Source organism: Diadema antillarum, unplaced genomic scaffold (genome assembly GCF_040938485.1).
Source record: "Diadema antillarum isolate AM-2024a unplaced genomic scaffold, OU_Dant_1.0 seq00000633_RagTag, whole genome shotgun sequence".
Lineage (NCBI taxonomy): Eukaryota > Metazoa > Echinodermata > Echinoidea > Diadematoida > Diadematidae > Diadema > Diadema antillarum.
This window is the reverse complement of record NW_027271550.1, coordinates 542,840-610,000: the sequence shown is the minus strand read 5'-3', so window position 1 is coordinate 610,000 and position 67,161 is coordinate 542,840. Positions and strand designations below refer to the sequence as shown.

At 38.1% G+C, this 67,161-nt stretch overlaps 2 protein-coding genes and 1 pseudogene across 2 annotated transcripts; 2 read left to right on the top strand and 1 right to left on the bottom strand.

Annotated features, from left to right (window-relative positions):
* The first annotated feature begins 14,458 nt into the window (after positions 1–14,458).
* On the top strand, positions 14,459–19,983 carry LOC139736183 (uncharacterized). Its single transcript, XM_071646917.1, has 4 exons — positions 14,459–14,482; positions 16,271–16,377; positions 18,238–18,955; positions 19,772–19,983. The coding sequence occupies exons 1-4, from the start codon at positions 14,459–14,461 to the stop codon at positions 19,862–19,864; spliced, it is 942 nt and encodes a 313-aa protein (XP_071503018.1). The 3' UTR covers positions 19,865–19,983.
* A 6,049-nt stretch (positions 19,984–26,032) lies between these two features.
* On the bottom strand, positions 26,033–41,999 carry LOC139736182 (abscission/NoCut checkpoint regulator-like; annotated as a pseudogene).
* Positions 42,000–45,361: 3,362 nt separating this feature from the next.
* Positions 45,362–61,026, top strand: LOC139736212 (arginase, hepatic-like). Its single transcript, XM_071646946.1, has 8 exons — positions 45,362–45,563; positions 48,750–48,822; positions 50,076–50,185; positions 51,704–52,026; positions 53,108–53,212; positions 55,974–56,050; positions 58,526–58,585; positions 60,568–61,026. The coding sequence occupies exons 1-8, from the start codon at positions 45,393–45,395 to the stop codon at positions 60,810–60,812; spliced, it is 1,164 nt and encodes a 387-aa protein (XP_071503047.1). The 5' UTR covers positions 45,362–45,392; the 3' UTR covers positions 60,813–61,026.
* Positions 61,027–67,161: the final 6,135 nt, after the last annotated feature.

Below are 67,161 nucleotides of genomic sequence, written 5' to 3'. Positions count from 1 at the left end.
CACAGGAACATTACAATGAATGCATCGGTGGGAATGCTTTAGTGAAGATGGAGCGCACTCGGGGGCATTGACAATACACGTAGTGTATAGCATGCACGATATTGTGAATACCCCAGAGTGCGCTACATCTCCACCAACGTCACGTGCATAACTGGGCATTATTCGTTTTATAAAATGGGTGTATTAACGCTGATATATCAGCTGGTCAACCTTCCCATTCCAATACATTGAAGTCGCTCTCCGATTGGCCGAGCGGACGACCATGTGAATCAAAGCGATTGCTCGAGTTCGTGCCGCGCGCACAGCTAGCTGAACATGCACAAAGAGCAATCGGTAATTGGCCATAATATTATATACCGCCTTTTAATACCCTTTGCAGCTTAGTGCTAATAGTAATAGTAATAGTAATAGTAATAGTAATAGTAATAGTAATAGCAGTAGTAATAGTAATAGTAATAGCAATAGTATTAGTAATAGTAATAGTAATAGCAATAGTAATAGTAATAGCAATAGCAATAGCAATAGTAATAGTAATAGTAATAGCAATAGTAATAGTAATAGCAATAGTAATAGTAATAGCAATAGTAATAGTAATAGTAATAGCAATAGTAACAGTAATAGTAATAGTAATAGCAATAGCAATAGTAAGTAACAGCAATAGTAATAGTAATGGTAATAGCAAAAGTAATAGGCCCTAGTAATAGTAGCAGTAGTAGTAGTAATAATAATAATAGTAATAATGATGATAATAATAATAAAAATAACAATAATACACTATCGTACAAAGTCAATGATGCGGCAATTTCATCTACAGCATTCAGCCCAGAATATTATATATATCTACACCCTTGGGTAAGTACAATATTATCATCCCAGAGTTACGTCTATCGCCTCTCCTCTAAGAATACATTTAAACTGTAAAATACAGTGTATGTAAAGGTACAACCATGCAGACGGTCAAGTCAAGTTAAGTCAAGCGCTTTTTGCATGGCCGGCTCCACATTTCCAAGAGTGGGGGCCCACTTAAGCTTCCGGGTTTCGTCGGCTAACAAGCAACAAAAAAGAAGAAAAAAAAAACTTTAAGAAAATGACAATCCCTACAACGATTTGCATTCTTTATTTTGGGAGGCATACTTTATGTGGTACTGCACTTGGAGAAAGAAGAAATAACTGCCAAGAAAAAAAAACCGACATCAAACCCCACAATTTCAAATCAATTCCTTTGAAAGGGCATATTATTTAGTTGAATATTCAAAAATTTCTTTTTGTTCTTCCTCGTATCTTTTCCTGCAGCTGTGTAGTAGAATTAAGCCTCCCGAACGTGAATTAGTCACGATGCAGCTTTAGAAAATAAACTGTAAATAGACAACGGTCAAAAGTCTCTGAAATGTGCCTTTCAGTCTGAGTTTTTACTTTTCGTCGGTTGAGAGGTAAATTAAGCTACTATAGAGGGAGGGGAAAATGCATGCATCCCCTTCGACAGCATTGAATTATTCAGGACAGGTCCATTGCCTGTTCGCCCGACGGGCAACAGAGGGCAGACCAACACTATCACATCTAGACTCCCTTTACAGCCCCTTTAGAGCCCCTTTAAAGGGACTCTATAGAAGTAATCACTTATTCACGGTCACACATCTCTGCGTGTGACTGAGGAGGCACTCCACTCTCTATACGTAAAATTAAAATTAAAGATTACGACATTAAAATCGGGTGAACAAGAATGGTAAAGGCGTCGTCCTATTTGAACATAGAGACTATGAATATCATTGATTTTTTTTTTCGTTTGATGATTATGAGCGTGACACGACATATTGTGCCCCTGAGATTATTACTCCGGTCTTATTTTCTCCAGTTAAGGACTTAGACTAAGGGTTAGGGTTAGGGTTATGATAAGGTTTTGTTTTAGTTTGATGTGACGAATAGGATTAGGATTAGGGTTAGGACTATGTTTGTGGGTAGAATTTATGTTTCGCTTAATGGGGTGCAGATATTTCATAGGAGCACTTGTCGCAAAAGCAAATGCCATGAAACCAATTATGAGTCACCGAATATCTACAAACCTGGATGATGTGATGTCATCACCCCACAAGAATTCTATACCATTGTGTTTTATAAAATTACTATGTGCGCAAGGGTAATCATCAAAATCCTGCTTGTGGTCCATGCTTTAACAGCTCCTAGCCTTTCCACAAAACTCCGAACTCTGAGAGAACATTAATTTTTATATTCCTTTTGTCATCTTTTTAATGATGTCAATCTATGATGTTCAAAGAGCATGCTTCCACCCCCCCCCCCCCCCCGCTCCTCACGGTCATGGGGCTCTGATCTGGTATACAGGAAGGAAATACAGGAAGCAACCGCGCATCAAAGGTGTGTAAATAATGGCGTTCTTTTCACTTTCTTTTCGTGCACATCATAATCATGGCTGACTGCACAATATCATTGTGTTTACAGGCGTATGAGCAAAAACATAGTCGCCAGCACGGCCTGTGAGCGGAATAGGTGAATTGTCTTCCGTACAGGATGACGTGCACTTGCAATATAGGAAAAAACGTTATTATTTCTTTTTCTTCTTTTTTTTTTGCATTGGGGTCCTATTGTTTTGTTTGAATAGTGATTTCTCGTAGCTTGGTCTGTGTATCTGCTTTTCGAAGCGTGGTCGCGCAAATACGGTGCACACAATAAAACTTCACCAAGCACTAAGAAATATAAAGACCCACCCCCCCCCCCCCCCCCGACTTATTAGACAATTATGCTGGTTCACGAAACGGTAAATGTCTACTGCATACTATGATAGCACAAAGAACACCCAATCTGCGTTTCAGACAAAAATCACTGCTGGTATATATCATATTTAGCTGACAGACGGAAACATACAATCGGTATTACCTTAAAACAATGATGTTGTTTTGGGTTTTTTCTTTGATGTTTAGTATTATTTTTGTTGTTACTTCTGTTGTTGTTGTTGATAATGTTGTAGATGTTGCTGTTGTTGTTGTTGTTGACGTTGTTGTTGTTATTGTTATTATTATTATTATTATTATTATTATTATTATTATTATTATTATTGTTGTTGTTGTTGTTGTTGTTAGATTACATTCAGGAAGATATGGTGATTGTCACTTGTCATCTCGAGGGCTGCATTCTTGCCTGCCATGAGGCCAAAATCATACTAATACAGTGCACTTATTAGACTATAAAACGTCCACTGCGCTTTCCTGCCGCTCCCCCTAGCACACAGAAACCATGCCAGGCCGGTAAGCGGTTTAAATTCAGCCGACGTATATAGGCCCTACATGGGGCTAAGCTGTGGCTTCAGTTCTTCTAGCTCCACCGTCTGTGAAAATCGTTTGAGGGAGGTTAAAGAGACGACATCAGCTGCTGGCTGCTCAGATGATCGCAAAATCAGATCGACTGCCTGTCAGCTCTCCCGACTCCAACCCCGCGCGGAGGCTGTCCACAAAACAGGGACCGAGGAAACGAGCAGTCTCCTGAGTTTATTCAATGCACGGGAGGAAGGAGATCTGATCGTTGTCGCTCTCTTGATATAGCGCGCTGTTTGGCTGACAACATTACGATGTCTAGAGCTGTGTTCTACTTCTTCACCCTTCTCATGACGAGTTATTTCCTTCATCATGCAGGTAAAAGTATAGGCCTAAATGTGCGTGCGTGCGTGTGGGTGTGGGTTTGTGTGCGTGTGTCATGTGTGTGTGTGTGTGTGTGTGTGTGTGTGTGTGTGTGTGTGTGTGTGTGCTGTTGTTATGTTGAAGGGAGATGTTTGGCAGTATAAGTTGGTAATGGATTTGTCTTTTGAATGGCATTTGTACCGTTTTTATGTTCATGTTACACCCAGAATTGGTTGATTTATGATTGATTTGAATGAAATCGATAAAATATCATTGAAAAACAAAAAAAGTTGTATTAGTTGTAGTTGTAGTAATTGTTGTTGTTGTTTGTTTGTTTGTTTGTGTGTGTGTGTGTGTGTGTGTGTGTGTTGTGTGGGGGGGGGGAGGTGTATAAGTTGATAAATGGATTTGTGTTTTAAATGGCATTTGTACCGTTTTATGTTCATGGTACACCCAGAATGGGTTGATTTATGAATGATTTGAATGAAATCAATAAAATATCATTGAAAAAAAAAGTATGTGCGTGTGTGCGTAATGCATTCAGTGCGTAAATTGAGTGATCTTATCGTCGAAAGTGGCACACTATACCAGGTATACACCTAAAAAAAAAATGACATGATCCCTTTTCTTCTATATACTCTTGAAAAATAGTGCAGAAAAATACAAACGGGAACTGAAATGGTATTTTGTGTAGTACAATGTATTGGCCTATATCAGCAAACTGCCTTTTTCGGAAGCTTAAATCCGCCGCGAAAAAGGAGAGTTGATATTAGAATTTGGCGATGAAGGCGTCTCGTTCAGGACGCACAGGCAGAAGAGTGTAGAAGGCGAGGGCCATTTAAGTCTATGAAAGCTGGCGGTTTTCGGGTCTTTAGATTATTGTTTATCATAATATTGTTCTACACATATCAAGAATTGAATGCTCAAACTGCACAATACCAACAAAATAAAAGAACGAATGCAAATGAAATGAGGAATCATAGAAGCATGGCTTGTAGGACGCGAGATTCCCAGAAGCTGTTATAAAATGAGATTAAATGAGACACTTCACATGTGCATATTACTGCACAACATATTATTATTGTTCACTTTATGTAAATAATAGTGTCATGACGGCATGCATGTACCACTCTGCAGTGCACTTTTGATATGAAAGATGCACTTCTACAGAAAAAGAAGAAGAGTTCTTTCATGAAATTTACAGTTGCGAATGACAAATTGCTTGTAATGCATGTATAATTTTATTTTGTGAACCATCATCTATCATGTACAGTTGAATACATGCCAATGTTATAATTCCTGATTTATTCTGTGTTTTGTTTTGCTGGAAAAAAAAAGAATTCAAAAAATGAATTGAATTGAATTGAATTGAATTGAATTAAATCATGAAGTGGGAAATGCGTAAGTCGAAGAATAAAACGAATCTCTATTTTTGTTGTTGTTTTTTTTCCAGAGCGATCATACGATCCTAAAGATGCACTTTTCATTGAAAAAAAAAGAATGAATTTGCTGAATTCCCTTTGTATTTTCTTTATATTGTACGGACGTGGCGTCATGATCTGTCGGTAGTCTTCTCAGCCAGGGCGATAGCTGCATCGAAAATTTAAAAAAATTATAAATTATGAACGGATTGTGCGATTTTACTCAATTTTTGATTATGATTTTTTTTTACTAATATTGCTGCATTCACCCTACGTATATTTAGGTTCCATTCCCCTCTGTAATAACGGGTATAAATGCTCAATGACGAAATATCAATAAGTACAGAACTGTTGCCGATGTGACATAAACTGCTGGTGACAGTGGGTCAAAGGTGGATTCTTGCTGCCTGCAAAATGTTGCACGTCCGCGGTTTAATTGTCGGTTCTCCGCGGCTTCATGGAAGGCCTTCCGCAGATCATTCTCTTTTTCATATCTCTTTTCTAGACTTCAGAAGGACATGCTCATGTTTTCCGGATGTTCTCCGATACGTTTGTTTTTGTGTTTGTTTTGTTATTCCTTTGTTCTGTCTTCTTTACCTCATATGACCGCTTGAAGTTCACTGCGATGGTATACCGGCAGTTGGCTGTCGACTGTGGTGAACAATAGACGACTCGCGTGGAACCCTGCAAAGTGCAACAGCCGTACAACCTCCTTTCTACTCTTTTCAGAACACGCAGAAAACAAACAAACAAACAAACAAACAAACAAATAAACATTGAATCAGCATTCAAGGCAGTCGATGAAGGAAACTTTAAAGAATTATGAATAAAAGAAATTGAAGAGTAATATTGAAAACTTTCAGCGAATATCTATAAGAGTAGCAATGAAACAATATTGAAGAGTAAAGTGTAAAAGTTGGGGGGGGGGAACTAGACAAAAGTTATGATTTGCTTTAAGGTTGTTGTTGTTGTCGTCGTCGTCTTCGTAGTTGTTGTTGTTGATGATTACATGTACGGTCCTTTATATGTATACGTATGTGTATGTATGTGTATGTGTATGTATGTATGTATGTATGTATGTATGTATATAGGTCTACATAAAAATTCTACAACTTGTGATGTCATAGCCCCTTACTTAGGCCCTCCAGAACTGGAGACTGACATTTGCTGCATATGTGTCAGTGACAGGTCAAAGGGATATGTTGTTTTCATTGAAAATAGAAATTTGTTCAAATCGTTTTCTATAGTTTCTTTATATTGCCCAGCTTTTGATGGGACATCACGAATTGCTGCAGATTTCCCACCTGAAAAAGGGAATCTCGTATGGAACAAACAAAATCTTTGAAAACTCATAAATTCTGAAGGGATTGTCAGATTTTCCATAGGTTTTCACCGAATGTTCAACTGCTCTTTCAGCATGTGCATTCATCGAATTGGCATTCACCATGAACGCCTATACATGCTTAAGGGAATTTTTCATGCCTTAAAGGTAATCTTGAAATAAACGAATTAGCCTTTAGAACTCTGTCTCACACCCCGTAATCAATGTTGCTGGTAAAAAAGGCAGAACACTATAATGGGAATTACCTTCCAACACAATTTTTTCAAAATATGCCTCATCGTAGATTTGCGTCATATGTTGTAGAGAAGTAATGACAGAGGATATTGTGACTTTCCTAAGGGGACTGGGTTTTATGCGCTAACTGTAGACATAAACACGATATAAGTATTTATTTCATTTCTCAGTACAAAACAATAGGATAATTTTGAGGTGATGCCTTCTTCTTGTGTGTGGCAGCTACCGTTTGTTGAAAACGTGAAAATTCTGTTACTTTCTTACAAAGCACTCTTGTTACTTGTAAAAAAACGGTTATATCGAAATTCTCGTTAAAGAGAAATCCAGATTCAGGTCCCTAAATTCTCATTTACACTATACTGTTTAGTTATTACGAAATTTCGATATAACGAAAGAAAACCGCTGATCCCTAGGACTTCGTTATAATGGGAGTACACTGTGCTTTATTTCATATTTCTTTTCTGATTGTAAGGAAGCTTTTGCCAGTTTTTGCAGCTTTTGCAAGGCTAAGCATGCGTGACTGCATGCACGTATAGACATTGATGTGATATTACATCAAGAGAATAGTATTTACGACCGTTGGCAATCTTCCATGTCTTTTTGCAAACTGTCAGTATTTTTTTTTTTGTTTATTCGTCTAGTAATCCGATAGAAGAGGGATATAATACGATTATGGAGCAATATACTGAATACTTATGCAAGTAGAAAGGAACCACTGACGATATACGATGGTTCGTTCGAAACAACGATCTATTCAATAGGGCAGATTAGGTTCACACAGCGAGATGATTATAGGTTTCGGATCTCTTTGGCCTCACATGACTACTACATGTGATTCGTGGTCCCGTAATCTTTTCTGTTTGTTTGATGTGGGGTTTTTTTTTCTTCACAAATTGCAGCCGCACTTTGATGTCAGAGTTCAAGTTCGTTTTGCGACGCGCAGACAGCTGATTCATATCGCTCGATTCTGGAGGAAACATTGAAAACACGACAGAGAATATAATAGCGTGACTTCTTCACGAAGTACTAGGCGGGCTCCATCGCCGGAGCCAGGGTAGAGGTGATGACCTCTATATTGAGACAAGCGATTTTGTAAGCTGGAAACTTAAATTGAATTTAGATTCTCTCTTGCAAGTCTATGATGTAACATTTACGACGGAATAATAGCATTCCTGCCCTTTGATATGTAATGTTATGATATGTGACTTTTCACTGCTACATACAGTAAGTAATAAGTTGGTCGCATTCTCCACCGTATTGCAAAATGTTCCGAGTTGATACCGTTTGCTGGCTTAATTATGAAATTATAAAATGGGGTGAACCATTTCACCGGCTTGCACCGTGCTCTTCGCCAGCAAGTAAAGCGGGATCCTTTATTTTTTTGTCTGCATGAGGCATGACTTCCTCACACACGGGACATCCATCTAATGTCAGAATTTTAATACGGCCAGACTGACGTTATCTCTTCAAGAGGGAACGGCATAATCACATACAAACGTTGATCAGCAAGACTATAAATATGGGACTCGAACCCGAAGTATTTGATGTCGATTTTATTAATGTTCTCTGTTCGCAGTATACTAGTACGCACTTACAATAAATTAATGATAATGATGATAATAATAATAATAACTAGAGAGGGGCCGTCAAAGGCGGCAGACCCACGCCTAAGTACAAAGTCGGGGTAAACATAATGTGCATTCGGTCATCTACCAGAATTCGGCCACTTAATTGCCAGTGTGCTTTATCACCAGCCAGTGAGTTCTACCAAAGATCGTACACTGAAGTGTATGATCTTTGGTTCTACAGTCACATCACACGCAAATCACATAATTACACATACGGTATTAACACTCATTCACGTACAGGAAAGTCCTTAAGTCTCCTCCAAAAATCCATCGAAAATCCCAAATTCCACCGTCAAAAGTGCAGAATCGGAACTTTTCCAAGCGCGCGCGAATTAAGTCCAGTTTTAAGAGTATTGTCTACGCGACGGGTCGCGGAAAAAGCGCTAAAAATCGAGAAATACGCCGTTTTCTTGCGGGATATTTTGATTATAGCAAGCCGAGAGTGTGATGATATCAAAGGTCGTATGAGTGTACGATCTTTGATGGTATCCACAAAAGCAAAAAAGAAAAACAAAATTTACGTACCCCCTAGGCAATTACCCCTATGATTAGTGTCTACGGGAATTATTCAATGCAAGGGTTGAATGCAAATGTCTACTGCACCAGTATTCGGCCACCAACGAGCGCCGCAACGTCCCCGGTGCAATTTTGCACCAACAGTGTAGAGCGCGATGCATTTTCAGCGGCCTTGCACACGCATTGACATTGAGCACGCATATCGTGCAGTGTGACTGCGACCGAGCAAAATGCTCCTCCAACGAAAAAAACAATCAATGTTAATTTGAAAAATCATCAAATATCAAAGGTCGTATGAGTGTACGATCTTTGATGGTATCCACAAAAGCAAAAAAGAAAAACAAAATTTACGTACCCCCTAGGCAATTACCCCTATGATTAGTGTCTACGGGAATTATTCAATGCAAGGGTTGAATGCAAATGTCTACTGCACCAGTATTCGGCCACCAACGAGCGCCGCAACGTCCCCGGCGCAATTTTGCACCAACAGTGTAGAGCGCGATGCATTTTCAGCGGCCTTGCACACGCATTGACATTGAGCACGCATATCGTGCAGTGTGACTGCGACCGAGCAAAATGCTCCTCCAACGAAAAAAACAATCAATGTTAATTTGAAAAATCATCAAAATACGGGCCAGTTTGTGATGACGGAGAACGAACTTTCATAAATCTAGAAGGACATAGTCCCTCAAATAGGCCTAAACGTAAATTTCGGAATTCTTACGAACATTTGAGCAGCGAAGTCGGATCGTTGGGGAGTTTATGTCTTCGTATGGTAGCGGAAAATCGCAAAGTGAGAAACGGGAAATTTTCGGAATGGTCACTATACCATGGGGTCAAAACTTCAAGGTCACACAGAATTTGCAAGGGTCAACCGATTATCACCAAAATCTAATCGATTCTTTCCTGTCATTATCCAAACATTCCCTGAACATTTCGTGCAAATCCGTTTACCCGTTCTCTTGTTATCTTGTACACAAACAAACAAACAAACAAACAAACAAACAAACATACGGAACCCTTTACATAACCCCCTGCCGATTTTCATCGGCGTGGGTAATAATAATAATAAATAATAGTAATAATAATAATAATGATAATAATAATAGTAATAATGATAACAATAATGATGATAATATTGATAACAATGATAATATCAAATGATAAATTTAATGATGATAATAATAATGATAATGATAATAATGATAATGATAACAATAATAATGATGATAGGTACAGCATTTGTAACGTGCTATCGATTTAGTGGCCTATTCTGACGCCTATTATGATGATAATGACAACATGAAAAATGACAAAGATGATTATAGGCCTAATTCTATTATCGTTATTTGTATTAATACTGTTAATATAATAATATGGTATTATGATCGATATTATTATCAGTATCATTTCGCTATTATCAATATAATGACATCGATTATACAAAAATCCGTCTTCAGGCGGAAAAGGAATTCGAGATGAAGAAATGTACTTCCATGTCGTATCGTACCTCCATCTGGAATCCTGTTGATGCCATCCTCATAGAAATGTTTCTTTAAGATGTACTCGCCTTCATACAGACAGCATCTTATAAGTTGTATCAAGCTTCTTGTAGACTTGCTGCAGCTCGTAAGTATATCCGTACTATGATAAACGTATAAAACAATAAAGTGCAATTCAGTAATTCGGGTTAAATTTAGATCTATATAGTGTAACATTTCACCAAGGTCAGATCTGGAATCAGAATTTGCTTGACTTGTTTGGGCAGTGTTATGATTTCGGTTTCAGGCCTGTACGACGTGCGCGGAGTTCGTCGTCCTACGAGGCTATACCCCCTGGATATTTGTCTGTTTGCTTGCTTATTTAGCGTTTTAATGTTTTCATGTAAATGGGTTCTCTAATATGCCATTTGTTATGGTCGGAATTGTTATATCCGTTTCTTTTTTCTTTTAGGTAATGGTACAAAGTTTACTTTATCTTGCTTTTTAGAATTTGTGCAAGTGATGATCTTGTTTCTTAAATATTTGCATATCTTTCTCTATCTGTCTATCTATCCATCTATCTACATTTATACAAATGTTGATATGGGTTAATTTAGACAATAAATATTTGAAATTAATATATTTTTATGTCACTTTGTGATATTCTAAGATTTTCGTTATGATCATTACAGCTTGAGGCAGAGTAGGGCATGAAACATGGCAATATAAATGTACCAGCCATCGTTATAATGATAAAGGTATCTGAACGTCGTACAGTGAACGTAACAGCAAAAATGACTGGGAAAATGTAAAAGAATTTCAAGGGAGCCTCGATATCTCGCTGTAAACCTTTACTAAATTGCTGTTGTTGTTGTCGTTGTTGTTTTTTTTCAGACGCACTGTTTACATACGTAATAATGTTTTTGTTTCTGTGTTTTTGTGGTTTGTTTATGTTTTTTGCTGGGGGCGGGTTCGAGGAAATTATGAAAGTTGGAAGGTCGTAGTAAATCTCGGACCCTCAGCGGGGGAAAAGTCGAGAGCTGTCGATGTTCGTGCTGGGTCGGATTGCAATGGTTTCCTCTCGCAATCTCGACAGTTGGCCCAGGGGGGAAGGACGAAAGAAGGCAAGAGGCGACGAGTATAATATGAATTGTGTATGTATAGATAGCGATTGCCGTGCACTTATTTGGGGTCACGACTGGAAACACGCAATGTCAACCCAATACACTGCAAAATTGCTTACGCGACAAGATCAGTTAGTGGGTACTTATACTCCGTATTTCATGTTCATGTTCATGTTCATTGTTTTTGTGCATACATGATATTGATATGTATATAAAAAAAGAATGATATGTAGGCATACAAAATATGAATTTGGGGTTTTAGACATACAGCACTGATTGACTTCAACTAAAAATATTTCATTGAAATCGAGCAGTTCTAATAGTCAGTGGTAATTCATTGTCCTTATCTTTTCAAGAAGATTTTTGTCTTTCAGTTGTTGTGTACCTTCCCGTATTTATTGGACCTTGAACGGCGCGAATACAATATCCTTTAAAATGTGTGTCGGTTCATCTTTCCTGGTTTTCACTGTACATTGGTTTTGTGTGTGTGTGTGTGTGTGTGTGTGTGTGTGTGTGTGTGTGTGTGTGTGTTTGCGTGTGTGTGTGTGTTGTGAGTAGTAGGTGTGATACAGCATTGCCTTAAATTCTCCAAGAATATTGTGCACCATGCATGTATTTCATGTTGTGTCAGAGATAGTGCCTCCCCCCCCCCCCCCGCCTCCTTCGAATTGCTGTTGTAGCAAGTTGGCTTTTTTTCACAGATGAAGCTATAGAGGACGACGATGAGTGTACGTCGAGTTTAATTTCCGTTTACTTATGTGAAGCCAAGTATGACATCAACATCAATGCTCTTCCCCTGTCTTTATATAATGTGTGCATTATCAGTTGATTGTGAAACAAGTTTGATGTAGTGTGTTATTTGTGCGGAATTGTCATTGTTATTTTTTTTAGTTGCTGTAAAACAGGAATGAGTAAACAATCAAAAATCAATAGTTGAAGTCTCGGGAAACCTCGGAATTTATAGACGCGTAGAGATTCAGATATGATGGTCGTTATAATACTTTTAAAGGAAATCATAATGATAATTTAGCTCCATGGTTACACATTATAGGCCTACAGCTGGATCAAGAGGCATGTTGTCGGCAAACACCCCACTCTGAGATAGACGCATAATTATTATAACACAGGATTCATGCCCGGCATGGACCGTATTCTTAAAATTCAGGGCGCTAAGATAATTAATGTGTCATACTAGAATATACACACGTAGAAGTCACAAGATGAACATTGCGCTTTGTTGAAGGTAAGAAAAAAAGAAAAGAATAAGGAAGTATAAAAGGTACGTCGTAAATTCATAATTCTAGATAAGCTTGGATTTGCTTCCCAGAGAAGATCCATGTTTTTTTCGAAGAAATCGTCAAAAGTGTCGCCATTGTTCGCAACCGTGTCCAGAGGCAAAGAGAAAAGAAACGGCTGGGTTGCATTAATTTTTGTTGAGGCTATGCATGCATATATCATATATATATATATATATATATATATATATATATATATATATGCATATCTATATATATATATATATATATATGTATATATATATACATAGTTTTCTGGCAGTTCAATTTGAGTTCAAGTTATGGTTGATTAAAATAAGCAAAAATGCACTCTTTGTCGATCCTGTTTACAGGCAGAGGTCATGGCGTCAACGATAAGCAAGTATAAAGACATGTCAGATTTTTTTTTTGCTAATTTTTAGCAACAAATAATGTCCGTTAATTTTTTTTCAGACGGAAGCGAAGCAAGGTACAGGCTTCTCACCAAGATCCTGCTTAACTACAGCAAGTATCTCCCACCTACGACTGATTCGACGGATCCACTGAAAATAGCCGCGTCGATATCTGTGAAGAGCATTAGCAATGTGGCAAGTGCAGCAGGGCGATGTGTCAACACCTAAGTCACGTGATCATCTTTCCTTCCTTCCCTATCTCTCCCTCTCTTTTTCTCTCTCCCTCCCATTCTCTATCTATGTACACATGGTATATATATATATATATATATATATATATATATATATATAGTCTATTTATATTTATATCTCTCTATATATTTTCTCTGTTGGATAGTTATGGTGAGCTCTGTGGTCGAATGTTACCAGTGTCTCTGATGGTTACAGTACAGATTGTTATTCCGAAGGTTCGATAATCAAAAAAAAAAAAAAGGTCCGTAATTCCAAAAGTTCGTTAGCAGGTGTCCATACGCACCTTCTCTTCATGTTCGTATTAACTACCCTTATTTTATTTGGATTAACAAACCTTCGGTTTTACAAGCCTATTTCATTGTCGAATCAACGAACCTTCGGAATAACGAATTTTTGGAATAACGCCCGAAATGTTCGAATCATCGAAGTCTATATTAATAGTCCGTTTTAAGATTAACGAACATCAAGATATAGGGAATTTGTGTATTTTGGAATAAGGAACCTTACCTCATTTTCGGATAATGAAACTTTCGTTAAAACAAATATCGACCGCCTCTGATGTCGAAATTAAACGACGGAGCAATAAAACCGTGTTCTGAGCAATACTTTTAGTTCATTCTTGACACACTTGATCCGGGCAGAGCATTGAAAAATCACGTGACCTACGTAAGTGTTACTCGTGTTCATTCTTTTAGTGACTTTGCTAATTTGTTTTTTTCTTTTGCCGCTGTCAATGTCTTGTACAGGACGAAAAGGCGGGGACTGCGGAGATCTACTTTTGGTTGTATCAGGTACGTTACGATTTATAGCTTTCGGAGGTTTTTTAGTTTGTACTGCTTTGTTTGAAGTCCAACGAACAAATTATGTTGATTTTATGATATCACAAGCAACGAAAAGTCGCGCTTCTGTCCTTGTTCTTGTCTTCATCATTATCTGGATATAAGCCAGTTAGGATTAACCAGTCAAGTTTAACCACGAACTCCTTGTGAGGCATCAAAGTTCTGTCTCATAAAATTGTAAGATCAACCAAGCATTGAACCAGTTCGACCTCATCTTATATATACCTCGGTTGTGAACCGCGTTAGCCGCGCCGCTGGAACCGCCCATCACGCTGTTGATGTGATTTGAACGTCCCTAATGGTTTTCCATTCTACTATGATAGCGCAAAATGACACAGGGTCTAGGCCACGGTGTAAGACTTATAGCTGGCGTAAAAAAACAAAAACAAAAAACAAAACAAAACAAAACAAAACAAAACACGACCATCGAAGATAATCGCTGCATGTTGTTGCTGTTGTTGTATTTTCACTGCTATAGATAGGACCGAAATCACAACAGTTCGATGTGAAGCACTGCATACGAATCAACACGTTCAAATGCCGGTTGCCGTTTTGTTTCAGGAGTTACTATTCAAAAACTATTTAAAAATGCTTAGATTATGATACCATCAGATTTTTGTCAGCGATTTTCTGCACATAGCGTTTTACCAGTCAGAATGACATTACAAATAATGTTTCCAGACAATCAATTCACACGAACTGCATTCACAAGCGCACAATAGCGGGATGGCGAGCGCACTCCCAATATCGCGTTGTTGCAAACGTTCACACTCTCGGGATTAGCAAGTTAGTGATTGCGCTCCGAATCTCGAGTTTTTCTGCAAGCGTTCAGACGTACAGAAATATCCCCCGTATTGCCGGTCGAGATAACTGCCAATAGGGGGATTCACACGTACACAAATTAGGGGGTTACAAATCTCGAGATTTGCATCGCGATAACACAAAAATTGGCTCGATCAGTTTCGAATAAGAGCGCTAATTTGCCCCACGGTGACGGTGTGAACGCCCGACCAAAATAAGCTCGAGATTTTATATCCCATCATTCAAAGCGCACATCTTAACAGCGCTCGCACGTTGCACCCTTTTTATGATTCTTTATTCGAATTTCGTTCTGTGAGACAAAAAAAAATCACATTCACAAAAACAAAACAAAGCAAGGAATAAAGACAAACATGCAACATTATACACAAACATTGTACATGTACCGAGATATGCAAATCTGTAATAAAAATCTTACATTACATTTGATCAAAAAACAAAGACACCCCCCCCCCCAAACCCGTTTTTTTCCCCCTTAGATATCATGTTCGCAAAGTTCATGAAACTGGGGAATGCTCAAGGGTATTGGCTGCATTCCACCACTTGTTTCCTGAAAAATGAAAATAATATTATTTTTTTCTTCTTCCTCTTCTTTTTTTGTTTTTGCGATAACTTGAACCAGCCAAATGAAACTGAAAAAAAACCACAAACAAACAAACATAAGAAGCACAATCTAAATCCAGTTTAGCAAATATAAGGGGAAAAATACACATCACTGTAAGGCGCAAGAACAATAGATTTATCGATTAGTCGATCGACAACTAGTGGGCTATTTTTGTCCTTGAAGAAAAATAAAATAAAATCGAGATTTGGAGCGCGATCGCAATCCCGCTATTTTGTACGAGTGAATGTAGGCTATTGTTACAGATACATGCACTAGGTATAATGTTTGATACCGGTATTTAGGCAAAGTGCAAAGGAACAGAATTGGAATGAAAGTTTCAATTGGAATGGCGACTTGGTTGTGTCTTGGACGCAATGTATACATGTGTTGTGCGCGTACTCTGGTGCATGGGCCTAAAGCTTTTGAATTGTTTTGAGAATAGCTGCTGTTAGTAGAGTAAAGTGTGACAAACATTCACGTTACAATCACTATGGACCATTTTGACCAAATCTCAATTGTGATTTCATATTGATGATGATGGCAATTACAGTCACAGTAACGGAAACGCAGCTCACACTGATACAGAGATAGCATGACAACAGTCACAAACACCCATTCCATGATAACATAGTGATAACTTTTTGCAAGTGAACTTTTAACAGTTTTCTCCCGCTCCAGTAACTACTGAGAGCGCAAATTTTGCGGTTTTTATCGACAGAACTGGACGGATGAAAAAGTGGCCTGGAACCGGACCCAATTCGACATTGCATATCTAGTGCTCTCCCGCGAAAGCATTTGGACTCCGGACACAGCCATACTCCACGGGTAAGTCCTAAAGATAATCGTCCCGCCAAATTTCGAAATTACCATTTCGTAGGAGTGTTGTGCGTTTACTGGAGCCCTAACATAGGCCTACCTAAAGTGAAGCATGGTGAAGTGCATGAAAATCTTACTAAAGTCCCTGTTGTTTAAATTAAGCAAAATCAAATACAAATATAGAAAGGGAGTTATTTCATTAGAATGGCCCGTAAAAGTGGTAATATTTTCAAGGTTTCACATGTTTTTGGTAGGGGTTTTCCAAGAAAAATTATATTCCTCTTGCAAGTATCCAATATCCACACCTCGTGGCTTTACTTCAAGACACACTCGTCCGACGACAGATTCGAGACAGTGCAACCGAGAGGCGTCAGCCAATCAGCCAACGGCTAGTGGTAAACAGCACTCTCGCCTTCCTTACCAGTCACAAATACATTTGAAAAGTCGAAAATTGCCTAAGAAGAAGGAATTTTCCATCCATGCAGATAGATATAAACATGTCTTAATCATATTGCGTAAGTCGAAATTCAGTTGAGAAGAAGGAATTTCCCCGGTCCCTTTGGAATCGACTAGAGAGAGGTTAAATAGATCCCTAGGAAGAAGGGTAGAGCAGCTTAATGTTTGACCCATTTTAATATTCCTTTCAATCTAATACGAATATTTATTGGCCTAACTATAACCATCGCATCGCCAAATGTTATTGCGACTACAATATGTATCACATTTTCTTGTAAAACAGAAGAAACGTGTTTTGTTTTGTTTTTTGGTCTACCCAACTTACATGAAAAGTATTCCTTTGTATTGCTTTGTATTGAGTTTTGTGTTTTGCTTATTTTTGGTCGTTGTTATTTTTTATGTTGAGATACTTTTGTTCTTAAAGTAATTGTGAACCTGGAGTGCAATTTCCGCCAAACACACTCAGGACCACCATATCGCAAGGCAAAAATGACATTATAGACAGTGTTATTGGTAATGATAGATGTAAGCTTTTGACGCCTCATCCCAGATGCACTCCGTATATAGGGCCTATACGTGGTCATGGGTTTGTGGTCATGAAAGTTGCAACGTTAGCAGTGGACAGTGATAATGAACTCTTTATTCTTTATCACGACACAGAAAATACCGGTACAGAAACACATTCCGTAGCAAAATCATATCTAATCAAACATTATGCAACTTTAATCAAAAAGTATACACCAATCACTGAGGGCTGAGACCTCGACCGTAATTTCTCTACATGGGGACTGAATCTTATTTATCCATCCCATTCCATGTCTGCTTGAAATCCAAGTGGGATCGCCTTACACGGCACGTACGTCTCGACCGTGACCTTTGACTCGTAATTTTTGCTCTGTTTAGTCCAATAATATTCTAGACATGCTGATGTCACTGCACTGATACACCCACACACACACAAAACCAACATCAGCAATAACCACGGATTCAGGCAGTGAGAAATCAGAGTAATACTGCACGCACATAAGCAGAGCGTCACAATGTGACATGATTACCGGTTTTCCTTTGTTCAAAAACGTACCTGGTAGAAATCTCCAATTTTCACAGAATATAGTTACTCTTCTCTTTGGCCCGAACGTTAGCGTAGTTACCCGGGCTTAGTTTCTCAGATTACTCTCTCCCGTAACGCCAAAACTTCATATTCGTCATTTATTCTTAGCAGCACTGGCGATGAGATGGCCAATAATTCATTATACAATGAGAAATGGTCCTAAACAAACTTCAATCAAGGAGGTAGTGGAACAACTTGAAGGTGGTGAATGTAATCGAACGAGAATTGGTATGACATAACATATCTTATGTATATTCGACGAGTATGTTACATTCTTTGATATTATGCTCCTTTTCTTCTAGGAAAGAAATTCAACAAAATATTGCACATGATGCTACCATACAGAACAGCGGGCAGATGTCTGACCTTCGCTTCTTCCAGGCAACTGTGCCGTGCGTGCGCCAGAGTAAGTGGGATGACGCTGGATACGATGTGGTAAACGGTGACCGAATTGACGGAAAGCCGACCCTCCTGTGCTCGCTGGCCATCGGGTGCCGGGTCGAACCCATAGAGGACATCGTTTTTGACGCGATCGGCATCGACATCGACGCGTTGTACTACGGGTCGGAATGGGATCTACACAGCACGCGATCCTACAACGCAACCGTGCAAACCATAGCTTCGCTGCCGACGATCTCAAGGGCCGTTTTCGACATCGTCCTGGTCAAGGATGCCGCCGATGTTGACGTGTCTCTTCAGATTGTGGTGTCGTCTATCCTGACGACGCTGATGTCGATAGGCGTGTTTTTCCTGCCTCCCCTGGCTGGGGAGAGAATTGTCACGGCCGGCATGGCCTTCCTTGGGCAACTGCTCCTGACAGGACTCGGCCTTCTACTTCAGATCGAGTCGAAGAGCTCTACAAAAGTGCGGAATCTTACTCTTTTCTCCACCGTCTTCGTGTTCCTGGTCGAAATAACTGTCATAGTCTCATTCTTTGTCTTCCCGCTGTGTGTGTGCCAGAGAACCAAGCCAGAGAGGACGGTTGACGAGGAAGACAGGAACCACCTGCTCAAACTTTCTGTAGGTTACCACGCCATATATATATATATATATATATATATATATATATATATATTTATATATATACAATATTTTATATATGATATATATATATATTAATATATATATATATACAATATTATATATATGATATATATATATATATATATATATATATATATATATATATATATATCATCCCCTTTTTCGTGTCTACTACCTCTTTTTCTCTCTTTCTTCTCTTTTCACTAGCATTACTACATTTGATATACTATATTTCTACCACTAATGCCTATTTTTCTTTATGCTATGAAGAAAATTGCGGATAGGAGGAATGGAAATCTATTCCGACCATCATATTTGATGTAGTATTGATTTTTGGACTGACGGAATATTCTCTACTTATCTGACATCAAACTAATGAAAAGACTACGTATTCAGAGAAAAAAAAAGAGAGAATGGGTTCATGTGCATTTGTTTAACAATTATGTGCATACGATAAAACGAAAGAACAACAGGATAGCAATGGTCTCTTTGACCGACAACATATTTCCAATATCGCCGATGTGACATATTGAATTCAGAGAAGTGAAGGGACCTCTGGCTTCCCTCGGATTGATAATCAGATGGGATTTGAAAGGAAATATAAACACATGTCGTTCCCTTTAGATTCAGCAGAACCGTGTGGCATCTGTTTTAATTTACATCTGAGGAACACGGCAGAATACATAAAATATGTACTAAGTAAGCCTGAAGTAATGAAATTATTTTCTGTTGGCCATCTTTGTTGTGATATATTTGTGTTTTCATTTTTTCTCTCTCTCTAATCACTTTTAGGAAACCAAAGTCTACTCCGCCATACCGGATGCAATTCTGTGCATCATCTTTGTGGTCGTGTACTGCATTGGCACGGCAACCATACTGGTCTAATTATTTGCGCTCTACATTGTATTTGGACATGTTATCATGGTTCGATATCGGAAGGCCTAACTGAAAATGATCACCGCAGTATCTCCTGGAACGACATCTTTTTTTTCTTTTTTTTTAAGTCAGAGCAAAGACTGAATCCCAGTCATTACGGAATGCTGACAATTTTACAGCGATACGTTGGGCATTTCTCTTGTATGCCCTCTTATTTTACATGTCGTACACGTCCTACACTTGCGCTGTTCCCATAAAAGTTTTGCTTGGTTTATTTTGCTAGTCATGGACATAAGTTCTATTTGCCGGCGTAATTGACGTATGCACCAAGGCATCTTTGCATAAGAAAGATGCGACAATTAACGGCATTGCTTGGTGACTGCTTGGTTCTTTCTTTCCTCTGGCTCTTTCAATCTTTCTTTCTCTCTCTGTCTTTTATCGTGGTTTCAGTTTTTCACTCTTTGTTTGTGTCTTTTTTCTTTCTTGTTACTGTTATCGTAATTTATGCTAAGTGTTTAGTAAAAAACCGACCTTTGTTCAAACAGTTTTTGGTCAGTTTTGTGACAACAACATTCTACGTAATACATTATGATTATCCCTCTATCCACCTGTTGTAACGTACATTTGTATATCGTTTTTGCATGCAAATTTACGCTGAACACTTTTAAAACAAAATACAGTATGAGCTTTACCAGGACATAAAGCTGAATCCGTGTTTGCGTGTGTCAAATCAACGCAAGGTAGGCAATTTTTCGTCAGTTAGGACTGTGGTAGACCTGTCACAAAAGCCTAACGTTTCATCTTGCCACTAGCACACTACAGGCTGAACAGGGTAACCTCATTCCTATGAGGTAAATCGTGCAATTTCATGTCGTAACTTCTATGCCTCCTCCCCGCGGCACATTTTGATATTGCCTAATGGGGTAATAATTAGAGGGTAACAACAGTGACAAAGTCATAGAAGAAAATCCCAGGTAAGCCGAGATAAACGATCTTCCTTCAAGTCTTACAGTTGGTACTATCACACTTTCAGAAATGACGGCCACTGATTGGTCGATTGCAAAAGAAAGAAAAGTTCCAGTGACTCGGAAAAAGACGTTCTAAAACCGCTGACAGTGATCACAGTAAAATGACGTCATTGGAAAGAAGAAGGAAAATCAGAACACCTCAGTGAATGCTGGGAGAGGCGTGTGTTTCAATGGTTCGACCGAATACTGCCATCGTATAGCTTGGATACAAGCAACAGACGATCAGTTTGTGTGTAGGAGCCTATGCCGGCGGCTTGCGAGCTATGAATTTTTGTGATTCATGTCAGTGCCCAATAATTTTTTTTCGTATCATTTGGTTATGCATGTATATCGATTGTACATACTACTTTGATATTGGTTTATGTTACCAAACCCAATCAGCAAATCACGATGAACTGACATGCTATGTATGACCTTTGACTCCGCCTCGGATGTCACAATGTGTCTGCTGGAATCATCTTGGGTTAAAGGAGTGTACTACATGCCCCTCACAGCGGTAGATATTTTGTATGCAGTCCCCCCCCCCCCCCCATTCTGAAAGAAAAAAAAAGACAAATCTCTGTGTTCCCGAGCAGAAATATACTAGAAAATTGACTCTTCCTCTACATAGGTATTCTTTATTTCATGGCTATTTCACCACTGCGAGATTGGGCCATTAACATTTTCTTCAAGACATGGGCTTCTCATATAACAATTTTTTTTTCTTTAAATAAAGAAAATGGGTTGTAACATGGTAAAGAGCCAAGTTCTCCGAGCATTCTAGCTAGGAATGATGATGATGATAATAATAATAATCATCATCATCATCATCATAATCATAATGATAATACTAATGATGATGATAATAATGATAATAATAATACTAATGATGTGTATAATAATAATGATAATAATGATAATAATAACAATGATGATAATAATAATAATAATAATAATAATAATAATAATAATAATAATAATAATAATATAATAATAATGGTAATAATGATAATAATAATAATAATGATAATGATAATAATATGGCATCATCATCTCCCACTCACTCCTGTCTTTCCCTCTGCCCCTCCACCCCCCCTTTTTTTTTTTTCTCTCTCTCTCTCTCTCTCTCTGTAAATGTCTACAAAACATTATACAACTGTATTTGAACACAGTATAATCCAAGATCTGTTTTGTTTCTTTGGGGATTTTTTTTTTCCAAAATCAAAATTTTGTATATAATAATTACATTTGCTCCAAGAACATTTTAGGATATATCTTACATGCACTGGAATTGAAGCAAAACATCTTAAGCTGTACATGGTCTAGACTGGACAATTCACACGATGGCATATCTTATACAACGTGTCACAAGCCTGCCATTGTAAGGCATGTTTTGTACATGTATTACACTTTTACAGCTATATCATCAATTTCATAATTTTGTACACAACCACAACAAGAACAATGTATTTCAAAAATGGTTCAATAACAATATATTGCACATGTTTAATTACATGTCTTACATGCTAGAGTTACAGCATTTTTTTTTAGTCTCTGAACTGTGCTGAAATAAGATATTATTACATTGATATGTTCATGCATATGATATTACAACAGGTACTTACAATATTGAAGTGGGGGTTTTTCGAGCTGTTAATTAGCATAGAAACTGAACATATTGTATTAGAGAAAGAATTATATATAGTATCAAGCATTGTATTGGCATTATACTGGAATAAGAAACTAGCATTCCATTCATACTGTGATTTCTAGATGGTATTTGTAGCTTTTGAACGTGTATTCAAGAGGAAATTTTGAAGTTCGCAGTTGTACCATGTGCTTTCATGATTTTTTAAAAAAAAAAATGCCTATTAAGTATTCTTTGCTTGAAAAAGTTCTAAAGAAAGAGAAGTATAGAATGAACACCATTTCCACTCTACTATTTTTTCTTTTTGTTTTTCATGCTATTCGTTTTGGCAAACAGTTTTCAATGAATAAATGGTTCAACAATCTTCCCCCCCCCCCCCAAAAAAAAAAAAAAAAAAAAAAAAAAAAACTATGCCAAAATGGCGCCATTGCAAAACTCAAAATTTTTGCATGATAGCTGATAATTCCAAGTTCATGTAATATTGTATAGCAAAAGCTCTTTGACTGATGTGATGTACACTCTGGTACTAGAATGCAATACATAAAATTCTAGATGCAAAACATCCCCTTGTGTAAACTGTGAAAATACATGTTTCTTCTCATTTCAAAGTGTGAAAAAGTGTGCACTGTAAAGTTTGTGTGATGCAGACAGCCGGAAACATTTTCAAAGGCAGATGATGATTTCATCTTTGAAGCCTTACATTTCTGTGAGACAGACCACTTCGCTGATGGTCTACATCTCAAATCTGAGAGTCAACCCCCATGTTCAAGTCAATTTTCATTCCCCCGCCCCCATTTTCAAAACTGCACATGTTTCACATGGCACAACAATGTAAAATGATGATCAAATTACACACACATCAAAATGAGGAGATCATAATATACAGTGCCCTCCTGTTATAACGAAACACAGTTTATAACAAAAAATTCCCGGTTATAACGAAGTAAGAATTTCAGGCTGCAACATTATCCGCTCTTTGTTTTTTTTATTGTTTTTTTTGTTCGGTTTACTATGAAATTTACAATATAATGAAAGAAAAAACCGCCGGTTTTCCGAGGACTTCCTTATAACGGGAGTCCCACTGTACTACAGTATATCATCATCTCAGGAGTCCACCCATTGACCTGCTGCCAGTTTCTCCAAAGTCCTGGGGTTTTGTTTGTTGGTTTCTCAATTTTTTTTTTTAAACTCTTTTTCAAAGAAATCCAAAGACTTAATCGTACCCTGTACATCAATGTAATTTTATGCTTTCAAGTCGAACAGTGAGAGATTGATTGAAATTGGACAGAAATAAAAGTAATGGAAACTCAGAAGCTTGTTTTGCATGTTTTCCATGAAAATACAAGTATCGCTGACAATCACATCTACATAACTTTGGTGAAGTCCCTGATGTCTACCCTCAATGGTGTCCCCAGCTGCTTATGGATAAAAATATCTTCACTTAACTTTTCTTCTTTGAAATGAATCCAAAAAAAAAAAAAATAAAAATTGTGTCTTTAAACAGTTTTATAAGGTCTATACAATGTAGAAAAAAATGATTCGGCAATAGCATGAATACAATTCTTTTTAATGGAAGTTATAATATGCTCAGTGTAATCATCAAAGTGTGAGAAAAAAAAAGTATGTTTATGTTATCTTGTGAAAAAGCAATGAGAAAAAGTTTTGAGACAATGACATCATTACCTATGCTTTTTGTGACACTGAAAAAAAAATATCACCAATTGGTGAAAGTGTGAAGCTATTGTATTCCAGGACTTTGTGGATCACCACTGACCCTAGGATTTACCTTTCCTTGGTGTTTTGTTCAATCTATTACTTTCAATCTCCCTTCCATACTTGATCCCCCCCCCTTCTTATGACACACAACCTACCCCTTTTAAAGCCCCCCCCCCCAAAAAAAAAAAAAAGAAGTTCTATGTTATGTCTTTGTATCAAAGCTCATGCCCCTTTAATTCAATCTTACTCCACTAGTTTGCTGTAACTGGTAGAGCAGTTTTCAGCAGCCCTTTTTCTTTTCTTTCTTTCTTTTCAGTCCATAACTTTCTTATATTTTGTCCAATCATACTTACAGTATTAATGGTCTGTTTGTTTGACTCCCCATATAATTTAGGCCAACTTGAACTTAGAGTGAAATTTCAATTTAAATCTATTCCCCATTTCACCATTTCACATGGGTCTCCACAGCTTACAGTTGTTCATAGATATTGTACTACACCAGACATGCAAATAACCATACACAATGTCCAAAGAAAGATAGTATCAATTATGTCATACTGACATCAACTAGAAAGTATGTAAGGCACAAATCATGGAGCTTGCCTGTACATGTACAACTCCAGTTTAAAACTGCCTTTTGGCACACATTGCATACAACCGTGAATAACAGGACGTGTTGCAAGATTTATTACCCGCACTTCCTTCAGTGCATGGAGGACAATCATTAAAGGACAAGTTCACCTTCCTATACATGTGGATTGAGAGAATGTACATAGCAATATTAGCAGGACACATTAGTGAAAGTTTGAGGAAAATCGGACAATCGGTTCAAAACTTGTATGGATTTTTAAAGTTTCAGTGCCGCCATCACTGAATAAGAAGACTAATGCAGCTTGTAAAGTCATATGTGTAGAATGATATAAAGAAACTATAAAGAAAATTCAACATTTTCACTTTTCTCACATAATAAGAGAGTACTTGACTTGCCTCTCTCAGAAGCAGCAGAAATAATATTACCTTTAATATACGTCAGCAACATGTTGAGGAAATGTGTACTTTTTCAAAGGTGAAATTTTGTGGAATTCTCTTTATATTCCTGATATAGTTCTACGAATGTGACATCATAAACTGTAGTAGTCTTTCCGCCCACCAGTGACTGCACCAAAACTTTTAAAGATTCATAAATTATGAACAGATCATCTGATTTTCCTCAAACTTTCACTGATTTGTTCTACTAATATTGCAGCATGAACTCAATCCAAATGTATATTAAGGTGAATTTGTCCTTTCACCACTACCCTCCCCCCCCCCCCAAAAAAAAAAAAAAAAAAAATTATACAGATATGACAATAGCACAGCTCACTTCCTTATCTCAACTATAAACCAAAGGCTTTAGCCAGGTTACTTTAACAAATTATTATTTTTGTTTGATGCAGGTTTGAAACCCATCAGTGGTTAAGTCTACTTCTTCATGTTATATATTCATCAAATTGGGCTTTAAAAAACAACAAAAAATCAGTACTGGGGAGAACTTTATGAATTCATATGATTGTGCAAAAAAAGAAGAAGGGGAAAACAGCTTCAAATGACCTCACACCATTCAAGAAAAAATAAATGTTCATGCTTTTTGTTCAATCTCCATTCATATTTGCTGCAGAATATATGAAATTTGTTTGAGAAGTTGAAGCTTAACTTCATCAGCTTCTAAAAACAGGAACCCTTGTCACCTGTGATGTAGTACTTTACAGACTCTACACTTGGCACATATGAGAGATACAGCTAACACCGACAGCCAACAAGTTCTGTTCATTTCCGTGATGGTTTGAAGGTTTTTACCTCGTGGCTCTCAATACCATAGTCCCTGTGTCCTTCCCTGTAGAAAAGAAACAGCAAAATGTTGCAATACATGATATTATGGATTGATCAAATACCACAGTGATTGGATGAACATAATCATGTGATAGTGGACTGTTTGTAATGGACAGAACATTCTGGTATGTTCTACTGTGAGAGAACAATTTTATATGACAAATGGTGAATGATCTCACACAACAGAATAGCAATGTGTTATGAATTATCACACTCAATTATTGTGCTCCATGCAATTTACACCAATGAACAGTGATCAATATGTACAGAGATGCAACTTGGGTAGGCAGCTTATTACAAAATTGGATACACACTGCATGTACGAGGCACAAACGTTATCCATCACATGCTGTGTCTAAGCTTGGGGATGATGCTGATAAGATACCTTACACAGAAAATTCAAGTTGAAGGCACAGGCATGCATTGATCAAAAAGTGTTTTGACAAAAATCCCTCCCATGCAATAGAACTAATGGTGATCCCTGTTTTGGGAAACATACACATATTCATATTCCGTTTTCTAGGAAATCTTGGGGGAACGGGCTTTCGCTCACGCTGGACCAACACTGTGGAATTCACTTCCTTGTGAGCTGAAAGACTCAAGCTCCATAACATCTTTTAGGAGTAATTTAAAATCCTATTTGTTTAGTAGTGTATTTTGAAGACAGACTTTCATGTCTTCTTTTTCATCTTCTTCTATTACTGTGTATGTACTTGTATTTTCAGTCTTTTTGCTTGATGTAAAGCGCCTTGAGCATTTAATCAGAGTGGAGAATGGCGCTATAGAAATCATATGTATTATTATTATTATTAATGATCTAACCTCAAGCTTTAAAATGCTAGTTTAGGGCAGTTTCAAGCCCCTCGACTTCCTCTCAGAACTCCTTATCTCCGTAATCGACATCTTGAACTCTTTGGGTGAGCTGGATCATTCTAAATTTGTAAACACGTACAGTGGACTCCAATTAAAATGAAGTCCTCTGGATCGGTAGTTTTCTTTTGTTATAGCAAAATTTCATTATAACCTAACAAATAAACAATAAAAATGCATTGAGCCGATAATGTTTAGGCCTGTATCTTTATTTTGTTATAACCGTGTTCATTATAACGGGAGTGCACTGTATTTGATTAAATATATAGTGAAACCACCCAATTATTTAGCATGAATATTCAGATCATTTGTGATTCTGGAAGCGCCAACATCTTGTGGACAGGAGGGTGAAGAAAGTGAAAGATTGGAAAGTTATACTGGTTTCCAACGACCCCTTGCAGCAAAACTGACTTGAAGTAGAGGGATAATTTCCCCAATTGTGTGTAGGTCAGGAAACTTTACTGAAGCCTGAGCCAGTTTTGAAGACAATTGCGGCTTTTGGGGTTGGGAGGGGAGGAGGGGAAAGATTAAATTTCTTGTCAGACGTACGAGAACAGCCCATTTAACCCGTTGAGGACAAGTCCCAAGTTTACTTGGGCAAGTGTCTATGGGAAATGCATGTTGAAGCAAAATCAGTCCGTCCTCGATGGGTTAAAGACCCGTAGTGTGGGGATTCATGGAGTGGGAAGGCGGGCCCCGCTTGGGCATATTCGAGAATCCCAATATCGAATTGTGTAATATATTTATCACTGATCTCTACACACAACTGATGAATTTAGACTGGAGTCGACCGTTACCAATGAGCATGCGCTTTGATGCACACATTCACTGACACATGGTTGACAGTTGCTATTTGTGGTTTCAAAGGTACCTCAGTGGACAGTGAATGAAGACCAACATGATTGGACCACCCATGTTTCCCCACACTACCGGATCATTAACCCGTTGAGGATGAGTCCCAAGTATACTCAGGCAGGAGTCTATGGAAAATGCGTGTTGTAGCAATATCAGTTCGTCCTCAATGGGTCAAAAAGGCACAAGGAAAAAAAAATGCTCAGTCTTTACAGATAAGGTCTTCAGCCCAAGACAGTCGACTTGACTCACAGGCTGCAAGGTACATCTCCACTGCCCCCTCCCCACCCCTCCTCCTCTTCTCTCTCTCTCTCTCTCTCACCTGAAGCAACGCTTGCAGTAGAGATCACCATCGCAGTCAAGGCAACGCAATGTGGCGTCCTCGTTACAAATGCAACACCAAGGGAGCTCATCCGGATCTGCTGCTGGTTGTGACCTGTCTGGGTCGGAGTCTACCATTTTGGACTCGGGGACATGGGAAACAGTAGTCTGTAGCATAACAGTGATAATAAAAAAAAAACCAACAACATCAAGCCATCCCTTGGTGCTTTGAGAGGCAAGCACATGCTCGCATAAATTCCTGTAAAAGTGTCATGAGATGATGCATACATGTAGTCAATATGAGTTTATGACTTATAAGCTGTTACTCTCAAAAGTAAATAAGGTTTTCAAGTGAGTGACAAAGCATGAAAGCTTTAAAGTCAGGCGGATATACTGTTTTGGGTATGATTTTTAGACAAATTTGCAATAGAGGAGGTATGCTCTGTTTACCATGGGAATCAAATCTAGGTTACAACTTGATATTGCATAAACAGATGAAGTGAGCAATCACTTTAAAAAAGTAGACTACAAAACATTACGATACTTCAGCATGTTACTTGTTTCTCTACTTTGTATCCAGTTAAGAACAGAGATGCTGCCTGCAGTGCTCTCTAAAACGACATGATGGCTACTTATATTTTATTTTCTACATAACAACAGCTTTTTTAACAGTAGTAAACAACTAAAACTCACATTCTGGCTGCTTTTATTGCTATCTTTTGGTTTCCTCGTAGGCACATCAAAGCCATCAGCTGCTACATTGTTATCCAACTTGCTCTCCTCAAGGAGCTGGGGGTGTGAAAGTTTGGAGAAATATGAAAATGCAACACCAACAATTGAGAGCAATGCAAGATCAGACATCAAAACATTCAAACAACTATTTCATGGAAAACTGATAGTGGAATCACAATGCCAAAAAACTCCAAATACAAATACACTGCTTAACAAATAGATATACAGATCACTCCTTATAAAGCCATGTACGGTATATTCCATTTTCAGAAATGCACTGGGATGGATCTATTTTACATTTTGCATAAAATGAATATATCAAAAATACCCCCCCCCCAAAAAAAAAAAAAAAAGAAGACATAAAATAAAGGTGCCATTCATATGCTGATATCTACTTACATGCATGACATGGTATTACTCTCCTTTTTTCTTTTTTTTTCTTTTTTTTGGTTATATTGTAGATACTGTTCACAAATCTGTAAGTCTTAAAATCTACATTTTTACACATTAATCATCATCAGTATTGACTTGATGTTGACTCACGATAACTAGTCCTGTGACAGCGTTTGTATACAATATTGTGTGAGAATTCCAATACTGTATCAATTCAATTTTTACAACTAATTGATCCCCCCACAGGAGATAGTTACCTGTTTGATGAGCCTTTGTGAGGCTTGCTCTTCATCTTCATCATCCATCAAGCCAGCATCATCTGGTAAACAGAATGGATGCAAACGGTATAGATATTCATGATGGTTTGTCATCACACTGTCATAGAGCTTGTAGAGGACGTTACCATAAGAGATACTATATACTTTATACTATACCATAAGAGTTATTTGTATCATAAGGTTGTCTCTCCAAGCTCACTCCAACACAAGGGATGCAATATTGGAGTGGTGTTCCCATAATGCATACTACATTTTCAACACTTCTAATGCTTCTTGCAACCTACGTCATTTTCACAGTGAGAGTAAATGCACACATCATGTAGTAAGTACATGTACATGCCTCAAACAAGTCAATGTTAGTTACAAATGTGTACAAAACAGCAACAGAATATTACATCAAAATTTTCTGTGACAAGAACTAACCAAATACACAAAATGTTTATGTTCTGGCACTGATTGAGTCAACCTAACTATGTACATTGGGGCAGAGGATAACACAGACGTTCCAGAAGACTTCCCCGTTACTATATTATAACAGAGGTTTGAATTCACAAACATTTGACTGGCCAGTCTAATACTTTAATGAGACAACCTTTAACACTGCCCCTCACTGTACTTTATGCAATATCGCCCTCTGTTGGTCAATCTCGCACAGAAAGAGACAGTGTCTCATAGAGCAGCAAAACATGAAGCAATAATAAATGACCATTCTAGATGACATTTACAATCCTGACTATATAATCACTAATACAAAGCATTTACTCTACACCAAGACTGAAAAAAAAAAAAATGCATGCTTGGAAAGATAATCAAAATATTTCAACAATTTGTCAATCCATAGAATTGAATGAATTAAAGTACAGGTAGATGAATTGTGACCCATCATCCTACTGTTAGTTTCACAGATTCTTTTGAATAGACCAATGCAACAAAGAATAAAGGAGGAAAATGAGGGGAAGAAAAATCCCCCATAGGACTATAGGCCAAGGAGGCCAGACGACTCACAAGAGGCTTCCGATGATTTGTTGGATGACGGGTCTCGCTGCTGGAGCTGTGCAAGTCTGTCGGAGATTGCCGCATCCTTCTTGGCACTCTCCTCCTCCTGGGCAATCTCCATCTTCGCCTCCTCCATCAGTTTCTTGGCCTCCTCCGCAAGTCTCTTGGCATCCTCCTCTGGATCTCTCTTCTCACCTCCTCCTCCTCCTCCTCCTCTTGCCTCATCATCTCCATTTGCAGGCTGTGACCATGGCTCTGAATTGTCTAGTGATTGGTCATGAACACACAATACACAGATTCTCAGAACGAGTTGATAAAAAAAAAACACAACTTCAATCTTTCATACCTGCACTGATTCAAAACTCAAAGCCAAATCTCCCTCTCATCTGCATGCAAAACATTGCAATTCCTTCAGGACACAGTCCTGACTATGAGGGACTACTAGTATACATCTATGACGGAACATCCCATTGAGCAGGAAAACAAAATCCAGCATAAGAATCAAACAGACTAGCCTAGATTAAACTGTCAACAACTTTTCCTCTGTCATCATACAATGATTTGCAGCAAGTAGCAAAGATCTTGGTTGTAGTTCTGGGAATAGCTCAGTGTAATCTGCTCAGGAATATATGTAGACAAAATCATTTAATTCATGCAATTCAAAAATTCAAAGATCTAAAGACTTATAACTGGACGAAACATGATCACAGGTTTGTGATACAATTACATGATTTGTTTTTATTTTGGAAGAGTAAAGAAACAATTATACTAGTATTCAATGATGATTATCAATATACTTTCTTGAACAAATTTATTTTGCCTTCTACATATTGCTCATTCTACAGGCAAAAGAATAATGTCTTGACAAACTGGACAAACACCTATAACATGTTTCTTCATATACATTCTATCATAGCAGAGATACCACACACTTGATTCAACATTAGTTATGCATTCAATAACATTGGACAAAAGACAGTTACTGTAAAACATGATATATTCGCGGCATGAATTTTTCGCGAATTGGAGCCGACGGCCTTTTTAGCGGCATGAAATTTTCGCGAACTGGAACTGGTATTCAATGCATATAGTGTAGAAAAGAACTTTCGCGTGCATTTTAATTTCGCAAATCTTCGCGCTCGCGAAATTCGCGAAATTAAAATGCACGTGAACATTTCTCGTTTTACAGTACACTGCAAGAGCTTGGTAAATATAATGTCCTTGCTGGCATGTCATGTTTAATTGTTTGCTTTCTTGTTTTCTGCAACTACATTTTGAGATGACTCTGCAATAATCCATTCACCTTCCAAGGCTGGCAAGGGCATTTCATATGTTTGGCAAACATTCCAAACATAAAACAGACATCTGTTCTATCTTCCCTTTGAGCCATGGCTCTGAGCCAAGGAATATCTTAAAGCTGCAAGGACATCAAACTTCAAGGAAGTTTACCAACAAATTTCAATCGATGAGGCCAAACATGGCATGATAATGACATTTTCAACCTCGTCAGACTTGCAACTGAGAAAATCCAACCTCTCTGAAGCAGGCATCACGCTGTCCCAAATTTGAGCAAAGGTGGACACAGGATAAAAGTAATTTTCCAAATTCAGCTCTTATAAACATAGCATACAAATACATAATATGTAAACAGTGGGTCATTCATTAGGGCATCTTGAGCCATTGTACGACTGCCAGTGGAGTTTTCCAGGCTCCAACAGCAACTTCGTGAGTGATGGCAAAATCTTGGTGTAGCCATTGCATTTTTTTTTTCTTGTGTCCTTTTGGTAAACTTCTAATAATAAAGATTCAAATATTTGTGTAGCCTTTGTGTGTGGTGCAGATGCCATTGTGTGACTTTCTGTGCTTGCTTCGGCTGCTGATTGGCTTTTTGACCATGTGTGGGGGGCCAACTTCATATTCAGGGCCAGTGCGATGGGGGGGGGGGGGGGGGGCTTGGCCTCCCCTTTTTTTTGCATAATACATAGAAATGCATAGAGTCTAATCACTTCGGGGCCCCTCCCCCACTGTTTTTACCTTGGAAGTGGCACAAGAATTTTTTTCTTGCTTTAACCCTGGAAGTAACAGAAAATTGTGCTGATGCCCTTTTCTGTTTTGTTTGTTTGTTTTGTTTAATTGTTGTTGTTGGTTTTGTTTTGTCTTGCTTTGTTTTTTGCTTGTGAGCTGATGAAACCCAGAAGCAGCAGCAGCAGAAAATGCAAAGGAATCGACACCAAAAATCAAAAGTGGGTCCCCACTTTTAAAAACGCAGCACCTACACTGCCATTGCCATGTTGTGTCAACTTTGGGACAGCGTGACACCATCTTCAAGAATGAAAAGAAGCCATGCATCCTACCAGGGTGACCTCCAAGCAGCTTCTTGGCATCCTCACTCAGCTGTTGCAACTCCTCCTGGGATGGGATGAGGGGATCCTGTGACAGGTGGGAGTGACCTGGATTGGGGGCGTGAGATGACGCCATGGGCCCTGGACAGATGTTGATGACAAGGTTGCAGGCGAAAGAATACATATGAAATTGTGAGACTGTGACTGAACATTGTAATATCATTTAAGTAAAAAACACACAACCAAGCAGAAATTGTAGTCATTTTAACAAATGAATCATCTTAAAATTATTAGTGATAACCATTGTTACGAGTAAAACTCTTCAAAATGCTAATTGGTTTTTGCTGTAACAATGGCAACAACCTGTTAATTTCTCTTGTATTAACGTGACATTCCACTCTGTGTGCATGTTGTCTTGAATGAATATTGTACAATTGCCCCAACAGAATAGTAGGAGCTTTATCAGCATTGGACAAAAAGACAAAGAAAGTTATGGAACAGTGAAATTTCATATATTCGTAACAAAATATCCATAATAAAATTTATGATTTTCATACTTTCATCTAATTTTGATGAAACTTTCAGATTTGAATGCATGATTGCACATTTGATCCCATCTGGTCAAAAAAAAAACAAACTACATTTCTGTTGTTTGGTGCAGTATCTTTTTTATTCTAACATTTTGCTATTCATTGTTTATGTTTCATACAGTAAAGAAACAGGTCCCTTTCATTTGAGTGCCCTGTAGTTGATGTATCGGAAATCACTAATTTGTTTCTGCTGCAGGATTGTCATAAACCTCTCAATCAATCACTACAATGATAAGAGATACCTAGATTGACAGCACATTTTAGAAGATTGGAGTTCCTGTCTAACTGTACATGCATTACAATAAATGACATATATAGAACATTTGTGTAAACTTCTTCCAGATTCTGAGTGGATTAAATGAAGAAAAAAAAATCAATTTCCTCTAATCTTTCTCCAAGATACATATAACTTTTAAAACATGGTGCAAATTTAACAAAATGATCCCCCCCCCCCCCCCCGAAAACACCCCTAGGGCTGGATGTGTTATTCAAAAGTCAACTTAAACGATGGAGTGGAGTTTCCTTTCAATCTTATGCATGTCCACGCATGAAAACAAGCGCCAAAATTCTAACTGCCAACAATTATGTCAAATTTTTCTGCACACTTTCACTCTGACAAGAAAAAAAAAAAGGTCTTTCATGTACAACAAGATTGTACATTTGAAGACATAAACCAGTTCATACATAAACAGATTCATTTCCAGACAGAGAGGCTACAGATAAGTTTAATATATCCACAGTTATGACAATGTGCTAACCAAAGAATGATCAAAAACAGGAAGTAAAAGAACCCACAGACACTCGACGGATAAAAGAAAACCTATGGATGCACCTTATTTACATGACAATTTACAAGACGACGTGAATGCTGGTAAGATCTGGGCATAACAAAGGTTGAGCCAAGAACACATTGTAAGGCATGGTCTGCAAATATTCAGAGTAAACACCCTTGCATTCTAGCCTTGGCTAGCTTTCTGTTAGATGGTATCTGACATTTCTTTTCAAACTGAAGATCCTTGTTTGTTTTAGCTGCTGCATTGAAATAAATTCATATCAAACATAATATCATCCATAGATATGTTTTTCATAATTTGCTGTCACTGAACACACTCCAATATATTGCATTTTTACACAATGCCATGGCTCCTCTCACGATGTGAGTGCGTACTCAATTGCTAGCATCAGTACATCGTTCAAACGATGATGATATTCACTGTGACACGACATTTGCTCCTGCGACAGCTGCTCTAGTCTTACTATCTCCAAGGAATTTAATAGGGTTAGGGTTGTGACAGGGTTTCAGGTTTAGCTTGATGTGAGGATTAGGATTAGGGTTAGGGTTGTGTTTGTGGGTAGAATACATTTTTGGCTTATCGTGCAGGTATTTCATGGAAGCAATAAATTGTCATAGGAGCAAATGTCACAGAACTGATATTGAAGGACACAATTTCTGATATGACGGGACAGCATGCCTAGGCTGTCTCCTCCAGCATGCTTGAAATGTGTGAAGCTTCTGTCGAGCATACGCTGTTGATAATAAACATGTGATATTTGCATAAACTTGTACATGAATAGGCAATTTCAATGCCATACACATATCATACCCACACAAAGGTGACACAATAGCTTTTGTGTTCAATGCACTCTTTAGAGTATAGAGTGAGAGACTTCATTGTTCAGCACATGCAACTCATTTCTCACATCAGTGGGTAGGAATAAGGGTAGGCATTATTTTGGTGATCATTGTTGCAATGATTAAACAAATACACTATTCAGAGCTTTTCATACTATTTTGCTACTTCATCGTACTGAATTTATATGTAGTTACAACATACAAGTTGTAATAGCGTAGAGTATTCAAGACATGCATAGTTTTTTCTTCGCCTTTGAGGAGAAAGAAACTAGCAATTCAATAGACCACTACATATGGATTTCCACATTTGGATCCAGCATGCCAGCATTAATTGTTGGGGTATCATGTGAGTTAGGTCAATTCTTTTTTTTTTTCAGTTGCAAAGGAACAAAGGTATGCATTGAATCTATCAGTGTACTCATCTACCTGGTATTTAAATACATTTAAACTTGTCTTGGCAGCCATTTTTAACATATTGCCACTATTACCCACCATCAAATGATAAATAAAAAAAATGCATGAATAAGTAAAGCCAATATTCTAATGAATAATGAAAATGGAAGAAAAAAAAATCAAAATATACCATAAATATTGATAATAATAGTCAACTGTCTTTATTGGCCAGCAGCCACCCAATATGTCTCTCATTGTCAAGACTGTATGAGTATAATTCAGGGAATTGGGGCTTGTAAGACAATTTTGGGGGTGGTTGAATTTACAATCAGGAACTACTGTGACTAAATGGCAGGTTCAGTATCATTTCCTTTTAAGCAGAAAAGTTGGTGACTTCTAACCACAACAACGATATGTTGCGCATTTGTGTTACAAAAGTATATATTTTCACAAGATCCTAATTTTGCGAAGATGAATCAACTCACTAAATCTGAACATAAAAACATTGCAAGGTATAAAACATATACAGTATTTCAACATTTGTATATCAGCACAACTGATCTGGACTATAAGCCTTTAGTGCTAGTGCTGTGTGCTAATATCTCTGTGCTGAAGAAACTGAATCTCACATAATGTCATTTTCATGTTTAACAAAAGCACATGAAAATGAAATGAAATTACATTTCTAGCCCTACTCCTGTACCTGGCTGGGGGATTTCCCTTCCTTCCAGTTTGGCATCCAGGGCAGCCTCCTCTGCCATCTGGTCCAGCAGGTCATCGTACTGCTCCTCCATTGTCTTGGCTGCCTGTGGCTGAAAAGCCTTCAGGGCATGAGAAAACAGGCACATAGAGGGTCATGACATTGGTGGCCCATTTCATGAAGAAATTTGCGATTATCATTTCGGTGCAATAACACAGCTATCATGGTTGCATCACACACAATGTAAGCTCTACATAGGTTTAAAAGAGTCACATTTAATCCAGCATTCTATGATTACAATCATAACACCCTTATCATGGCCACATGAGAGCCACATTCTCTGAAAGAAATGTCAAATCCATTTTACAATTTGTCTGCAATGTCAGTTCAACACGCACACTTTCATAATCATAACAGTTTATCTTTGACCCATGTACATCTTAAAGCATCTACAACCCAAAGTAACAACATATTGGTTACAGGGCCTATGCACTGCAAATGCATGGTGATTTGTGTTGATTCATGATACTCTCATCACATCACATATGTTGCAAAACAAATATCTAGATACATCCCATACATCTTATAATAATTTTTCTACTATTTTTTCTTCATACTGCTTAGATACACCCACAAAAACCCTTCCAAACCAATATTCTGCCAGCGACCTCATCTGTCAATCATTGCTGAAGTACCATCATGTTTAAGTAACAAAAGACATTGGAATGTACCTTCCATTCCACAGAGCATAACTTGCATGTTTCTGTGTTACTAATGTGACTAACAAAAGACATTGCAGGGGAACATACAAGTTATGCTCGGTCTAGGGGAAGGTGCATTCCAATGTCTTTTGTTAATCGTACCAGTACCTTAGCAACTTCAAAGATTATTATAGAATATATGGACTATATCTATATGTTGTTTTGCCACATAAGGGATCTTGAGGGTATCATGAATCAACACCACAAGTCAACATGCTTTTTAATCTAAGTGTCACATTTTTTAACCGTGACTGCTGAATGTCCTGTACTCACTCGTTGCTGTCCTGTCTGGGAAGCTGGGGGAAGGCCTTTAAGCTTTCTTAGTCTCTCTTCTATTTCAGACTCGGAAGCACCGGGTCCTTTGAGCAAAGCAGTGGAAGACACAATTAATGTGGCATATTTGCAAGATTTTCCAACAAGCGGACATCGCTTCAGCATGACACATTGCAGGTTTTTGGTTGAATCAAGATGCTCTGACAGCTACATGTTCAACCTGATTAAAATAAACTATGCTGCTTCTCCTAACTCAATCTGGCATATACTATTATCATGTCCTCTCAACTTGTTATATTCATTCATACCAATAGATATCACCAGCAATTATGATTGCTATAACAATTCAAAAGAAATATTATATTCATAACATATTGCATTTAGCTGTATAAAGTTGCTGTAAAACTACCTGTATGTGAGCGAAAAATCAAAGTAGAAAACCCTTATCAGAAGTGGAGATTTTTCAAACTCTGTGATCTTTTTGGATCACACACACACATACACACACACACACACACACACACACACACACACAAAAGGTTTTTCCCATTCCCAGTGGAAACATTATCAGGCACAAAAATTACAATTATATAACCAATTAGTTACCTGAAATGACAGCGTGGGTGAAATGTCAAAAGTGAACGTCAATTTAAATCAAGATGCCATTTTTGGAAATTACTTTCCTTTAAGTCCAACAATGATTTTACTGGGTCTTATAAATTGGACCCCTCCCCCCAACATTTGCACCATAATTATGCAACGCGCAAAGATTTTGCCACACCATTTCATGACTTTTTTCATATAAACAAGCAAATGAACAAATGAGTGATAAAGACGTTCCAGTCAAGCTTTTCATAGCTTATGACGATCCACACAAATGTATTATAACATATTCCGTGTACAAACTGTGTGCATATTTGTGAATAAAATAATGCATACGCCATATATTTCGCGAGTCTAAATGTTTGCGAATCGGGAATTCCCGACGATTTCGCGAGTGGTTAAATTTGCGATAGTGGAGTCTTGTAATGAATGGAGAAATGTACATGTGCACGTCACATCCACATCGGGATCAGAGTCAATATTTTCGCGTGTCTTTAATTTTGCGAATAGCACCTGACTCGCGAAAATAAAAACCTCGCGAAATATTCGGCGCATACAGTATGTATATATGCATTTTGTGAATAAATCATATCAAATCAAATAGATAATGATAATGATGACTGATATATCCACACTTCTCTCACTTTCTTTCTTTTTCCTGTCTTCCTGAAGCTTTTCAGCCTCATGGCAATTTCTCTGTCCTGGGGAGCCAAGTTCTTGTACTTTGCTGCAGGTTTCCCTTGGGAGGATGACACGTGGGGCTGGATCTGACCCTTGACCATTGATGACTTGCCCCAGTTCCTGTCTGCTCTCTCTGCTGCAGCGCTGCCACCCTCCTACGTAACATTAAAGAGAAATGCTAATATTCAAGGGAGACTGAATAAAGATGTTTTAAAAAATTACAAATTATATTCACAACTATCCATGCTTTTACATCACAAAGACATTTCAAGAAAGATTTGTCCATACTCATATTGGTATTCACCTTTAATATTGTATGATAAAACATGTTCGCTACAATGATATAGTTTGTTCGAGAGAAAAAACACAAGTTAGACCCAATATTTTTTTAGACAAACAGGCCAGACCAAGTACACATTCTGGATAATGGAAATAGAATATCAAATCAGATCTCAAAGGATGTTTGATATTAAAATTCAAAGCATAAAACACAAAATCTTAATCTGATCACTTGTACATGCCTGTATTGTAGTTGTAAACATTGTACTTTTCACAAACGTACGACCTCACAGCTAAAAGCAAGCTCAATCATATTGTCCATCAAAAGGTATGTATTAACTTTTTTTTTTTAGCTAGCTCTGCATATATTAGGTTGAAGCTGCTTGCTTGTGCATGATCTCCATTTTTCATCAGTTGCTTCAATAATGAATTACTATTTTATCCTTCAATTTGGAGGGATTGTTCCAACTAAAAGCAGTGATGCAATTAAAATGTTTTTTGAAATACACACACAACACAAAATCAACGTGAAACACAGAAGAAAGTCATCTACATGAAGGCATACTTCTTGAAGTTCTCTGGAGGAGAATATCTGGCTTCGTTGTGCCTGTTTTCTTTCTGCGGATCAGGCTCGGTGTTTTGGAGTAACTTGTAACAATCCCGGCAGACATTTTGCTTCTGAGTTGGATCCCGCTTGGGAATGACAGCTTTGTGTGGCAAGCAATTCTTACAGTAGATATGACCACAGTTGTGACATGAATGCTGAAAAAGAAAAGAATATATATTTGTGTAAAGGTGAGGAAGTAGTTTCACATGGAAATTTTCAACATTCTGACTTCTGCCCATCGATTAGTTTGATACTTTTGCCAACTGGTTGACATAGAGCAAAATTACAGTGGAATACATCCTTTTCACAGAAGTGTTTCATCAGCGCTCACTGGATACAATGTACATCTCATGACTCAAGAGGAACATTTGGGAAGGGGGGGGGGTGAGAATTAAAAAATCACTGGAGACATTTGCCTGTTATTTTTCAAATGATGTTAAGCAAGGGAATTTTTGTTGTTGATGTTGTTTTCAGAGAGAGTATAGTTACAGCGATTTCCTATTTTTGCTGTTACTTTCTGTGAATAAGACCTTGTACTCGGCCATACTGTATGCTTCTAATCCCAGGCTAGTTCCTTCTCTTTCCCTTGGTGTTCATAGCAGTACAGAATGAGCAGATCGTCTCATTCATGGAACTCTTGCGCCCCCCTCTGGATCCGCCACTGGTATCTGACATCACTCAAATTTGCTTAAAAAATCAACACCAGCCATCTCTGGCAAGAAGAAAATGAAGTTCTAAGCTTCAGTGCATGAAAAAACTGAGTAAAAAATCCTTGTAAACTTCATCTAGATGAAATAACATACACTGATGCTTGACATCATGGACATGCATACATGTACATGTACATGCATGTAGAAGCATACAACATTTTTCACATACATTATATACAATGTATCTGCTGTAGGCTTTATTCACTGGACACTTTCTCTACTGATTCTCTCTTACCATAGACACTATACCTTATATGTGAGCCAAGTCAATTGTCGAATATATTTATTTCTGCCCAAAGTCCTTGCCCCCATTCGGTGCTTTTAATATCTACCTGTATATCATTTATGACAATCTTACCTCAGATTTACGTAATGTGACAGCGAGAATAGCAAGCAGTCATATTAGTTACCCTTTGAGGTTTAAGCTCTTGTGCCAAAATTTGATCGAGCACAAAGCATAGGTTTCTACACATGTAGGGGGCGGTCAAATTTTGGACGCCATTATGGTCGAATTACTATGTATGGGCAGCTTGCTTTACAGTGTACATTGTATGCTGCTTCATCATTTCATAATGGCTCACAATGACATCTCACAAGATGCAATGATACTATCGATATTGACCGAAAGATCGGTCTGTATCTGGTCATCGGGGAAAAGTTCTGCGGAGACTGCATCTGGCTTCATGGATCCTCTACGGAAGAGAGCGATAATGTCAAAAAAATAAAAGACTCCTCCGGACAGACAGATCTTTCTGTCTACTATAATTGATAATAGTCATCAATACCATGCATTAGTAGAGAATTACAATCTCTACAACTATGTCAATCCCAAATAACCCTCCCCACCACCACTGCCCCCCCCCCCCCACACACACACACAATATGCAGGGCTCCATGCTAACTTTTATTTTTTGTGGCCCAAAGGCAAACATCCAGCCTTTTTGGGTGGAACGATCAGGCCATCAAATTCTTTATTTCTGAAATTTTGGTGGCCCGACGTGCGTTTATGGTGGCCCCGGGCCACCGGGCCACCGTTAGTGTCGAGCCCTGCAATATGTGTCATAATTATTATACAGGATACATGCACATTGTACATGTAAGACCTACACACTGTGTGTAGCTGGAAATTACATTATTATTACATTAACCCCTGGGCGCTGTGGATGTAAACATTCGTGTTGGGGTCGCTGGTGTGGTTAGACATGACATTGTATCAAACCGTGTACATAGAAATTCTTCTTTTGCTAATTAGGGTGAGCATAAGGGAAATTCTATGGAAAAGGGAATTCTTTCCTTAAACTTATAAAAAATTATGTGGATTTACAAATCAAATGAATGCAATGAATGTAGCTAATGGCAAAATAGAGTACCGGTACCGGTACTAAAAGTAAAATTTACTACAAGTTACAACTCAAGTTAGGTTTAGCTAGTCGATGGCATTTACAAATATATAGGAATGGTGTGAGAGGCTGGCAAGGAAGTCTCACCATTAATCAGTACTTAATACGCTGCTAATATGACACAGAGTCTAGAAAATGAAATCTAGTGCAGAGGGTTGTCTAGATCTCTTACTTAGTCTATTAAACGTTAACCGCGACCGTTAATTGGAAATGAGAAAACGGCACAACAAACATTAGCATGAATATATGGGACTACATATCGCGTAAATTAACTGTTTTCAAGCAGTAACGTTTACCACGACTAAACATAACAAAATGAGACACTTATCAGAACTACGCGTGAGCACTTGATGTTATACTAAATACGAGTTGAAACATCAGCAAAACACCAATGTCTTTACCTCCTTGGTGAAAAAGCCAAACTTCGTTGCACACCCAAAACAACGCCCGTCCATGATGTTTTGACGCAGCCGCTGATCGTGTACAAGAGGAGGTCATTCACCTCTACTGCCAATCCCAAGAAGCAAACATGTATAGCACGCAATGTTGTTTCGCAGACTTCTACTAGTGGTGACTGGTGACTGGTGGTGGTGGTGGTGGTGGGGGGGGGGGGGGGGGGGGAGGGGCGAAAATGTTGTCTTTTCTTTGTCTAATACCAACAAAGCATGGTTATTTTTTGCAAACAAAATTATTGCTTCCCACCTCAAGCCGCCATGAGATATTCAATTTAACTTTCCTCAGTACATGTATATCGAAATGATGCTGGAAAGGAAACTCTATTGCATGCTAATCATGAAACCTCATTAAACTGTCAACCAATTGATATCAGTTCAAATGACAATACTAGTATGAATAAACAGAAATAGATATTGACTTTATTTCATTATTTTGTTTGTTTTTCTTTGGTTTTGTTGAATTTTTTGTTTGTTTGTTTGTTTGTTGATTTTTTTTTTTTTTTTTTGCTTTTTAGGTGGGGTGAGGCACCCAGCCAAAAAAAAAAAAAAAAAAAAAATCCTCCTCCTCCTCCTCCTCCTCCTCCTCCTCCTCCTGCTGCCAACTATCATAATTTATTATCTTTGTCATCATCATCATCATCGTCATCATCATCATCATTTCATCATTATCATCGTAATGAAGTGCAGTTATTGTCATTTTGTCCTACCATCATAACAATCTAAAGGCATATTCTAAAAGCATAGTTGATGTCAGTCATGATATCGCTGTCGTATGTAGTTATGTATCTTACTGTTTTTATGTATGGGTGTATTTATTTATTCATCCATTCATTCACTAAGTCATTCATTCATTGGTTTTGTTTGTTTGTTTGTTTGTTTACTTTCTTTATAACATCCCACGGGGTTGGTCAGTTCAGTTTGACTTTAATAAGATTTATACAGCATATAAATAATACATGCAACATGAATTTATGTGCATGAGTTAATTCAATTAAATTCAATTCAATTCAATCATTTATTGTCTGATTTAAAAAATACAGAAAATCTTCCTCCACTGGCAAGATAACAGAGCATAACACGACAAGAATAACAAACAGATCACATATATAAAAAGAAATGACTGATAATAATTCGACACATTATCAAACAATATATCGTAACTAATTAAACTGAAATACTTGTACTAATGAATTGAAAAGGTATGTTTGAGACTATAAAAATAGAACATTAGAATATACTATTGATGCATTGAATCTTTCCAACATGCTGACGTCTGACTATGACAAATATATATCAAAAATGCAAAGTCATAAATACAAAATTGCACAGGCCCTAAAAATATGTTGGGAGTGAAACATGTGTGATGTACATAATGTACATTATACAGAACCCAGGGATCACATGTCACATGTGTGCCCAAGAAGAGCAGGAATAAGAAGAAAAGAATAGAGGTGGAAAAGGATGGAGAGGGTTCCATAGAACAGCTGCCTCTATGGGCACACATTGTAATACAGTGTTGTTATGCAAATATGCATGCACACGTATGCGAAAACACAAATAAAGTTATATACAACTGGAGAGTGAATCAAACAATATGAATGTCCCATGCAGATGCAAAGTCAGAATATCAAATACATGTTTTGTGTAGTTGAAATGGAAGAAAGCCAGCCAGTATCTGCATACACTCAACAAATGAACTAAAAGAGAAATGGCAAAAAAGAAGGCAAGAAACAGAAAAAAAAAGGATATAGTTTTTGAACATTGTTGAAGGTATGGACGGATGCATAATTTTGAACTTCACATAGAAGTGCATTACAAGATGTCGTCAACTATTTGAAATATGTTCTTTCCTTTTGTGCTTTTATGTTCCTTCTGTTATATTCTTTACATTAAAATGTCTTACATTGCAATAGTGGGCAAAACAGGACACAATTTTTATTTTAGTGGTAAACTGAAATTCATAAATAGAGCAAATTTACGTACATAGAATGTTGGTAGGCTTATAGTAGATTTCAGAAATTCCTAGGTTTAAAGACAACATTTTGGATCTTTGAAATTTCACATGATTTCATTTTCGCAAAACATTGATATTGTTGGAAACCGCAGGTGAGATTATAACTATTTGTGAAAAAAAAAAACCTGTATCCCACTTTAATGAGAAATAACGTTATCATTGCTCAGGTAGGCCTGCTATGATTCTACAATAAGGACGTCCTTATCATTTATCATCATTTTATCTTTTTGTTCATCAAGTGAAATAGTGAAGAGTATAATTTCTAGTGCTAGACTTGTGAGGACAAGAAGACCAGATCATCACCATCATTATTATTGTTATCATCACATCTATTATATTACTACCATGGCTGGCGCAGCCGTGGGGGCCGTGGGGGCCGTGGGGGCCGTGGGGGCTCGGGCCCCCACACTTTCTGTGCACCATACAAAGGAATACATAATGTGTCATCACTTTGGGCCCCCACACTTTTCTTAACCCGGAAGTACGAAGTGGCGCTAAAATAGAAATAGATAGGGATCTTGAAGTATGGTGGCGGTAAGGTTATGTTTTTTCTCTGAAGACCCTTTTTTTTTTTTTTTTTTTTTTTTTTTTTGCCTGTCATCTGAAGAAACCCGGAAGTGGACGGTGCTTGTTAGCTCATGAAACCCGGAAGTGGGCCCCCACACTTTTGAAAACACTTACTACTGCCTTGCATCATGAACATATCATTATTATCACCACCTCACCTAATTCGAATAGAACTTCTACCGTCATGGGCAGGTGATTAATATCATCAAAAGCATTCGATAAGACATGGAATTGTAGAAACTTTTCCACCTCATGTTAATATATAGCATGTGTTGATTTCACTTTATGTTTTCAATAATATAGTTTCCGTGAACATGCGTCGTGTTTCACCTTAACAAGTAATTGAGTGATACCCAGTAAATGAATGTTGATAACGTCGCGGATTCCTACATCAATCGAGCAACAATAAATACCAGTTTAGTCCACTCATGTGCCACTAAATATGGAAATCCTGAACACAGTAAAAAACTCGATGACGTCGCCAAACTTTGAACCAGTTTCTATGTTGACATTCTGCACAAGTATTACGCAACAACTGGAGGTGTGACGGAGGCTTGTATTCTCTGTTTACTGCCATAATTTCAGCGGTTCAGTGGTTCACGTGTATGCCCGCGCCCATATACTTTAGTACGTCGGAAGCGCACGGTCGCTATATTCATTGTCCAGCAAGCTGCACAACGAGTTCGTGCACCGCAGTTCATACGTTGTATATCATCGCATAGACCGCTAGATTCCTTCTCATCCAACTGCATCATTCGTTGTGTGCGCTTGAGTTCTGTGGCCGGTCGATCTTCGCTAGCTTCGATCATCATCCGTAGCTCGTGTAGTGTAGCGGTGTGGATCAACAATGGCGAGAAACATGCAAAGATACGTCAAAGGACTTACACAAGTGATAAGGCACTCGTTATCGCCATCATCTATGGCAGCTGCATCATCAGGCCGTGTATGGTGTAAACCATTTTCTTCCTCCACGCTGAGCGATGTTGGTATCCTTGGCGTTCCCATAAACAAGGGCCAGGTAGGTGTCTAATATCTTTTCTGTGTCCACGTAGATTCTAGGCTTATAAGCAGGTTAATGATAACGTTGCTTATCGGGAGATGATGAGATAGGTAGGTGAGTCTGTCATGGAACAGTTCATTTGAGTTTAATAGTAATTCAGTTCGGGAAACCCACTCACAAGGGGGGCCCCTCCTTATAAGTAACCCGTCCCCCTTATAAGTAACCCCGTCCCCCTTATAAGTAACCCCCGGGGCACCCCTTATAAGGAGTCTCCACGCTTTTTTGCAATGCAACACGAAAATGAAAGGACTGCGGCAATTCGCTTGATTATGTCCATGAAGCTTCACAAGTTTCCTAGTTACGAAATTTGAGCAAAATCGGTTTGAGGCATCATATCTAAAATCATGGATTTAAATGCGATGTCAAACGACCCATGCGAATGCTGAAATGCTTGAAATGAGCTGCACTGAACAACTTGCTGAATGCGGGAGCTGTTGGAAATTTCAAGCTTCATCGGCGAAACTTGCAAGTTTCAACTTAAAATTTTTGTTTAGGGACGACTTCAACTGGACAACCCTATGGGAATGTATCCTTTTGTATATATGCATACCAATTGCAAAGGTAGGTGGTTGACTATTTCGTTACTTTTGTTATTTTTCCTTCATTTAAAGCCACCTGAATGAACGAAAGTCTCCGTACTCAGTCGCCACGTCTGCACTCAAGCATTGCCGCGCCGCCGCGCCTGGCGACACTCACGCCAGTAATCGCTCGCATTTCAGCATTCGCATGGGTCGTTTGACATCGCATTTAAATCCATGATTTTAGATATGATGCCTCATCGCATTTAAATCCATGATTTTAGATATGATGCCTCAAACCGATTTTGCTCAAATTTCGTGAGTAACTAGGAAACTTGTGAAGCTTTATGGACATAATCAAGCGAATTGCCGCAGTCCTTTCATTTTCGCGTTGCATTGCAAAAAAGCGTGGAGACTTCTTATAAGGGGTGCCCCGGGGGTTACTTATAAGGGGGACGGGGTTACTTATAAGGGGGACGGGTTACTTATAAGGAGGGGCCACCCTTGTGAGTGGGTTTCCCGAACTGAATTGCATCATTACAGTGATATACAGTGGGTACAGGAACTACCATTTAACAAGTTAGTTAGACAACAAGTAACGTTAGTGTCAATATTTACTATCATAATGGTAATGGCAATGCTAGACTAGACTAACATTGTGTTAGAACCTAGTGGGATGGGGGGTTGGGTGTCCAGACACTTAAAAAGACTCTTGCGTACTGACTTGCTTATTTCACTTTGAATACGCATTTACGCACAGCTCCTCACTGACAAACAACTGTTTACATAGGCGCGTCATTGTCAAACCAGACGCACTTTACAGTACGCGTCCGGTCCCACAACCTGTCCGCACACCCAATGACTGGGTATACTAGTAGCCTAACAGTTAGATTTTATGTTACTTGTACCTGTTAAATCTGTAAGTAGGCCCTAACGTTAGATCTGGTGAGATGTATGCCTTTGAAGAAACGGAAGGCATTGCCGTGCACATTCTGTAGCTCGCTCTTTAACACATCGTCATCGAAGACGAACTGATTTATAGTATAACATGCATTTCCCATTCACCCAAGCCTGAGAATACTCTGGACTAGTCTTCACAATGGGTTACTGTACAACCATATGTGTGCAGACACTATGGTGTCGTGATAGCTGCATCATCTGAACTAACCCTGACGCGGGGCGCGGTTAACCAGTAACTTCGTACTTGTTGGGGTCACTGGTGCGGTTACATCTGCACTGACCATGACAGAGCGTCACAAGTGCTATTCGCATAGTCTTATGATAGTCATAATTTACTCCCTACACAATAATCCAATGTCATGTGTTTTGCTGGTTGCGACCTCACCAATTCATGGATGACAATATCTACGAAGAGATATTACGTACAGTAAACGGAGGAAGAAGAAGAACAACAACAACCAGGGAATGAGAATATGCAGTATGTACATGTAGATCTATCTATATCACTTGAATAGATCAAGATATTAAAGTGCACATACAGCTGTATAGACCCCCTATCTTGTGCAGAGACCATGTTACGTAGGTCACTAGCTACAGTGTAGTAGTAGTATTGTGAATCAACTGTGCTAGATGTTTCCCATCACTGTTATGAACCAGAGATAGTGTACAATCTATGGGAATGTCCCATCCCCTGGCCTTTCTAGACTACTTTTTCCCCCTGGATGTTATTGAGCATGCTCACCTAGACACCAGCAAACTGGTGGCAGAAAATGTCCATCATAGGGTGATAGCAGCAAGTTGTTGAAACATGGACAGCTGTCCTAAAGGGCTTTATTACTAGGGTCATCCCCTCTGTAAAACAGAATGTAAAAACAGAAGTTCTCTTTCAAACTTAATGTATGCTTCAGAATATCAACTACTACAAGAGCTCTCATCTGGATGTACATGTAATAGAACCTGTGTTATAGGTCCAGGTGTTCTGATTTATAACTGATTCACAGAAATACAATTGTACGTCAATAGTTCATGTTGTTCCAAACGATTGTCATATGAACCTCTGCATACATGTACAATGTATTTTGGGCTTCATACTGAAGATTAAAAAATCTTAAAGGCTATTTGTGCGAATGCTCTGGCTCGTTTACAACATGTACACATAGCTTGGTTGCTGCTTTCCCTTGTTTTAGTGTTTCCCCGAAAAATTGAATGTATTCTTTTACAACCTCTCACCCACCCCCGAATTCCCCTCCTCCTACTTACTATATTAAAGTAGGCTGCCTACAATCAAATTCCAGGAAATGCAGTCATGTAGTCTGTGTCAGGAAACCACAGCGTGTGAGAGTTGATTAGCCCTTTTTTTTTTTTTTTTGAGGGGGGGGGGGGGGCGCTTGGGTTCTTTTAACGTGTTTTATATCAATGTAATCTTTTTGCTCAATAGGGTAGTTTCATAATGTTTCTGGTTCGTGAATGTACTTTTCAGTTGATCTGTGTAATTGACAATTCCTTCAACTTTAACATGCCTTGTAGCTGTTGTGGATCTTACTGTATGAATGTTTTACGTTAACCATAGTCCGGACCAGTTTGCAGTCATCATTTGCTGCTAGATAAACATAGATAATGCCTGATTTCATTCTGTCAAATTTCGATCCAATACTCAAACACACAGGACAAGGATGGCGTTGTCTATGGGCCAACAGTGATCAGAGATGCCGGGCTGGTGAATCAAATTCAAGGTTTAGGTAAGCATACACATTGATTTTACATGAAAATGTACTTGAATGTTTCAAACTCATCCATAAATGTAGAAAACCTGGGCAATATTGCATTTGTTTGTTTGTTTGTTTGTTTGTTTGTTTGTTTGTTTGTTTGTTTTTACCTAGTGACTTTCTGAACCTAATTACAAATTTGCCAATATCACAGTGAAACTGAAATATATGTCTAAACACTAGAGGATGATTGCAATTGTATGTAAATATGAAGAAATGATACATTGTACCATGCTGATATTATTTCTTTTTCAACAACTTCAGTGAGGTTAATAGCTTCTCCTGCAGAAAACTTTGTATGGCTGTGCTTGTAATGATTTGCTTTTTACAATATTAATGCTGTATTCTACCCTGTATAACAGGTACATTGTACAATGTACATGTACACTGTATATATTCGTACTTGAATCCTAGTGTGGGGCAACAGAGTTATCCCTTTTTCCCCCCAGATATTGCTTCTTCTAAACTTCTAAACCATGCTCCAAGCACCATTGATAATATTGGTTGATGTAATAGTACTAACACCGATGTTGTTTTACTATAGCAAGGCAAATATATTTCATGTCTTTTGTCTTTTTTTTTTTTTTACTGCAGTCTTTATGATTGGGTATCAAATGAAATGATATAAAATGAGAAGGTACTAATCACTGAATAATGGCTAAAAGGGTCATTCTCCTACCATACCTTCCGCAAGTATTTGATCATAAAAATGGGTTACGGGTCAACACAATTGGCTTTGAGTTTAAGAGCAGAGATCAGTGAACTTCATTTAAGCATGATAAGCCAATTCGTAATTAGCTCATGTGCACATTGGTGCAATGACCTTTCTTTTTTCTCATTTGGTTAGGAACTTCACTTGTTTTCAAAACAACATACATTGTAATGCGTACCGGTAAGCTTGCCCGGCGTAACAATTAATTAAATGGAATTCGTGTTGATAATTGCATAGCGAGACCAAGTGATTCAAACAACCCTCGAGGGAAGCATCCATTTCGTTCAAAGTGGAACTACGTGTACGAACTGGCTTATTGAAGGACCATCAAATGTAGGGCTTTCACGAGGGTTCAAGAGCATCAGGATAGACAATACGCTGCAGTTGAATGGCTGTAACTTGTGACAAGCAGTGCAACCTGGAACAAGTGGCAAAGAAAGCCATCACCTTTGATGCAATTTTTCATGCCTACATGAGCTTGCTTCCATTGTGCGTTTCCATTGTATCCATGCAGGAAGAACAGTCGTCGACCATGGAGACCTTGTCTTTCCCGCCCACGACAATGAGACGGAAACAGTCAATTGTGTCAAGAACGCTGCCTTCTTGGGAAAGGCTCTCAAAAAAGTAAGGAATTGGTTAAAGCAGTGCAACTGCATGCTGATATGCGTGTATAATTCCCCTTATCCGGGCAGTTACCCTGGCTAAATACTGGTTAGAGATAAGGTTAGAGTAAAGATTAGGGTTAGAGTTAGGTTTAGGGTTATCAGTTTGGGTTAGGATTAGGTTCAGGATTAGGATTAGGGTTAGGGTTAGGGTCGGGGGAAGGGTCTGAGGTAAGGGGTAATTGCCCTTGACCCATTATTCCCTTATCATCACTTATGTGGCCAAAAGAATATCTAAATACAAACGGGATGAGCTATGTATTTTATGGTAATTTTCCACGATTTTTCTTCAAGTGACATATTTGGATCTGCCAGCAAAAAGCCTCCAAAACAAAGCTTCTGTCAACAACATAATCTGTCTGTTGATCATATCATACTGATATGAATAACAGAAGATAATGGAATGCGCCTTCCCTAAACTGAGCATAACTTGCGTGTTTCCATTGATGATGATGCCCTTTGTATAATATTGAGAACATGGTTGATTTCACAAGCGAAGAATGTTGTCTCTAGATCATATACTGCATAGTAGTGCAGAAACTTACACTCCAGGTTGAACCAAAGTGACGACTTATTGGGAAACTTGGGATGTTGGAGGTGGTTTAAATTATGCAGTAGTGTATGCTAATACATTGTAATTATGTGTTATAAGTCATAGACAGTGCACAGGGAAAACGGTACTGTAAAAGAGGATATCTTCGCATGACTAATTTTTCGCGCTTGGCCGAGTCGGAAGAGTTTCGCGTGTTTTTAATTCCGTGGAATCAAGACATCACGCACAGGCGCTAGGCACATATGGCAAGCAAAAATCAGGGGCGGATCCAGGGAGGACCGCAACCGGCGCATGCCCCCCCCCCCCCCTTTATTTTTTGTTGAAACAAAAAAAAAGAAAAAGAAAAAAATGGGGGGAGTCGTGCGAGCGCCCCCCCTTTAATTTTGTAAACGCGCCCCCTCTTTATGGAATTCCTGGATCCGCCCCTGAAAATATTCGCATGCTTTTATTTTCGCACGAGTTTCTGGTTGCGCGAAAAGCGCGAAAATTTGAACACCGCGAAAATTTCCACTTTTGCAGTATGCTTCTGTGAGAGGCAAGAGAATGAGTGTGTGTGTATGTTTCTGCACAATGTTTGTTTTTTGAAGCTTTTGATCACGTTATCTATGGTAATATCATCGAGATAGAGATAGCAGATGGATTTTTTCTTTGTTGTGTGTTCATCGAATTTTGCTCATGTACCGGTACCAAATAGCGTATTTGTATGCAAAGTGACCAGCCCAACTACACTCTGTCACATTGAGAATTGGAGTAGCCCTTTGGAAATAAATGTGTACTTAACATGCACTTAGGTCTCCTGTTGCCTCCTATTGATTGTATTTTTATGTCATCGTTATGACATACTTTTGCATACGGATATATGTACTGTCAATAAGTGTACTCCGAAATATATTAATACATGTGTACCTCAATGTTACAATTTGCCAGATCTCCGATGGCGTGGAGAAAATTACCAGGGAGGATCAGCTGTGTGTCACCCTGGGGGGTGACCATGGCATCACAATAGGCTCCCTCCATGGCCACACCCGCTCCAGACCGGACCTCTGCGTGCTGTGGATCGACGCCCACGCCGACATCAACGTGCCGCAGACGTCCCCCTCGATGCACATCCACGGCATGGTGCTGTCCTTCGTTTGCCACGAGTTGCGCCACTACATCCCGCGGCTGCCGAACTTTGAGTGGCTGGATACGTGCATATCGTGTCAAGATATTGCCTACATCGGTCTTCGTGATTTGGATAGTGGTGAACGGTAAGCACAGGAGGAAAAAAAAAAACTGAAGTTTATTAAGTCTCATTTATTTTACCCAACTGCAGTAATATGCTGCCTAGAGTTGTCCAATTCAAGCATTTCCAATTATATTATGCACTATGCTAGAATTATGCTATGAATAGGAAAGACAGACTTCAAATACTCTAGGTATTTGCAAGTCATTGTATCATTTCTGTTTAGTATCCTGACAACCATAACATAAGCTTCATGAGTAGCAAGACTGAAGAAATTCTTTCTCTTAGCAAGAGATTACTATAAAAGAGATAAAATGAAGTTTGAGGGATTTTTTTTTTCTGGTAGAATTTCTTTCCTTTTTTCATGCAGAATATCAAAAATCTCTGACAGACATTAATCCATTTTTGTATTAATTAAGTCTGCCCCCTCTGCTTTTCTATATTATTGTTCAAGAATTTGAAAAAAAAAAAACCCAGAAGGCTCTGAAAGTTTGTGTTAGAATAGACAGAATAGATCTATGCTAAAGCTCTTTTTAAGCTACAAACATTTTTAGCACTATCAGGTTCACTTTGTCATTCTTTTTTTGGTAGGCAGCTTTAGTTGCAACTGATTGACAAATTGCCCTACATCGACGTAAATAAGCACTGAATTGATCAGAGTCTTCTAGTAGCCATGATAAAAAATTCATGGGCGTACATACTCGAGCAGGATTTGAACCTACGACCTCCTGATCACCGGACAGGCGTCATCTCCACTAGACCACCGAGCTTTCGCCCGAAAGCAAGTGTTGGTTCTAATCCTTATAGCATGCAGTGGGTACTGCTTTGTTATTCAAATTCATGATTTTCTTCCGTCGAGATGTTTTCATTGCAACTGATTGACAAATTGCCCTACATCGACGTAAATAAGCAAATCATGAATTTGAATAAGGCAGCTTTAGTTTGATATACACACAAATTACTCAAAAATTACTCCTGGCTAACAGGCATATGATAGCTTCTGTACAAAGTCTGAGGAGATTTGATAGTCTCGGATGGAACGAGTTATGATACATTCTGACTATCACGACATCTCTGTTTATCCTTTCATACCATTTGTGATGTAGACACATCATTGAGAAGTATGGAATCAACATATTCTCGATCCACGACGTCCAGAAATATGGCATATCAGAGGTGTTTGCCAGAGCAATGGAACGCATAAACCCAAAGTGAGTATACTATGTCCTGCCCATATAGGGATTAAATGATGAGTTCAGTTGATTACAAAGATCAACTGAAAAGTTCATTCACGAACCAGAAACATTATGAATCTCCCCTATTGAGCAGCAATGGTTCTTAATGGAGTGTTTGTTTGTTTGGTTTTTTTTTTCATAACATGATGTTTTTGTGAGTGGCAGCGTTACACATCACATCGCTGTGTCAGATCCTCGAAGACTAGAAGTTGAGTCGGGAATACAGTAGATCTTCCTTCTTTGTCAATTCAGAATGAAGCTTAGGTGTGCTGTGTAGCCCTTTCATCTCATATCAGATTTACAACTCTGCTCACATTATCGATTCATTGAACATGTATTATGTTACTGGGAATTCATTCGGATGTGTCATCTACTGTTATGTTGTAAAATAAGCTGCATTTTGCACTGCGTCTTGCACTTTTTCTTTGGCTGTTTCTCTATTTGTCCATTCTGTGTATGGAATGTGCTGCCCTTAATTACATGCACAATAGATGCATATATGATTGATAAATTAGATTTTATTACATAGAAGCCAAAGGTCAAAAAGTGGTTGAAAAAATGCATGAGGGCTAAATATGTGTGTATATTGCATACTCCATTAATTTATGAAAGTATAGTTAGAACATTAGGTTCTTCATGCAAGATTTCATGGTTTCCAAGCAGAATCATGCACTATAGTAAACTGTAGCAAATGCCATCTGATGTCAGTTCAGCCTATCTCACATCCTCTAATACTCTGTACATGATTCAGTCATGGACTGCCATATTACCATGGACTACCTGCATGTACTCAATGCCAGTGACAACTTGAGATGGTGAGAGGGTAAATGGAATCCATTCAAATATTAGTATACAATTATCTCTTTTGCCTTGAGGGTATCTGGTTTAATATCTGGTTAAAACTATTTTCAGATACCTTTCACCAGAAACTGGAAATCAGGCAGAGAATTTTTGTTTTATATTTTGGATTTTAAAAGAAAATTAATAAAAAGAAATGCGAAAAAAAAAGAATGACAGCTTACCTTTCATTTTGTTCTATTGCTATCTGGCCAGCGGCCACAGAGCTAGTGATCTGGAATTGAAAAATGTAGTAGTAGTGATGCTGCAAAATTCTAGAGTTACCCATTGATGGCAGGCCTTCAAGGTCTTGTCTGGCTGCTGAATACTCATATTGAAGAATTGATTGTTCATCACAAGTATAGCTTTGACATTATTTCTCAAATAGTATACCATGGGATGTCAAACATGCCAACATTCTGAAATGGTCAAAAATACAATAATCATGAAAGCCCTTTCAACCTACAGTGTACCACATGAGGATGATGATGTCTATTTGTGATTCTACACTCTTCAACATGCCTGTACATAGTGCATGTTTGGTTGTCCAGCATTGTTGGAATAGACCTGACCTTCAATGTGAGGCCAAGTAAAAAAAAGAAAGGATTTCGTTGTCTGTTTTGTTGTTGTTGTCGTTTTGTAGGAAAACACAGATAGGGGAGGTGTGTACTTTGTAATATCTTACTGTTTTTTCAAGGGTCTTTGTAATGAGAATTGTGTCTCTTTTTCAGTATTGCTGTGAAAGGCAACGAGGGAGGACTTAAATATTTACTTTATCCAATTTATCAAATGATACCACTTTGATAGATGTGTTATGAGAGACCCAGTGGCAGGTGTATTCCTGGTCTTCACACTGTGTACTTTGAACCATTATTAAATTTATGAATGTTATATGCATCATATTACAACCAAATACCAAGGTTTTAATACCTTGTTTTTCTGTTCTCATGCAAACACACACAAAGGTATATATTTTGTGGCTGTGGGGAATTCACTCTCTTCGCATATTTTAGGATAGATAGGCCTATGTGCCATTATCATGGACCAGACTGGACCAGTTCCCATGCTATATGATGCAGCAGAGCAGTGATTTTGAATTCTGTGAAGTGTTGCTCAATCAGGGTATTTCTACACTTAGTGGTGAATGTTTGTTATGTAGACTGACCAAAATGCGAGTTTCGTTCAGTCATGTAACATACATTCACCACTAAGTCTAGAATGGGACAACTATGTAATACATTGTTCAATATAATTTAAGAGCTGTTATTATCTGCTACTTAATGTCATGTCATTTAGTTAGTAACTTTAGCAACAAATTTTCAATTAATAATTACATGTCTGTATTATTTGACCATTATAATAGTTAGTATGTATACAAATTGTAGATGTCAGTCCGGCAATATGTGAATGTACGTTCCCCTCAAAAGTTTCATTTTGGCATAAATCTTAACAGATTGCTTGTTTGTAACAATTTGGGGGCAACGTCCCAAATAGTAAGTATCAAAAAATTGATTTTTCAACTCAAAAAGGATATGGATAGAGACATGAAACATGAATTTAGATATTTTCATTGGTTTTGTAATTGATAAGATGTAGTAAAGAAAACAATGTGCTGATCAAAATCGAATGTGCACAAGGACAAAAGAACTCTGCTTTTACTTTGCCTTATGTTTGTTTGTATACGATGTTTGCTTTTAATTTTTTACCATTATTATTATCGTCATTTATTATTATTATTGTTTTTTGTTACTTATTTATGTATATATATATATATATATATATATATATATATATATATATTCATTTATTTATTTAGCTGTTTATTTATTCATTCATTTATACATGTATACATATCTGTTTATTTATTTTAGTATTTATTTGCCCATCTTGATATTTACAGAGGAACCAGACCAGTACATCTCAGTTTTGACATTGATTCCATGGATCCAGGGGTCACAGCCAGCACAGGAACTCCAGGTAATATTATAGAGCCGAGGGGGCCTCCCAGGGCCCCCCTCCAGATTTCGACCGTCAACCGCGCGATCGCGACGAAATTTGGCACACACATTGCCTATGATGTAATCTAAACTACCATGAAGTTAATTTTTTTGAAAATTATCATTTTTGCTAAATTATGCTAATTTATGCATAATGATGCATGAAATCAGACAATTTGGTATGAATCACTAAATAAAGCTCAAAACAGGCACATTTTTTGTGTAAATATTCTTTTTAGTGTCCTTAGCAAATGTAAGAGAAAAAAATTGTGCAATCAGAAAAAGTTCTTAAGTATCTTATTGTTTTTTGAATTTCTTATGTATTTCTCTGTTTTTTCGACTTTATGTTTTTCATTGTTTTTTCTATGAAATTTGTCCGCGACATTCTTCCAAACAAGAAAATATATTAGGAATTGATTTTAATCAATAAAACCCCAAGATAATCATGCTTTTATGAAATTTGCCTGTAAACACAGTTTGCATTGAAATTTTACACGAATTCATGTTTTTGAGCAATTTTTGGTCTGACATGCACGTACATATTTATGCGCAACTTTGAAACCACGCGCCCGGGCATCACAAATTTGGTATCAAAAGTTGCGGGAGACTCGAAAGAAAGAAGTCATGAAACGTCACGGCGATATCTTTTCGCGATAGCGATACATCGCGCTAAACGTCGAGGGGGGGCCTCGGAGGCCCCCCCGGCCTAGTTAGGATTAAGAAAGGGGAAGGGGGGAGATAACCCCCCCAAAAAAATACCATTGAAAGAAACCTGACAAAGTTGTGTTGTTATAGTGCTCTGTATGGTTATGGTTCCCCCTTGACAATACTTTTTATCTACCTTTAGTGCCTTTGAACACACAAATGCATATTTACTCTGCTCTTCAGGATATTTACTCGACGAACAATATTCTGATGGCAAGTAATCCTGGCAGGAATAAGAGACCATTACAAATGTGGCCCAGATTATTGACATTTTATTTGCTATTATAATCTGATGTAAATAAGATACTAGGATGTTTATGAAGCACATCACATGCTAATCATTGGGTTTATGGACAAGGCAAACCATTTTTTTTTTCAACATCAGTATATACTTATCTGTAAGTGTAAGATTTCTAGTGCATTAAAAGAAAGAAAAAAAAACACATTCAAGTCCTGGGGTGTCAACACAAGATTTGATTTCGATTCTCAGTATCGCCAATACCAAGGTGTCGTGTGCAGAGTAGGGTTTTAGATGCATTATTGGATGCTCAGGGGACAAACTTGGCCCAGTTTTGGCTTCATATACACTTAGGTCACATTCTGTCCTTATCCAAGGGTATTTTTTGTTTAAGATTTCTGTGCTTTCTATCATGTGACCAACGCATTGAAGCCTTGTAGTAGTGAACCATGACTCTACTGATGGCAAATAAGTAAAATTTAGAAACTTTCAGCTTTTTTAAAGCTGAATTATAGCCAACGAAAAAGGAAATGGAAAAGCAGACAAATGACTCCATTGAATCGTATGAGACTGCGACACATGCAAGACAACTGGAGGCGACAATGACACAGAGGATTCCCATAGTGCATCTGTAACAGGGCTCTTCATCGTGCACTGAAGTTTTTTTGCGCATTGGCAATACAGGGAATTGAAATTTCTTGTTACTCTTATGTTTAGAATTTTGGTGGAGATAGTGTGGTAAAACTTTCTCTTTTTTTTTAATATAATAATAGTGCCATATATCATAAAATATATCAAAAATATCATATTGTTTCAGTGTGTTTTTCAGACAGATGGAAAAGTCTTGTTAGTTAGTTTGTTTGTATTTCATATGAAATTTTTAATTTTTCATGGAATTCAACTCTCACACTAGGAATGTGCAGGAATATTCTAAATGAGGAAGAGAGGTTTGTGCTAAAACCATGTGTGTCACCTCAAACCTTTCTTCCAGATAAGTGTGTTTATCTCTTTAATTTTTATGCATTTTGGGAGTATGTGTGTTTTTCTGTCCCCACTACTTAACCTTTTTTTTTGGATGTACCATATCTTACATCAAATTTCTTTTCCACTTCCCCATCCCTCTTCACCCCCCCCACCCATCACTTATTGTAAATTAAGAAGCATTCACGGCACAACATTTCCCAAATTTGAGCCAGCAGCCTTTTTCACAGCATGAAACATAATGAGTACAGTGCACTCCCCTTATAACAAACACAGTTATAACGAAATTCCGGCTACAACGAAGTAAAATTTAGCCTGAAACATTATCCGCTTAATGTATTTTTATTGTTTTGTCTGTTTGGTTATAAAGAAATTCCGAGGACTTAGTCCACTGTATCCTTGTGTAGACCCAAGCTTTTTCGTGCATATTACCTTCACAAAGCTTGGATCCTCGCAAAATTCGCAAAGGTTCCATGCACAAGAAAAATTCTGGTTTTAAAGTGTCTCTCTCTTCCTCTTTTTCTGTTGCAGTCCTTGGAGGCCTAACGTACAGGGAAGGCATATACATTGCAGAGGAGATTGCTGAAACTGGTATGATTCACTTTGTTGACGATGACATTTCAAGGATGAAAATGGCTTTAATTAGAATCTGCTGTCACAGCATTCAACTGCACTATGCATACTGGCCTTGCCAACATAATTAGTTCACGTTCACCTCACCAATTTTTATTATCTTCTTGCAGCAAGCCATTAAAATTAGTGATGTGCATGACGATCATGACACTGTCCAACCTGTTCAATCATTCAAACTTATACAATGTACGCCCACAGACATGCACATCAACCTCTATATCTATACCGGGAGGGCAATTGCACCCATCCCTGAAGGAGAACACTGAATTTCACTTTAGTTGGCATTGGTTTAGGCAAGTTGATGGTTTATCGGTGAAGATTACATTATTTGCAGATTCCCCGTCAAGCAGGGATGATAAGAGCTCGCATTATGAAATGTTCACTGGTTTCAGAGATCGGTGGCCACTGCCAGTTTAGGTACTTACAGGTTAAGGCTTACTTTTGACTCTATTAATTTTTCCTCATGAGATTTTAGCCACACGGAGTGTAAAATACAAATTGAAATTCCAATCTTATGACAGTCATGTGACAAATTCAAATCATGTGATGCATCTCAATCATGTGACAGTCATGTGACAAATGCCAATCATGTACTTGGGCACCCTCATAGCTACCAGCTTGTGTGTTTGCTCAGCCAGTCATGTTCAGTATTGTATCAGTCTGTTGCTAGGTATGAAATTGAGGCACATGTATTTCCTACTTTAACTTGTTTGTGTCCTGTATCACAGTACAAAAGTTAATTCAGGTCTAACATCCATGGTGTTGATAGTACCATGTCCATAAATAGACCACTATAATTTTCTAGCATCCAATATCTAAGCACATTTTGCCATTTCTCAAGCATATGTGACCCGCTACAACAAAAGGATCCGAAAGTCGTGGGAAGACAATTTTCTGAAAATGACATGATATTATTCCCTTGCTCTTCCACTTTAATTTCATATATAATACGACTCATGAAAGTACTCTTTTGCAGAGATATTGATGATTTCATTAGCGCATATCGAGTGGTGTAGGAAATCAGCGTTTCAAGAAAACCGCCTTCAAAGTTTTCCTTCCGACGCGATGATGATCAAGGGGAGGCAAGACAGTTTTCACCGCTTGACAATAGGAGGTATGCTCTTAGCGACCTCCACGATGTTCATCCAAGCTTAGCCCCAGCGGTCTACGCAGGACCAATCAATAACCAGGATGCCACGCACTAACCAATAAGATCACTCTTTCATTGCTAGGGGCGGAGTCTAGCTGCGGCGCGAAATCCAAATCTTCCATCACGTTTCTGTTCCGTTGAAAGTCGGAAAATCATGGTCCAGAAAAACGCTATTTTCTTGCCTTTTCTTTGACCATTTAGCTTTGAAATTTCGGCAGCTGATAGACGATACATTAGACTACAAAATTATGCAAAAAACAGAAAACCTATAGTTTTGACCGATTTTGATGATCTGACTTCAAACTCGATTTTCTTGGCTCAGCCATCAGCGACTTTAGGATCCTTTTGTTGTAGCGAGTCACATATGCACAGAAGTAATTAGCTTGTCAGGATGGACATTTTGGCTGGCCCCTGCAAGTTATATTTATTTGAAAAACGGAGACAGTCTACTATTGAAATATCACTGCATGAATTATAGTGGCACTACTGCTCACACATTGTTCTATATGATAAGGCAGCCCCTATTGACTCAATTTCTGCATTAGTGAATGCTAAAAAAAATGAAAGAAAAAAAAAATGGGATAAAAATGGTACATATCGTCCCATGAATGAAATATAATAATTATGATTTTACCCTTATGGTAAATAATAGCAGTTGTGATAATCATGATATCAAATGGCTCTTTTTAAGGGATGCTAGAATTTATTTCTGACGTAACCAGGGAATGTTTTGTGTTAAATTGAAGATGATATGTCAAATCATGGATTTTTTTTTTTACATTCTTGCCAGGCCTCCTGAGCTCGATGGACTTAGTGGAGGTCAACCCACAGCTGGGCAGCCAGAGCCAGCAGGAGTCTACCATCAATGCCGCCGTCGACGTCATCCTCGCCGCGCTGGGCAAGCGAAAGCAGGGCAACTGCCCGGCCGACTTCGAGATTCCCATACCGTGGAAGGAGGAAGACAGGCTGGAGGCCAAGGCTGCGTCACTGGCGGAACGGGAGCGGCTGAGGAGAGAGACCAATGTTCGTGGGTGACGTCTTTCACCCTTCCTCGCCTCTCACATTTGTATTGTGGATTATCTTCCTAGTGTTGAGAACAAATGGGAACTGGAGGGAAATGGGAACTAAAACTGGAGGGGTTTTTCGGGAGGTGGGGAATTGGCATTTTCAGAGTATGAGTGTGATTTTCATTAGTTCGAGATAGAAAGTGAAGGAAAGAGAGAGAGAGAAGAGGAGAGAGAGAAAGAACTCGGGTGAAATTGGAAAAGAAAAAGAATTCAGTCTGTTTTGATTTATGTTCCAAAAACTGTACATGCTTGATATGCTTTTTATAGACAGCAAAGTGTATGTGTATGAGTGTGAATGGCATTACTAGTTTAAGGCTTTGTGAGACAGAGAGAGAAGTTGAAAGTCTTGTTATCATTTGTATTTTTTTTTGGGGGGGGGGGGTTGGGGTGACAATTTTTCCCCCCACTGGGATATTTACTTTTCAATATCAAACATACATTCATCGGAACAGGTAATATATTGTGATATTTCAAACAAAGCACTTTGAAAAGACGGGCAATGAACTGTTGCGACTCAGAAGATCATTACATACGTATCAAGAAAACAGGTGTCTAAATAAACACCATTTTGTCTGAAACATGTGCAGCTTATGATTATTTCTAGCAATAGATTTTTCATTGTTATAATGATTATTCCCTAATGCTATCTGTACTTAAATTACAAGGAGGTATTACTCTTTGTGTTTTAAAGCCCTTGATTGACTTTCTTATAAGCCTATTAACACAATTAGATGCCGAATATTGCTGATACCAATGAAACCAAAATTATTTATTTTGCTGATACCAATGAAACCATATGATTTATTTTCCGTCATAAATGTTATTTCTAAACCTGTTATAGTATTCATTGCTTCAGCTTTTTTCTCTTTTTTTTTGACAATTATATTTAGAGCTAGACACTTTACATTGTATGCTGTGTTCATTGTTGACCTATGTAACTGTCACTTCAAGTTAACAGCAAGAGTGACTGAAATTTAATCAGATGGTCACAAATGGAGAGACATACAACTAGGTTCTCACATGACTTCTAACTTGTCAATATGTTGAGGACGGGAAAAGTGCCAAATAAGTTTAATTAGGTTAATAATGAATTTGATATTTACTGACATAGCTGACAGTTTACCTCTTGTTTGTATTCAAAGTCTTGTTGGATTTATAGTGCAGTTTGTTTCTGGATGATGTCTTCTTCCCCACTCTTTTTTGGTTTTGTTTTGTGTTTTAAATTTAGATTTTTTTTTCATTTTGTTTGTGTGTTTGTTTGTTTGCGGAGGGGGTAGGGGAGGGAGATGGGGAGGGGCTGTTTAGAAAAGATGACTGCTGTATAGTGGTGGGCACTGTAGCATGCAGGATTGACCCAATCATATCTCTTTATTGAAAGGAGTGTCAGAAAGAATTTCTTATAGTCTTGGCGTGTTCGTTTAAAGTTAGTATACTGTTGAGCAACATGTTGTAATGCCATCAGCACTTACTACATTGGGAAATTTTACCCAGTGGTTTCAATTTAGAAAGCTTTTCATCACTGGCGTACACTTGTTAGGGATATAGCAATTCTTGCCGGTATTCACTTCTCTCTTGCTTACTTTCTGAACTAGGATTTGCAAGATATACGAAAGTTTTCGTAGTGATATGTCCATTACTTCATCTGTCCTGTGCACAAGTTTTGTAGATTATGTAGAGCAGTGAAAATAGATAGAGATAGATTGATAGAGAGATGGAGAGAGGCAGAGAGAGTGGGAGAGAGAGAGAGAGAATTGGAAAATGACTAGAATCTGCAGCTGGGAATAGAAACCAAAATGGTGTTCATCATCAAAGATTGCTTTGATCAGTCTGCGAAAGATGGAATATTGGTACATATATACATATCCGTGACCTCACTGAAAATAAGTTTGGTATCACATCTAGATTGCATACAATGCTGTGTTATACTGCAAGCATTTCCTCGCACATTTTTTCCCCCTCATCATCATATTGACAGTTTTATTGGTTTTGCCCTAGCTACTCATCATCTTGCGGCATTTGTGTAATTATTTTGACCTCACTGCTGCACAGGAGTACAATTTTGTAGGTCTGCCATGAGAAATGTGCCTGCTAATTGTTCCAATGCATTTCATATTCTGTGTACAGTAATTGAAGGCAGTTTCATAGTTTGTAGAGAAAATGTTTATTGCTGTTTGTGACTCCCCTCCCCTTCCCCTACCCTCCCACCCCCTCCCCCCCCCCCGACTTCATAATATAAGATAGTTCTGTGATCACCTGTTTCAATAATCTTTACCCAGGGTAGCCCCATCAGTTGTTTATGCACTGTTATTCTTCGGAGCCCTGCAACAGAAAAACAAAGTGCAACAATTGATTCAAAATACACAAAGTAACAAATCAAGAACATCCTGTTGTACGTAACAGTAACAAAACCATGGCATTGCTGTGTGTATAGTGCAAAATAAGTCCTTGATGAGAAAACACAAAATCATTTGAAATAAGAGGATACCCTTTACACAATATAGGGATATCAAAACGACCAAAGTCGACTCCAAGATATATATATATATATATTGTTTTACAAATGTTTTAAGGGAGATGGTATTTTGGGCTGTTTAGCTTTATCAGCTTTCTTAAACACTCCAGGCCCAATTACTCACCAGGAGCTGTCTTTCAAGGGATAGAAAAGTTGACACAAATTTGTCAAAGGGGAAGTGTGTGTGAAAAGGCATCCCTTGATATATTTGTACCTGCCTGGATATTTCAACACCAAAATCAGAAATGCCATCTCTGCATTGTAGATGGAAGCCTTTTGGGAGGGTGTGGTCAGCAATATTTTGTACCTGTATCACTTTCTAGGTTGAACATAATTTCTCTGCACAGAATCGAAGGGATCATCATCAAGGTGAAATCTGTTCCTCCGTGTCATTTTTCATTTCTTAAAAAAAAAAGAAAACAAAGTAAAGTGTCAAACTCAACAATGAATAACCACTGTGGAAATAGATGAATTGTTCATATCTAATAATTCCCGTTCTATTCCTTCCCTCCTTTTTTTTCCCCTTTTTTATTGTTTTCTTTTGCTATTGTTAATGCCATCAATCATACCCTGAACGGGTGTGATGAGAGGGGAAATTGACAGTAGTAGCCTCTATTTAGATTGTTTTTGTTTTTTTGTTTTTTTTCATGGCTGACAGATGTAGAACCTTGATTTCACTCACTTAATGTCACAACAGGTTGATGTATCAACACCTGTGCACTTTAATTGAATATATTTGGGTGTTTTGGGTGGTGTTTTTCTTATGACTTTTTGTCTATATATGCACTGTGTGCATTCACACACACTGGAAATTTGTGTGTGTGTGTGTGTGTGTGTGTGTATGTGTCTGTGTGTTTGTGTGTGTCTGTATGTCTGTCCATCTGTGTGAAGGATGTGAGAATTGGTGTTATGAACAATACACATATTCTGTGGAGTCATGTTTGCTCTGAAATTTCAAATAAGATCAAATGATTCAGTTCCCCCTTCTTATTGCAGTACCAATTGGATTAGTATGTGTTCAAGAGATAAAGACAATATATATATATATATATACTTGTATATATATCTTACAGGTGTGTTGCCTAGTTGATTCTGGGGAAAAGAATTGTTTGGACTTCATGAAAACTAATTATGGTGCAGCTTTCGTGCAGTTTAACTGTGATATACAACATGATGTGTATATAGATATAGAACATATACATGTATTTTTTTTTCTTACAGTACATGCAATGCATGAATTGCTCGTACATTGATAGCCATTTCAGAATCAGTATTGAAGTGGCCAAGATTCATATTAAGTGTTTGTTATGTCCAGGTACATACAACAATACAAAGACATGTAAGCTCTCAAACTTGTAGCAGTTGACCCTTGCAAGTAGCCTTAATGAAGAGGTCACGTCCCTGTGAGAAAATGCCTTTTTTGACGGTCACTCTCCACGCGAGGTTTGCTCTGATTTTGCAGTCATCCCACAGTGACAAGAATGTAATCATTCCTCAATGTTGAGAATGTGATTCATCCCTCAATGTTGAGAATGTGATCATCCCTCAATGTTGAGAATGTGATCATCCCTCAATGTTGAGAATGTGATCATCCCTCAATGTTGAGAATGTGATCATCCCTCAATGTTGAGAATGTGATCATCCCTCAATGTTGAGAATGTAACATCCCTCAATGTTGAGAATGTGATCATCCCTCAATGTTGAGAATGTGATCATCCCTCAATGTTGAGAATGTAATCATCCCTCGATGTTGAGAATGTGATTCATCCTCGATGTTGAGAATGTGATCATCCCTCAATGTTGAGAATGTAATCATCCCTCGATGTTGAGAATGTGATCATCCCTCGATGTTGAGAATGTGATCATCCCTCGATGTTGAGAATGTGATCATCCCTCGATGTGAGAATGTGGCCATCCCTTGGTGTTGAGAATGTAATCATCCCTCGGTGTTGAGAATGTGATCATCCCTCGATTTTGAGAATGTGGTGAACCTTGATGTTGAGAATGTGATCATCCCTCGATGTTGAGAATGTGGTCAACCTTTGATGTTGAGAATGTGCCATCCATTGGGATTGAGAATGTGGCCATGTACATTTGTACTGCTTGTTGAAGTTTGTGGAAAATAATTGATTGATGCTGAGTTAACAATACTCCTGTACAGATTTGGCCATGAAATTGTAAAGTAACTACATTGTATACAGTTTGATTTAAATCAACAACACACAATTAAATTGTTCAGCTGAACTTTCTTGTGAAATTCACAGAGAACAGTTGAACAGACGTAATTACGTGTTGTTATCACACTGTGTGGATGAATCAAAATCTACATCCCTATTTTGATTTGAAATTTTTATTCATATGTTTATGTATTCAAAGATCATGTGTAAGTGCAAATTTTACGCAAATTTACAGAAATGGGTCTGTCAAATATGCTTGCGGTGATTTGTGCAAGTACTGTAAGTCATGTAGCCAGAATTCATTCATGTAACTTGCCAGTCGAGGGCTTAAAATGTGGTGTCTCACAGCTTCTTTGTGCTTCCTGAAATTATGCTTTAAAAAAAAAAAATGTATACAACTGACGTTCAATGATATCTCCTGTTACAAAATATATGATCACTGAGTTTGATATTTTTGCGATTTCTCGATTTCAAGACTGAATGTTATACAGTAATATATTACTTTCTTGTTCTTATTTGTGGAGTTTGGGGGCTGCCTTGTGGAAATATGTTCTGTGAATTCCCAGAAATTTCTGTTCAACATTTATCCATGGAGCACTTGCTTTTCTTTTTATCACATAATGGGCTGTTCTGAAGATTGTAACTGAAATCTGTGAAGGCTGGCTGGTCCGTGCTGAATATAAAGTCAGTGGCATCAATTAACCATGTAATTATCATCCCGATCATATGAGCAGCTTTGTTTGAGAGTATTCATCACCATTTTATTTCCTGTAATTAAAGTACACGTATTTATTAGATGTGTGTCAAAGTACATGTATTCTGTCTTCCTTGCAGGGGTGACTTATGAACCTTTTTTTATAGCATGTTGTAGAATGCGGAACACTTAATATATTGACACTACACACCTACTATCTTTTTTTTTTTCATTATCATTATTATTGCATATTGTTGATCATGCTTTTGCTAATGCTTCTTCATGTACTTGTATTTCGTTACCGAGATGTTGATGTATAGCCATAGGCCTACCTTTTAACATACAACGCACAAAAAATACACATGGTAAAACAGGTGAATATGGAGAGAGTTTGATGTGGTAAATTCTAGATATTATTTGAAGATGCACGTTTACCTTTTGTTTTCATCGTCCCTAATGATTTTATGAGGGGTGCAGGCTTCCTCTTTCCCAGAGTGTACCAGATAATGGTAATATATTTCCAAACTCCCTGAAATACCTTTACTGTTACTGCGTCAACTCTCTAACGAAGGATGCAGCGCTAGCGGGCAGCCTACTTTGATCTCTCGTATTATATTCCACTGCACTGACCATGACAGTAGTAGAGTCATGGTATTTGCCACAAAGTTCTCATAGGCCAAGATTGTTGGAATTGTAAAGTGACACCACGTGGGCGCCGAACGTAATGTCTCGCCGCTGGCTGAAAACAGCGCCAATAATTTTACAGAAGAGAATGGCCTGGCATTGCCTGGCAAAGAAATACCGGCAGCCTTCGTTATCAATACTGACGTCATTATCGATATCCTGTACCAGGTGTTTTGCATTTTATAGAGTTTTAGTAGGCATCATTGTATGATGCTTTCGCGAGGCATTCAAAGCGCTGTAATCGTAATCA

What these genes read in the sequence shown, in the direction of transcription:
- LOC139736183 (XM_071646917.1), top strand. Translation starts at nt 14,459, where the DNA reads ATGACACAGGGTCTAGGCCACGGT. An exon ending in CACAGGGTCTAGGCCACGGT is followed by an intron (nt 14,483 to 16,270) that starts GTAAGACTTATA and finishes TTTTATCGACAG; the next exon opens with AACTGGACGGATGAAAAAGT. An exon ending in ACCACCTGCTCAAACTTTCT is followed by an intron (nt 18,956 to 19,771) that starts GTAGGTTACCAC and finishes AATCACTTTTAG; the next exon opens with GAAACCAAAGTCTACTCCGC.
- LOC139736212 (XM_071646946.1), top strand. Translation starts at nt 45,393, where the DNA reads ATGGCGAGAAACATGCAAAGATACGTCAAAGGACTTACACAAGTGATA. An exon ending in TTCCCATAAACAAGGGCCAG is followed by an intron (nt 45,564 to 48,749) that starts GTAGGTGTCTAA and finishes TCAAACACACAG; the next exon opens with GACAAGGATGGCGTTGTCTA. An exon ending in AGAGGAGATTGCTGAAACTG is followed by an intron (nt 58,586 to 60,567) that starts GTATGATTCACT and finishes CATTCTTGCCAG; the next exon opens with GCCTCCTGAGCTCGATGGAC.